This window comes from Brassica napus, chromosome A8 (assembly GCF_020379485.1).
Source record: "Brassica napus cultivar Da-Ae chromosome A8, Da-Ae, whole genome shotgun sequence".
NCBI lineage: Eukaryota > Viridiplantae > Streptophyta > Magnoliopsida > Brassicales > Brassicaceae > Brassica > Brassica napus.
Genome location: NC_063441.1, coordinates 2,147,644 through 2,217,652, shown reverse-complemented (window position 1 = coordinate 2,217,652; position 70,009 = coordinate 2,147,644). Strand labels below are relative to the sequence as shown.

At 33.5% G+C, this 70,009-nt stretch overlaps 10 protein-coding genes and 1 long non-coding RNA gene across 11 annotated transcripts; 7 read left to right on the top strand and 4 right to left on the bottom strand.

Moving 5' to 3' along the window:
* Positions 1–3,980: 3,980 nt before the first annotated feature.
* Positions 3,981–4,781, top strand: LOC111214644. Its single transcript, XR_002664011.2, has 3 exons — positions 3,981–4,076; positions 4,216–4,341; positions 4,531–4,781. It is a non-coding gene; the product is annotated as an uncharacterized LOC111214644 (long non-coding RNA).
* A 7,294-nt stretch (positions 4,782–12,075) lies between these two features.
* Positions 12,076–15,262, bottom strand: LOC106443894 (endoglucanase 21-like). Its single transcript, XM_022717659.2, has 7 exons — positions 15,108–15,262; positions 14,126–14,424; positions 13,738–14,045; positions 13,244–13,642; positions 13,017–13,152; positions 12,746–12,918; positions 12,076–12,647 (listed from the first exon to the last, which is right to left on the bottom strand). The coding sequence occupies exons 2-7, from the start codon at positions 14,415–14,417 to the stop codon at positions 12,252–12,254; spliced, it is 1,704 nt and encodes a 567-aa protein (XP_022573380.1). The 5' UTR covers positions 14,418–14,424; positions 15,108–15,262; the 3' UTR covers positions 12,076–12,251.
* Positions 15,263–17,413: 2,151 nt separating this feature from the next.
* Positions 17,414–18,094, top strand: LOC106442103. Its single transcript, XM_013883832.1, has one exon. The coding sequence runs from the start codon at positions 17,414–17,416 to the stop codon at positions 18,092–18,094; it is 681 nt and encodes a 226-aa protein (XP_013739286.1).
* Positions 18,095–20,973: 2,879 nt separating this feature from the next.
* Positions 20,974–23,993, top strand: LOC106439037 (phytochrome-associated serine/threonine-protein phosphatase 3). Its single transcript, XM_013880378.2, has 10 exons — positions 20,974–21,242; positions 21,336–21,482; positions 21,583–21,650; positions 21,778–21,835; positions 22,438–22,548; positions 22,662–22,712; positions 22,805–22,948; positions 23,028–23,123; positions 23,218–23,289; positions 23,645–23,993. The coding sequence occupies exons 1-10, from the start codon at positions 21,162–21,164 to the stop codon at positions 23,726–23,728; spliced, it is 912 nt and encodes a 303-aa protein (XP_013735832.1). The 5' UTR covers positions 20,974–21,161; the 3' UTR covers positions 23,729–23,993.
* Positions 23,749–28,896, bottom strand: LOC106439034 (putative E3 ubiquitin-protein ligase XBAT34). The gene is made up of 5 exons (XM_013880375.3): positions 28,841–28,896; positions 28,681–28,753; positions 28,198–28,366; positions 25,603–25,688; positions 23,749–25,506 (listed from the first exon to the last, which is right to left on the bottom strand). Exons 3-5 carry the CDS (start codon positions 28,349–28,351, stop codon positions 25,177–25,179), a joined length of 570 nt encoding a protein of 189 aa, XP_013735829.1. The 5' UTR covers positions 28,352–28,366; positions 28,681–28,753; positions 28,841–28,896; the 3' UTR covers positions 23,749–25,176.
* A 1,797-nt stretch (positions 28,897–30,693) lies between these two features.
* On the top strand, positions 30,694–31,992 carry LOC106442102 (putative nuclease HARBI1). Its single transcript, XM_048738948.1, has one exon. The coding sequence runs from the start codon at positions 30,694–30,696 to the stop codon at positions 31,990–31,992; it is 1,299 nt and encodes a 432-aa protein (XP_048594905.1).
* A 5,009-nt stretch (positions 31,993–37,001) lies between these two features.
* Positions 37,002–41,108, top strand: LOC106439033 (protease 2). The gene is made up of 11 exons (XM_013880373.3): positions 37,002–37,420; positions 37,946–38,229; positions 38,311–38,505; positions 38,631–38,977; positions 39,203–39,494; positions 39,614–39,772; positions 39,853–40,218; positions 40,299–40,364; positions 40,453–40,501; positions 40,623–40,746; positions 40,871–41,108. Exons 1-11 carry the CDS (start codon positions 37,249–37,251, stop codon positions 40,959–40,961), a joined length of 2,145 nt encoding a protein of 714 aa, XP_013735827.1. The 5' UTR covers positions 37,002–37,248; the 3' UTR covers positions 40,962–41,108.
* A 3,257-nt stretch (positions 41,109–44,365) lies between these two features.
* LOC106443893 (CCA tRNA nucleotidyltransferase, mitochondrial) lies at positions 44,366–52,142 on the top strand. The gene is made up of 9 exons (XM_013885442.3): positions 44,366–45,430; positions 45,748–49,951; positions 50,028–50,080; positions 50,190–50,239; positions 50,314–50,412; positions 50,642–50,751; positions 50,834–51,112; positions 51,171–51,233; positions 51,304–52,142. Exons 2-9 carry the CDS (start codon positions 49,556–49,558, stop codon positions 51,826–51,828), a joined length of 1,575 nt encoding a protein of 524 aa, XP_013740896.1. The 5' UTR covers positions 44,366–45,430; positions 45,748–49,555; the 3' UTR covers positions 51,829–52,142.
* Positions 52,143–52,359: 217 nt separating this feature from the next.
* On the bottom strand, positions 52,360–54,424 carry LOC106439032 (scarecrow-like protein 3). Its single transcript, XM_013880372.3, has 2 exons — positions 54,190–54,424; positions 52,360–53,918 (listed from the first exon to the last, which is right to left on the bottom strand). The coding sequence occupies exon 2, from the start codon at positions 53,853–53,855 to the stop codon at positions 52,518–52,520; it is 1,338 nt and encodes a 445-aa protein (XP_013735826.1). The 5' UTR covers positions 53,856–53,918; positions 54,190–54,424; the 3' UTR covers positions 52,360–52,517.
* Positions 54,425–57,285: 2,861 nt separating this feature from the next.
* Positions 57,286–59,804, top strand: LOC106439031. The gene is made up of 2 exons (XM_013880370.3): positions 57,286–57,583; positions 57,917–59,804. Exons 1-2 carry the CDS (start codon positions 57,397–57,399, stop codon positions 59,572–59,574), a joined length of 1,845 nt encoding a protein of 614 aa, XP_013735824.2. The 5' UTR covers positions 57,286–57,396; the 3' UTR covers positions 59,575–59,804.
* A 5,941-nt stretch (positions 59,805–65,745) lies between these two features.
* Positions 65,746–69,513, bottom strand: LOC106439030 (7-dehydrocholesterol reductase). Its single transcript, XM_013880369.3, has 13 exons — positions 69,256–69,513; positions 68,470–68,692; positions 68,328–68,383; positions 68,126–68,228; positions 67,971–68,036; positions 67,475–67,588; positions 67,246–67,372; positions 67,031–67,131; positions 66,573–66,698; positions 66,408–66,472; positions 66,238–66,319; positions 66,065–66,147; positions 65,746–65,978 (listed from the first exon to the last, which is right to left on the bottom strand). The coding sequence occupies exons 1-13, from the start codon at positions 69,339–69,341 to the stop codon at positions 65,912–65,914; spliced, it is 1,299 nt and encodes a 432-aa protein (XP_013735823.1). The 5' UTR covers positions 69,342–69,513; the 3' UTR covers positions 65,746–65,911.
* Between the last annotated feature and the right edge of the window lie 496 nt (positions 69,514–70,009).

Genomic DNA, 70,009 nt, shown 5'->3' with positions numbered 1-70,009 from the left:
CGCAGTCCGGAGAACTCGTTAGTGTCGTCGGATTTGATCACCGTCGAATTCGAAATCAATCTGGGAACTCTCAGATTTGGAACTGGGGAAGAAAGAGAGTAATTTATTCAAGGGTATAATGGTACTTTGTCTATTAAAATTTTAATGGTAAAGTTGAAAAGTGTAAAGTTGAAAAGTGGTATTAGCAAAGTGGTATTAGTGGCAATTCCCTATATATATCTATATTGTATTGTTGTCTGAATAATATTAATTTAATATATATATATATCTATATTGTATTGTTATCTGAAAAAATATTTTAGTAAAAAGTTAAAAACATAAATTACATAATTAAATTTAAATCAAATAATTTTTTTTAGTTATGCAATTAAAAATATAATATTAAGTTATTTTAAGATTTATTTTAGTATAATGAATATAGTGTACAAAGAACTTTTCAAAAATTATGAAAATGTTTAAGCCCGCAACACGGGCTAAATACCTAGTTTGTTTTATATTCACACTGAAATAATTTATAGGTTTCTTAACATTTCATTGAGTACTTAGTTCACATTTAATTTATATAACATATTTATTACACACCAAAATAATATAACAAAGACAACATGAAAGACAAATTTACTTAAATTATATAGGATAAAATCAACTATTTTCTTGTTTTATAAAAACTATTCTAAAATAGAAAAATCTAGAAAAAACATTTTGTAAATTAATAACTCTATAAATTAATAAAATATCATAGTACCAACATTATTAATTAATATAGTTTTATTGTACATTTTGTGGGAGAAATGTTTTTTTCTCAAATGTAAAAGTTACATATCCATAGTTTTTCGTGTTAATAAATATACGGCTTTAATTGGTGACCATTAGATGAATGGAAAATGAGAAATTACCACAAATACCACATTCATAGTACCACTTTTCATGTTTACACTAACCATTTTACTCTCACTTTTAATGAAGGGTAAAATACAATTATACCCTTGGGGTTAACTAATCTAGACTTATGGTTTAGAGTTTAGGGGTGGGGTAGGGTTTTTGGAATGTGAAATTTATGATTCTAATAAATATATAAATAAATACTTAAAAAATATATAAAAAATTTTAAAAAATATTTTCAAACATAATTTTTGTTTTTCAAAAATAAATTTGAAAAGTAAATAAAAAAACATTTCGAAAAAATTGAAAAATTTATTTTTATAAAAAAGTTCGAATTTGAAAAAGTATAATTCGAAAACATAAAAAAAATACATTTTTTTTTTATTTTTTTTTTTTATTTTTTTTTTTATTTATTTTTATTTTTATTTTATTTTCATTTTTTTATTTAAATAATGTTTTATTATATATATAAATAACAAAGGCATAAAAGTCTTTTGCCACTTAATGAAGAATGTATTTTTGAAAATATCTCATTAGTGATGGTAAAAATGAAAAGTGGTACCATGAAAGTGTTACATGTAATTTCCCAATGGAAAATTGAACAAAATAATAAACAAAAATCTATTTGAGGATTTGAATAAATAAAAACAATAAGAATTTTTGTTCGTTTGGTTCTGTATTAGAATTAGAAAAGAATTGTTTTTCTTTATAATTTTTCATTAGAAATTTATAAGAATAAAGTGGGATCCTGGAAATAATTTGATCCAAAATTAAACTTAATTAATATAAAATTTGAGTCTATAAATTAATAAAATATCATAGTACCAACATTATTAATTAATATAGTTTTATTGTACATTTTGTGGGAGAAATTTTTTTTTCTCAAATGTAAAAATTACATATCCAAAGTTTTTCGTGTTAATAAATATACGGCTTTAATTGGTGACCATTAGATGAATGGAAAATTGAACAAAATAATAAACATAAATCTATTTGAGGATTTGAATAAATAAAAAAAATAAGAATTTTTGTTCGTTTGGTTCTGTATTAGAATTAGAGAAGAATTGTTTTTCTTTATAATTTTTCATTAGAAATTTATAAGAATAAAGTGGGATCCTGGAAATAATTTGATCCAAAATTAAACTTAATTAATATAAAATTTGAGAAACAAATAATTTTTTCCTAAAACATGGTCACCAATTGGTGCCATGATAAATTAGACAATTGAATTTGTTTTGAATGAAAATTAATTATTATCATACACAATTACACATCGTTCATTCAATTTTTAATACTTTAATTTTGGTTCTAAGAAAACATATGCATTGTGTAGATGACATATATACCCACACATAACTGTACTCTGGTTAGATTTAAGAATTCAAGATTTACGTAACATAATATGTTGTTTGTACTAGAGTTGGATCCACACGTCCATGCGAGTATTTTTCTCATTTTGTAAAAGTATAACTTTAATAATAAATTTTGATCAAAAGATATTATATTTGTATCAAAAGTCAAAAGTCACATATATATGATTTTAATGGCTTTTATTTTTTATTTTTAAAATATATATAGCAAGAAAAATTAAAAAGATTAACGAAAATGAAAAATCAAACTGAAAAACTTCAATAGACTTTACACAAACCAAAAACAGAAGAATTCAAAATATGGACCCAAGGCCAAAAACTACGTCGAGCCTTAGCTGCCAGAGCCGCACCACTGGTCTTGTGAACTCATTGTTAACTCATTGATTTTCGCATAGTATGTTTATATATTCATATTTTAAAAAGTTTATTCAACAATTTTATAATGCTTTTTAAAATATCATTCAGATTTATGTGGAGCTTTGGTTGATGTTGTGGATCTTAATGTTATATAACAATACCAATATTATTCATACAAAATTTTTAGTAACATGAATTATCAATTTTGTACAATGTAATATAATGATAGAAAGTAATACACAAAATTAGTGTACTTTTATCTATGTTATTTTTATCAAATAATTAACGATTTTTTCATTCCCACAAAACGTGGATCATTACCTAGTTAGTGGTACTAAGGGAGTTTGGTCTAAATTCTTTTCATATAATAATATGGATCTTAATGTTGTAAGTGATCGACTGAAAACAGTAGACAAGAAGAATAAACAAATTTGCAAATAACTTTAATAACAAATAAAGTAGTTTTCCCTTATTCACCAAAGTCATGTAAATTCATTAATATTCAAATATTTTCTGATTCTAAATTGAATACACTCTTCTAAAATGGAAACTAAGGGAACAATAATCTTGTTGAAAAAATTACAGTCAAAGTCTTGTTATGAAACATCCAAAATAAGAAAACAATTTAATCTATGGTAAATAATAATTTCGTTGAACAAATTTAGGGTATGACTGGTGACCATTCTGGAAACAAGAGGAACGAATAGGAAATGAACGTAGAGGAATAGAATTGCAGGAATGGTGGTTCCATCCCATATTTAACAAGGAATTAATTTGTTCTTTATTTCTCTACAAAAAAAGGAATGATAGGGAAAGAGAAGGAAAAATTATTCCTTATGAATGGTGATTTTTTTAAAGAATGTTAGGGAATGCATTTGTTCCTCGTCGTTCCTTGGTCACCATTCATACCCTTACTTTCAAACTTTTCTATATGGAAAGCTCATAAATATAAAAGTTTATATATATATATATATATATATATATAAAACTTACATGGTCATACAATCAGTTCTAAATTCTTTTCATACAATAATATGGATTTTAATGTTTTAAGTGAGACTGAAAACCGTAGACAAGAAGAAGAAACAAATTTGCAAATAACTTTAATAACAAATAAAGTAGTTTTCCCTTATTCACCAAAGTCATGTAAATTCATTAATATTCAAATATTTTCTGATTCTAAATTGAATACACTCTTCTAAAATGGAAACTAAGGGAACAGTAATTTTGTTGAAACAATTACAGTCAAAGTCTTGTTATGAAACATCCAAAATAAGAAAACAATTTAATCTATGGTAAATAATAATTTCGTTGAACAAATTTACTTTCAAACTTTTCTATATGGACAACCATAAATATAAAAGTTTTTATATATATATAGAACGTACATGATCATACAATCAGTTCATAATAAGCAGCAAACAAAAATTAAAAAACAGGAAATTTTATAGTCAGTTTATACTCATCGTAAGTATTTTCGTAAATATTTATACTATAAAAATACTAATCTTTGTTTTGTTATGAATTCTTATTACACTATAATTTATATTATATCGATATTGAATTATTACTTTTCTATGCGTTTTTTTTTTTTTTTGGCAAGAAGACATCAGACAACCAGAGTTGGTGCAACCTGTAGAAACATAACTAATGGCAACCAAGAAATTTGCAACTCTTTTACTACCTTTGTTGATAGTCCTGCTAACACTCACCTTTATCTCTATGGTTTCAGGTATTATACTATTTTAAAATCCAAAAATTTATCATTAATCGGAATCAGTAAACGCAATATGTTTTGTCTGCATTTGCATTTTACATATTAATGTTATTGTTAAATATTAGTATTATGTCAATTGGTCCTTTGCATTAATTTTTTTTTTTTTTGCATTTAAAATATTACTAACTTTTACGAGCTAAACAGGCGTGAAAACATGTGAAGAACAGGGCCCATGTGAGAGCCTAAAGAAATGCGAAGTTCATTGTAAACTAAAGGGATACACAATGGGGGCAGTTTGTTTACTGCAAGAATCTACTGGTTATAATTCTTGTTGCTGCAAGACAAACCCTCCAGGTCGTCATGTATCCACTCCTCTTAAACCCTAACTAATCATTATTCAGTGTGAAATTATGTACCCTCAATTATATGAATAAAAAATTATTAAACTTGATAGATTTACAAATTATCTCATGCAAAGCGCTAAAGTGATCTTTTTTTTGTTGCCGCAAGACAGTACCTCAAAATCCACTCCTCTTCAACATTAATTAACTTTTAGTTCAATATGCGCCCTCAATTATATGATTAAAATTGTATGAATAAAATATTAAATTATATGAATAATAATATGTACATATATATATATATATTCAAATATGATATATTTACATTCTCTAATGCAAGGCGCTACAATATACTAAGGCCATGTGCAATGGTAAATGAGTTTTTCATAAATTAAAATAAAAGAAAAAAAAGCAAAATAAGGAAGAGATAGAAGATAAACGTCTCCATGAATTTTTTTTGTCCGATATTGAAAGAAAATGGTCAGTTACTAGTTACTGATTGGTTTCAATTTTTTTAATATCTATCCTTTTCTTTAACACCGGAAGTATATTAGCAAGGGTTCTAAACATTAAACTGATAAAAAAAGTAAGAAAGAGAAAATGCAAACAGAAAAAAAGAGAGGAGAATCAGTATTTCATTTGGAATTTTGAGTTTTCTAAATGTTTTGTAATTTCGGGAAATGGTTTGGTGGTTTTTGGCCATTTAATGTCTATCTGTTTTGACATCGATTCATTATGATCTCATTAATTTTTCAGTATTCTGAAGTTCCTGAAATCATCCTTAGATGTATCAGCAGAGATGAAGCAGCTTTAGCTGTCGCTCAAAGTAGTCTTCACGTCAGTGCCAACCTAGCAATTCTTGTGACTATTCGTGAAGTTAGCAATTTTTGCAACATATAAATCATTTATAAAAAATTATAAATAATGTGTAAATTTTATAAGCTATTTATAAAGGTTTACAAATTATTTGTAAAAGTATCTAAACCATTTATAAAGATTTATAAAATAATTAATAACTTATAAGTTCTTGTAAATAGTTTTATAAAGTCTATAAATCATTAATAACTAGTTAATACATTCATAAGTATTAATGATTGAGTAAATTAGCTCAATATACAAAAAGAAGTGAGATACCATAGAGTTGAGGGAAAAAGGTGATGATGGGGGGAAAAAAAATGGGGGGAAATAGGGTATGGAGTGCAAATAGGGAATATGTTGTGTGTAGGGAGTACAAATTCTCTTAATGATTTATAGACTTTATAAAACTATTTACAAGAACTTATAAGATATTTACAAGAGTTAATACATTCATAACCAGTTATTAATGATTTGAGAACCTCACTATCTGTTTTCATTCTCTTCACCATCCTCTCAAATCTTATTGTTGCTTCCTAAGCACCACCATATATGGTCAAAGAGAAATCATTTTAAGTTGGAGTTGCTGTTGTTACCTCTCTGTATTCCTTCTCAGCTTCTCCTACTTTGTCAGAACGTGTGAGCATGAGTTTGTCACTGCAAGTAAAAGAGAAGGGTTTATAGAATGTTCCAAAGTAGTCATATTTGACTCAGAACAGAAATCATACAGGTTTATTTCCTTTAACTTTGTTGTTTCTGTCAATTCACAATGTTGCCTGAATGCAGTGCCTCGTTATGCTATTGTTGCCTTGAATACACAAAACGAAAGCAAGAGGGTATAGTTTAATGTCCAGACATGTCTAGTGTGCATAAACATAATCTAATCCCAAAGGCAAAAGCTAGAGAAAATCACCTTGATGGATTGCACATAACGAACATAATCCTTCAACGGTTCCTCAAAGTTCATCAAAACTTGTTGAGCCTACAAATAGTGTAAGGTATATCAACATGCATCATTTTACTAATTGAAAAAGATGGAAAGAGATGATCTATGCTTAACATTATCTTACAAAAAATAGTACCACTTTCTGGAGCTTAATCGATAACAGTTCAAATTTATTTCCAAGATCAGAGAAGGCTTTTCCTGTAGGTTCACCCTCACAAGCCCTTAGAAGTTTTACAGCCTTGCCAAAATCCAACAGTGACTGACCCAACTCTGCCATCAGGTTAACGAAACATCACATGCAAAGATCCATACATGTGTTTGAGAAAGTATAAGAGAATTTTCATACTTCAAACTAAGAGTACAGACATTGTTATTTACCTCTATGCATCTTGACGAGGCGATATGCATGCTTCTGAGCCTCAGCTAAGTGGTTCTCAAGCTCAAAAACATAATGTTTAAGCTTCTCGTATTCAGGAGTAGTTTTTTCGACAGGTTTTTCCTTTCCGAGAACAGCATCACTAACTTTTGATTGCACATCCTGTCAATTGAGCAAATGTGGCATTAAGATAATACCAAGTTAATCAAGAGCATGGGGAAAAGAGTGAATGAAATCAGTAATAAATTCCACATATAAGATGTATTGATCTTGTGTTATGGATTTCCACCCACGGTATAGCTAAGTAACTAATTATAGTGTTAACAGTTTTGCTTTAGCTTCTTCTCCTAAAGCCTGTAAAAACGAATTCAATCAAGTTCCAATCATCTTCTCCAATTTATTTGAATTTTGAATCTCAAAGAAACTCACTTTAGCAAACCCTTATGCGGTTCCAGTCTGTACCGAAAAAGATCATAACTTTCTTCCTCCCATCGTCAACCTCATCATCAGTCGGCGGCTTGATCACCAAAGGCTTAAACTGCTCGACGCGTTTCGAGCTCCTGTAGCCGGCGGATCTTCACCAGACGAGCATGACGATGCAGCCGATGAGAATAGCTATGGAGGTGGATATAATCATCGCGAATTGACAATTCTCGATGAGCATGGAGCTCAATATGGCGGTGATGGACTCATAAGTGGAGGCGTTCGCCACGTCGGAGACGACAACTAGTTCTCCATCTCCTTTGATTAGTTAGGGTATAATAGTCTTTTATCTATTAATATTTTAATGGTAAAATTGATTAAGGTAAAATGAAATGTGGTATTAGAAAAGTGGTATTAGTGACAATTTCCCTATTTTAAATTATCTTACAAAGGCTATCTAATGTTAATTAAAGCTCATCAAAATATTTATCGTGATTAAATTTTAAATCTTAATATTATGCTATCATGGATATATAACAAACACATATTAATTGTAATTTTTTTTCTAACTACAAAGTAAAATTATATATTATACAGATAATTCAATGTATGATAAAATATTATAATGTATTTTATATTGCAAATACGGATCATTTATTTTGGAGAGTGTCTCCGGCAATGGAAGATCACCATTTTGCATGGATTCTATGGTATATATGGAAAGAAAGAAACGACAAGGTTTTTAGCAATTTGGATATTGACCCCACGATACTCTCAAGTTGGCGGAAACAGAGTCGGTATTTTGGGCTGAGGCGCAAATTAATCATGCACAGAGATCTGATCAGGCCCGATCAGTAGTGAACGCGACGGTACCTACTATCTTTGGTAGATGGTGTTTTACGGATAGATCGTGGAAAGAACATGATAGATATTCGGGACAAGGATGGTGTAGTACTTTGGAAGGATTTGATAGTTTGATGGGAGCAAGGAATATTAGAGTGAGTCAATCACCCCTTCATTCGGAGATAGATGCCTCATTTGGGCAATGGAATGCATGAGGAATTTAAGACAATTTACTGTTACTTTTGCGACAGATTGTTCTCAGTTGGTGGAGATGGTTTCTGAACCTGAAGAATGGCCCGCATTTGCAAGTTATCTGGAAGATATCAAGGTCCTGAAAAGAAGTTTCCACAGATCAGAGCTCATCCATATACCTAGGACGCATAATTCAAAGGCGGACAGTCTAGCACGTAGTGCAAGAAAGTAACCCTCGTTTGTAGTCCATATGGATGCGGAGCTACCTGTTTGGTTTACAGAGTCTATATGAGTTGTTGCTGACAAAAAAGAGATAAAATATTATAATGCATTAACAGTTTACCTCCATCAAGCAATTTATATAATATTTTAAAATACAAATTAATATTTTTTAAAATTATGAATATGCTTATAACATAATTATTACATTAATAAATACAAATAACTAAATAGCTAATAAGAGGGTATAGTTATAAATAAACATAAATACTAAAATCAACAAATCATAGTTCAGATATGAAAATTATATAAATCAATTAAATAATTAGCTTAAAAGTTATTATAAAACTAAACTAAATTACTAGTGTTACTCTTAAGGATTCAAATGTATGTATCCTGGCCAAAACACGAAAAGTCTTTGTACAAAAAGGAAGTCAAAAACAGTTCGTTAGTAATATATCTATTTGTGAAGCGGATAGTAACGGACAAAACATTGGCCATGATTGGTAACCTTATGGAACTCAGAATGACATTTCCAACGTAATTATACAAGTGTTTTGCCAATCACCAAAAGTTGCAGAATGAATACAAAAACGAAAGTTTGCATTTTCGCTGACAAAATACAAAAAAAAAATCATTAAGTGAAAAAGTGTGTGTTTAGTAGGTTATTTACAAATCAACACTTTCACATTATTAATTATACGATAATATCATTTTAAAATTGTAAATGAATATCAATAAACTTTTTAAAATAGTTCTGCTGTAAATAAAAGTATATTATAATTTGTTTCGTAAGACAATAAGATGTCAATTTATTATTTTAAACATATTAAAAATAATTTAATTCTTTATAATAAGAAGCAAAGTATTTTTAATAAATTTTAGTTACTTTCATATTTTGTAACAATTATTTTAATTTTGGGATTTTTTCCTTGTAATAAAGTGATCATACAAAATATATAATTAATATACTATGTATTCTGCTATTCTTTAATTTTTTAATTTTTCCACAACTTAATTAATTTTTTCCACATCTTAACTTTTTTTTCTTGATTCTGTGATTAATCAATGTTTACCAATCAGAGCCATTATATATGTGAAATGATGAAGTTGCCACCAAATCCATATAAAACTAGGGCAATCAAAGTCTTGGTTACAAATAGAAGAGCTATACAACAACAACTGATCATCCTTTTACCAAAAAAAAAAAAAAACAACTGATCATCCAAAAGAAGAGAGCTAACGAGATAGATTTTAGATCATAACAATATTATGACAAAATAGCTACTAATTTTGTGACATCACAATTAAATCATAGTGTCGTCTCTAAGATGTCACTAAGATATCACACATTTGTGACTAATAAATTTTTGTCTCAAAATTTCATTATGTGATAATAATTCTGTTTAGGCATGGCCGTTCGAATATACACTTCAGTATAGTTTGACAAGAAGAATAAAGATTTAGAATAACAAAATATAGTAGTTTTTCCTAATTACCCAAAGCCATAAAGTCATGTAAATTGATTAATATTCAAATCTTTTCAGATCCTTAGTTGAATACACTTCTTCTACAATAGAAACTCAGGGAAAAACAATTTTGTTGAACAAAATTATAGTCAAAGTCTTGTTATGAAACAACCAAAATAGGTCAAAATTCATTCTATGGTAAAATAATTTCGTTGAACAATGTATTTTTTTTGTCATCAAAAGACAGACTCTCTATCAGAAACCAAGTTTCGATCCTAAGACATGTGGGTTGTGGGTCCACCACGCTTCCGCTGCGCCACTCTGATTTTGTTCGATGAACAATGTATTATATGGTAAATAATAATTTCGTTGAACAATTTTTACGTTCAATTTTATATCGAAAACTCAGATAATATGCGTTCCAATCGTTTTGAACACAAATTAATGTTTTATTAGGTAGTATCCCATGTTGTGTGCAGAGTGAAATTGTTTATTAGATTATTTATTGTATGATGTACTAAAGAATTTGTTGTATAGCTTTTTCTAGGGATTGTCATTCATATATATGTTCGGATTCAGTCAATCTATTTGGATTTCGGATTTTTAGAGTTAAAAATTTAAATCATATTTGGATATTTACAAATTTTGGTTTGGATTTGGTTCGAATCATTGCGGGTTCGGTTCGGATTTGAGTTCAGATACTCATTCTAATTATTTATTTTTAACAAAAATCTAAATATACTTAAATGTTCAATATCTGAAAATAAAATAATATAAAACATAAAAAATTGAATAATGTAAGATTAAATATTTAAATTTACATAAAAATTAATTCACATTAAATATTTGGATGGAGAACATATAAATATTTTCAGTATTTTGAATATTTTCTATTATTTTTAGGTATTTACTTGTGACTATGTTGATAATTTTTAGATATTTTCATATTTTTGAATATTTAGTAGATATAAAATTTAAAATAATTAACATATTTAAGTATATAATTGTGATTTAGATATTTTTGGTATCTAAAATATTTTAGTCTGGATTAGATTCGGGGATGTTTATCTGTACATTAAACTTTTGAATTCATCTGATTACGTAATCGGTTTTAGTTTGTGTTTAGTATTACTTTCAAATCTAGTTCGGTTCGGTTCTTCGGATCTAGATATTTTACCTAGAATTATTTTCTTCTACTAATATAAAGCAAAATAAAATAAATGTAAAACAAATATTCTCGGCTTATTTAACATACATAGTTATTAGACCATTCTTTAAGAATACCAATAAAAATGGTTGAGCTTCGTGTCAATATTGTTGGGCATGTTGCATAATTGACGTAATCTATAACCAATAACATGTATTTTCTTATAAAAAATATTGGTAAATATAATAAAAACACAATACAGTCTAGTGAAAAGAGTTAGAGTTGCGTGGAAATAATGTGATTTTTTCACTCGGCACTTGAATTCTGATTTTCAATCGATTTCACGACTTTTATTTTCTTCTAAAGTTTTTCTGATTTTCGTTTTTTTCTAACAATTTGATTATGTTTCTAATTCTTGGTCTGATATGAAAACTCCATAAAGAAAAACTAAATTTGGCTAAACTAAAGATCTGACTTTGTATGTGGTGTTTTTTTTACCTCATTTTCCTTAATTCATAACAAATCATAATTATTTATTATCTTCTTGTTCAGAAGCCTCAATCATGGCTAAGTTAGGAAAAATATGTAACTTTCAATTTTTAAAAACATTCTCATTCCAATATTGTTTTTGTTGCTAAGAAAAGAGGATTCAATGTAAATTCTCAACTCAACTGTCAATAAACAAAATAATATAGCGCTTATCATTAGATGTTAGCCTTAGATGTTGTGTTGAGTATGACGGAGTTACATTTATCTCACGAAATCTAAATAAACACTTATCATTAGATGTTATGTTATGCCTTGTCAGTTTTATCATTAGATAATGCTGATTAGTTTTATCGAATCAAACAGTGATTCACGCTCGGTTTTGCTTCTCGTAAATCACCCATAGCTAACTTGGCACCCACAATTAACAATAGCTGTATTTAAAATACGTCTTAACAATTCGAAATCATCAATCATTCAATCATTCGTAGCTAAGTGTTCTTCAACAGACCAGACCCATAACCCATTGTTTTGTTTTCACAAGTAGTAGTACATGCTAACAACATGATAAAACATAGATTTAAAGAGAGGATAGATTTAAAGAGAGATGAGAGCAAAGGTAAACTAATCAAGGTGTCCAAGGTGCTGGTGGCGGAGGTGCGACCGGGAACAAAGGAGGTATCGCAGAGAAGATACCGTTTTTGTCTAAATTGTCTTTTTGTCCTGATAAGGCAACTAGAGCAGCAATGAGACCCGCATTGCCCGTCAGTGTCGGCTCTGTATAGTTTGAGTTCGTACGAACATCATGAAACCCATCATGTCCGTCCGGTCCAGCGACCATTGCTCCTTCAATCACATTTGGGTTTTCCTTTGAGCTTTCTCTCCATTTCCATCCTCCTTTGCAACTCTCTTTCCGGTTCTTTGGAATTGAAGCTCCTCTGTGGTGTACACGTTTTGGGTACCTCTCTCCAAAGCCCACAACATAGCTCATGTTTTGTGGGTTTTTACCGAGTATGTAATCAATCTGCATGAAACAAAAAAAAGAGATAAACAAAATACTTGTTCATATAAAGATCATTTACTCTGTTTTTGCTCTGTTTTGTTTGTTGAAGGGATGCTTACTTGTGATCTCGAGAAGTCGCGTAGTACATAAGTTAAGTAGAAATTAGGCCCACATGACCATCCAGGAGTATCAGATGCATCTAAATAATCACTATATAATGCTGCTAGGAAAGCCGCATTTGCAGCATACTGGAGAGGCTGTGGATCTCCATGGTTTAGCTGAATCAAACCTCCTATAGATATGGCAGAAAAGATATCTCAAAAAAGGTTATACATACTCTTGAGAAAATATAGAATATAAAGGCAAAATCGCAGACAACTATTTATTCACCTTTGGTTCTATTAAACTTGTTGAAAGAAGGCAAGTAAGAGCACATAACATTTCCGATTTGATTATAAAATTTTCTCAACACTTCTTCAGATGGATATCCAGGGCTCAAAAACAGCCTCAACCGGGTCAATAGCAACTAACAGTTGATAATAAGAATAAATATTCAGAAAGGGTAAACATCAGTTCTGAAAAAACAGACCTAGTTAAGGTCTTATAGAGTAACGTACCTGAGCCCCGGCGAGCTTTGTGTTCCAACTAAACACACCAGAGTCACGAGAGAAAACACCTGAAGGATCGGCCAAGGCAAGAGTGGTTACCCGATCAAGAAAACTTACATCTCCAGTAGCATAATAGAGCCAAACCCCACCCCATAAAAGCTCATCCCAGGACGAGCTTGTGTCTGTATTCATAGATGACTCTGCATACTTATATAGAATCCTGGCACCGTGAATAAGCTTTTGGGAATACACTACGTTTTTACTGAAAACGATGGATGCTGAGGCAAGTGCAGCCGCCATTTCTGCAGCAAGATCAGGGCATTCACTGAAACAGATATCTGCATGTCTTTGGTAATCAATGTCCTCAGGGCGGATCCAGCAGTAACGTTCAGTTCCTTCATGTCCGACCTGTTTAAAGGGAAAAAAAACTTGTAACAAATCATAAAATGCACGTAATTATGCAAAGTTGTATTGGAAGGAGTAAGAATCTTTTTTTTTTAAACCTGGAACACCATATCATGGATTGTATCAGCACTACTGTCGAAAGTGTTGAGGAAGTAGTCAGTTCCCCATTTGATAATTCCTTCAACATGGATGAGTTCGCCAAGCTGTTGGTACTTGGAATGATATTCGATGACACTCCAGCTCAACATGGTCATTGCAAAAGACATTTTGAAGTTCGATTTGATAGCATTACCACCATCGTAATAACCTCCAGACAGGTGTGGGTAGCTGCTCCCTGGATACTTCCCATCTTGAATACACGAATCCCCTCTCCACGTAACGTTGTTTTCTTCAGGCAAGCGCCCAGCTAAACAACAAAGCAGAGCATGTAAGATTATAGTACAAGACTATTAATTAATAATAAACTAAGTGTTTGTTTTCACTTACAACGCTGGCTGTTGAAAAACTTGAGCCCAGTGTGAAGCGCAATGCTGTAGGTTTCAGGCGGTTGTTGTTGGTAGTGGTCGAGATGTGTGAGAGCTCTGATCGTCATCATCGTAAACGCAATAACCACAAGTACGCCGATGAAGGCAAGAGTCCATATATATGTCTTCTTCTTCTGGACATATGTCTTCATCGTGAGCGTAGTAGATTGCAATAGCCAGCTCCTCTGCATCTCTTCCGAAGGATTTGCAAGAGCCGTCCAGTCCATCTCTTGCATTTCCAGCTCCCTTCTCATCTTTTATCTGATGCAAACAAAAGGTAAGAGAGAGTTCTGAAAATTGCAACACTAAAAATTTAAGGGATCGTCTACGATTGTCAGAATCGAGAGTTTTCGTGTGAAACAAGAAATTATATGTTGCGGTAACATGTTTTGAACCATAACCATACACATGTATGAAACTAACATAAAACTTAAAAATAAAGATTTTGCAACTCGTTATAAGATTTTGGCAAACAGAGGAAAAGTTATTTTTGTGTACAACTTTATTGAAATAGTATCATCGAATTGAATTATATATTGATACCAATGTGATGAATACAAGAGTGATCTCTTAATTGCATTTTGAAGAGCTGTGGACTCGAGCGTCTGAAGAGATAACACGTCATAAGAAGTTGTTCTTGTTGTGCTTTAGGCAAGTTGCCGCCGGGTGAACAAGAATTGAAAAAAAAATATGACAATCAAATGTTACTTTTGAGAGGCTAACAAAGTGTAATGTTAAAAGGTTCAACTTCTTAATTATTGATGATCGCAATTCGCAGAGAAGTAAGTGATAAAGTCATTTCAGGGTTTTGAAATTACACGTTACTGGAAAAAAGGCTTACGGTCGAGCTGATAAAAGTGTAAACTAACTGTGGATTTTGTTTTTGAAGAATGGTGGAAAATGTTGATAATGGTGGAAAATGTTGATGAGTGCAGAAATCAAACCTGTTTGTGAGTGCAGAAATTAAAGTTGTGGCTGTTCAAACCGACGATGGCTATCAGGAAATGTTCTTCGTTCTAGTCAGAGAAGTTTTTCTCCAGTAATATGGAGTTCTGATGTCAAGAAAATACTAAAACATCATAATATTAAGCTTTTGGAAATAAACTTTCTTCTAAAAGTATATATATCATCAATTTTACTTTAAAGTTTGTTTAACTTTAAATTTGAGGTGTGTGGGCGCTCTTCTCAGTAACAAAACTTTATATTAACTTTAAAGCAAATTATTTAAATTGTAATCTTTAATACTGATCAAAATCGATTAAAATCATTAAGAATTTCAAATAATACTCATAAATTTAAAGACTAAACCGTATTGATTAATAAAATCTAACATTAATAATCAATAATTAAAAAAAAAATATGAGTAAGAGTTTTAGTGTTCACAATTGACAAAACAAGAATATGGAATTTGAATACTAATATGGTGCATTGCGGGAGATTCTTGCTTCAGATGCTTCCTTGTTTTGCATTTCTTTTTTTCTCTAACCTTTTAAATAATTAGATAATGTTTTTCTATTTACGGAGTCTCTCCATTATTATAGTTATATTCTCCACTGTATATGTGGTTTGCAAGGTAAGTAAATAATGGATCATAGTGGATCCCAACTCTTTCAAAATAATGAACAAGCCTTTAAGAATTCTTCATCAGTTATAAATCATTTCCCTAATCCACCAAAGTCACAAAGTCATGTAAATCATAGTAATTTGCAAAAAATTTAATAAAAATCATAGAAATTTTCCCTAATTCACCAAAGTTATAAAGTTTAATTCATTAACTAGATTATGACTCGCGCTTAAAAGCGCGATAATATTCGTTAACAGAATTTTTATTTTTTATAAGTAATGTTTAATATTTTAGTGTATTTTAAAACTATAAAATTATATTATTTTATATCTTATATTAAATAGAAAAATTATCTAAAATATTATTTAATTTTGTTTTTAATTATTTTATCCATTTCATAGTTTTAATAAAATATCTATATTTGTTTTGATTAAATTTATGATATATACTTATTTGATAAGTTTTAAATTATAAAACTTATTTGATGTAAATTTATTGACTCTAATATTTTATTTGTATAAAACTATTTGATGTCATCCTACACCAAGCATAATCTCACATATATAGTTATATGTTTTTAAGAATATGTTCTCGTATATTAATTTAATTAATTTCATATTAAATGATTTTGTATTATTTAAACCCACAAAAATAGTTATACTTATTTTTCAAAAAAAATTATAAATGATATGAAGCGTTAAAATAAAAAAAATCAAAGAAGATAAAAAAACTTATTAAAAAATGTAGAACCTAATGTTTTATATTGTTTAGACACATGATTAGTTATTGCGTTGTTTGGAAACATATTTAGTAGTATAATGTTATTTTTTATAATTAGAGGAGTGAATTTAACTATATAATAAAATGTTATATTAATTTGTTTTTAAAGTTGGGTACATGAGAATGATCTATATTATTAAAACGAAATACCTTTTGGTGCTGTTTGGAAACATGGATAACAATATAAAAAAATTGTGTTAAGAACATGGATAGTAGTATAAATGACAACTGTTTGGAAACGTAGATAACAATATTTTTAATACTTCCTTTTATTTACACATTTAGCCATTGCATTTACAATAAATTAAATACTTCATTTTTGTATTTTTTTATTTATAGATTTTGCCACTACATTTAAAATCAATAGATTTTGTCACTACATTTAAAATCAATTTAAATTAATTAATTACAATTATATAGTTTATCTAACCAAATCGATATTCGTATATTGCCATTATTAATATTGTATGAATATTAACTAAATTGCATGTATTAAAGGGAGATAACCTTTTCCTATATACACCTCCAATATCCTCTAAAATATATGCTAATCAATTTAAATATTTGTTATAATTTTTTGTGCAGGATATGTGTGTTTCTTACGAAAGCCATCTTTAGTTATTATCAAACATCTATATTATCAAACATCTATATTATTATGTACAAATAAAAAAATTATTATCAAACATCTATATTATAAAATAATATATTCTACTCTATATGTAAATGACAAAACAAAAAAAATGTACATAGAATTTTTTATATAAAATAAACAGTTTATAAACTTATGTTGAACACAAATTAAATCAAACACCCGCGCGGAAGCGCCGATCAAGTTCTAGTTATGTTTTAATATTAAAGATATTCAATTCTTCTAGATCCTTAAGTGAATACACGTCATCTAGAATGGAAACTAAGGGAATCGGAGGCTATGAGAAAGTCCAGTTTGATGGTGCTTCTATATTCTCGAAGGCTTCGGAGGAATCCTCGAGTTGGCTCACCCTCCAGTTGATGCCTCAAGAGGCGGTATGCTCTATCATCCCTTCGGTAAAGCATTGGCAAAAACCCCCAATTAACTTTGTCAAATGTAATATGGCGACCTCTTGGATGAAGGGTAATGAGAACTTTGGTGCTACTTGGTTGGTGCGTGACTCACAAGGTATACCTGTTTTCCATAGTAGACGGGCATTTGCACCTAGGGGAGCCTCAATGGAAGCTGAGTTGATGTCTATTAGATGGGTTCTTGAAGCTATGCATGACTTGCGTATTCGGAAAATCATAGTGGAAACTTCTTCTGATACACTATGGGAAGCAATCACCTGTCCTCACAATTTTCCTCATCTGACAGTCGAGCTCTCGAGGATTATTCGAGCCCTGTACCAGTTTGATCAGTGTCATATTGAGTTGGTTTCTGCGGGGACTAATGATATAGCAGTTGAGATCGCTACAAGTGTTACAAAAGACCGACGCTATCAATCTTATATTGCGAATGGTGGTCCGGGTTGGCTGTCCTCATCTATCAGAGATTCAGAGCCCAGATGGGAGGTGGTGGTCAGAACACGTAATTTCCCTCTATCATCACCGTGATATACTGAAGTGATAGAGGGTGACTATCTTTATCTGTTCTTCTCCTGAAGTTCAATGTTTTCGCATCTACTGATGCTCTCTCTCTTTTTCTATCTTTTCCTTTTGGTTTTCTTTATCCTTTACTTGTTTGGTAGCTACTTTACAAGACTTTGTCTTACCATTCTTGAATGAAAGTATTCATTGACAAAAAAAAAAAGAATGGAAACTAAGGCAATAATAAATTTTCTGGATTCACATTCAAAGTCTTAGAAAACCAACTACAGTAGAAACTTTATAAATTAATACTCGTTAAATTAATAAACACGGTAAATTAATAAATTCTTTTGGTCTCAAGTTGGACCAATATAAAATATGACATTATTCGATAAAATTATATGAATAATATTTAGAAAAATCCTAACTAAATATATGGCCTCATCAAAATCATAAATTAATAATTGGATATATAAAAATTTTATATACACATAAATAGAATATTTTATCGTTTATTAATCTTCAAAATGAATTGTACCTCTAATTTTTATTTTGTATTTCAATATTTTGGTGTTAATTTATCAAATTACATATAAAAACTCATTTATATATATATTTCCATATGTATTCAACATACATAAAAGGTATCAAATAATCTCACAAAATAGATGAAATTCAAATTTAGAAAGTTTTAACTAATTTAGAATTGTATGATATAAAACATTCTTTCCTTATTGTGAATAAAAAGTATGTTTGAAAATATAAATCTAAATATGGATTTAAATTAATAACTACATAAATTAATAGATTATCATGGTCCCAACATTATTAATTTATAAAGTTTTTACTGTATACGAAAAAATTATTTTGTATACAACAGACACACAAAAGCGAACAAACATACAAAAAAAAATATAAATGGTAAATAATAATTTCGTTGAATAAATTTACGTGCTTTTTTCAAATATGACTCAAAACAAAATGTTAAACATAAAACTAAGCCATGATTTTTTTTTGGAACTTTCATTTGTTCTATTCACCTAAAAAGTTCGGATTATTCACAAAAATTCCATTTTTTTCTTTTTTTCTCGAAAATGAGTATTTTACTCTATCATCTTCATCTTCATCAAGTATTTACAATATTGTCACTGCCATCAATACACCAACCCACCACGAACAACCAATTTGATGCTCCTAATGCACCAAAGTTTAATTTTTACTCTTCATATCTTATTACTTATGCACACAAACTACATCTCTTTCATTGTCTCTCTATATTCATTAAAAAAAACCAAGATTTTGATTCTAAACTTTGTAATGTTCAAACTCATGATTCTTTGTCATTAACAAGTGGGTCTGTTTCGTGGTGAAGTTATGTGTGATAGGTGAAGCTAATCAACTTATCTTACTGGTTGAAAGTATGAAATTGATTTTTTTTCAGATTTGTTTATCAAAAGACTTGTGTGTAAGTCTTATGGCCGTAGAGAACTTATATAGAAGTTTTCTGGTCAATGTAGAGGTTAGTTTTGCAACTGACTTTATGTGTGCTTTTAGAGACGACTTATGTGGAAGTCTTCCAACTTTTCTTTGTTAGCAAAAAAATCTCGATAATACCTAGAGAAGACTTCCTCGTAAGTAGTCTAGGATAAACAAGTTAGTTTTAAAATTAACCGGATTGTGTCAGAAGTTTGACTTTCTCTAGAAGACTTACACGGAAGTCTTCCACCGGTAAACTTCCATGTAAGTCTTCCGAACTCTCGGTGGAAGTCTTCTCACTGTCAGTAAAAGTCGTCTCGGGTTACTTTTGTAATTGAAAAATAAAACTTAAATATTTAATTTTAATTAGACGACTTCCATATAAGTCTTCGGAAAACGACTTACACGGAAGTCTTCCAGAATTTTAAGCAATTTAAATTCTCATTTTAAGATTATTTAACATAAATTTCAGTTTCCATTCAATAAATCAAAGGTATAAAGTTATTAGAATTTATAAAATATTTTAATTATTGTAATATGTGTTCATAAGCGTCCAAAAATGTATCAACTACTTATGCATGTAACTTCTTATTGATTATCCTTTTATTTTATAATATTTTTATAAACATCAACATACAATTTGATAAATATTATGAAAACACATGCACATTTAAACGATAAATAAATTGATTTGACTGAATTATAATAAAAATAATTATACTTCATTTTGAATTTGAAAGAATATATGTAACTCAATATACTCACAACATGAGTGACTCGACTAATCCAACTTATATTTAAAATCATAGATTTAACTACGATAAGAATATACAATTTTATAAGAAGAGTAATTTATTTTATAAATATAAATAACAGGACAATTCAAAACATATTAAAATGAAAATAAAATATTAACCAACTGTTATAATTTAGTTCTTTTGTAAAATTTATATATATATATATATATATATATATATATATATATGCATGAGACTTTAGAATATTATCATTTTATTAATTTATGTAATTTGGAATCATACATTTTAGTTTACTTTGTATTTCACTCTAAGCACAATATATCTTAAGTTATACATAATTTTCATAAAATATATTTATATATCTAAGTCAACAACCACCTAAATGCAAATAAGAAATTAATCAAAATTTTAATATATTTAGAATAAAAAAATATTACAGTTAAATTTTGAGATGCAATCCAATTTACCCAAATGATAACTAAATCAACTGTAAAAATAACAAAACCGATTATATATAACATATATAATATTATGTATATAATTAAAATATTATAATATTATTAATATAAATGATGCATATAAATTATAAATTAATTTAAATTAAAAGTTAAGTAGCAATTAATTATTATTATAATATATTTACTTTGAAATCACCTAAGTGATGTTTGATGTGTTACAAAAAAAGAGAGACGGATCCGAGTTTGAAGACCAAATTGGGTTTTGGGTCAGACATTGGTTTGTTCCTCGTGTCTCTTTACGTAACCCTAAACGAAACGAAACCAAGGCGGAGAGAGCAATGCTCTGCTAGAGATCCAAATCCGAAGAGAGAGAGAGAGAGAGAGAGAGAGGCCAAAATCATCATGGATTTAGATCAGTGGATATCCAAGGTCAAAGACGGCCAACATCTCTCCGAAGACGAGCTTCACCTCCTCTGCGAATACGTACCTTCCTACCCTCCCCCTTGGAATCTTCTGCGATTATAGACTTCTCAACGGTTGATTTGGTAACGTTTATATGGTGGTGGTGTTTAACAGGTGAAAGAGATTCTGATTGAGGAATCAAACGTACAACCTGTCAACAGTCCTGTCACCGTCTGTGGTGATATCCATGGCCAGTTTCACGATCTTATGAAGCTTTTCCAGACCGGTGGTCATGTTCCCGACACTAACTACATTTTTATGGTAATGAACTTACTGCTCTTCTTCTTGTTTTATTTTTTTTGGGGGCACATCAATCAGTATGATGTTGAATACTTAGGAGGTTTCTATTTGCTTTTCTCAGGGAGATTTCGTTGACAGAGGTTACAACAGTCTTGAGGTTTTCACTATTCTTTTGCTTCTCAAATCAAGGTATGCTTTTTTTGAAACTCTTTTAATAAGCTCATGTTTTCTGTCTCACTGTATATGTCATAGTTCTCGTGAGAATGCTCTTTAAGCTGTTAAACACACTGCTCCGTTGAGCTCTTTAATGTTGCAGATATCCAGCCCATATCACACTTTTGCGTGGGAATCATGAAAGCAGACAGCTTACTCAGGTATGTTTTATTCTGTTTCCCTGATGTTTATTGTTGCAATGCTCTTCACGCAGTTCCTAGGAGATAAGTTAGTTTTGAATTTAATTGGATCCGAAAGTTATATATGTACATGTGGTAATGTCATGCCAGACGTAGACATGGATGTTAACTAATATGCGTTTTAGGAAAATTTTGCAATGCTTTAGTAACATGATCCTTTGCACCCATGAGTTTTCTTGTTGGAAGTTCTTGATGTATGTCTATTCCTACTCAATATCTCATAATTTTTGTCAATGAAGAAGATTGTATGATATTTTGTTGTATTCTGAACACTTTTTGTGGTAAATCTTCAATATGATTAAGCTGAGGAGTATACCTATTCCAGTATCTGGTGACAGTTATGATTATATATTCTTACATTAGTGACAAGTCTTGGGATGTTTGTAATCAAATAATCCAAGACAACCACTGTAAGTGTAAATATGAAATGATGCTGTTTTGCATACTTTCTTCCTGCTCGCTGTTCTCGTTTAATTGTTCTTGTTTAGTTTTTTGCTACGCTTTGTTTGTGTTCCTGCAGGTTCATTTTTGATAAAGTTGTTGTCTTAAACTATATTTGCTAGGTCTATGGTTTCTATGACGAATGCCAAAGGAAGTACGGTAATGCTAATGCTTGGAGATACTGCACGGATGTGTTTGACTATCTTACTCTTTCCGCTATTATAGATGGCACTGTAAGTATTTTCCTCATGATCTTTGGCATTGTATTATGATGTATTTTCTCTTAGACTTATATGAATGTACAAGTTGTATATTATATTTAAAAAGTATTGCTTCCTCGGTGTAGGTTCTATGTGTTCATGGTGGCCTTTCACCAGATGTACGGACAATTGACCAGGTCAAAAAGTGCTGCTTTTTCTATTAATCGTTTTCTTGTTTTCACCCTGAATGATTAGAATCTCATACTTCAGATCTTATTTTGTCCTCTAGATAAGATTGATTGATCGAAATTGCGAAATCCCGCATGAAGGACCATTCTGTGATCTTATGTGGAGCGATCCTGAAGATATTGAAACATGGGCTGTTAGTCCACGTGGCGCTGGTTGGCTTTTCGGATCCAGGGTTACCACTGAGGTATGTTTGTTTCTTGTTGTTGAAAATTTGAATTAATCTGTATAAGAAACACTTCTTTAACTTTGGCTTTTGTGTGCAGTTTAACCATATAAACAATCTTGAGCTAGTATGCCGCGCACATCAGCTTGTCCAAGAAGGTCTCAAGTACATGTTCCAAGACAAAGGACTTGTAACTGTAAGTGTAGTGCTTCTTATGATTCATTCTGACTACTTTGAAGTATAATAAGCTGCTTGGTGATGTTTCTTCCCTTTAATTTTTGTGTGTAAAGGTGTGGTCTGCACCTAACTACTGCTACCGCTGTGGGAATGTGGCTTCTATGTTGAGTTTCAACGACAACATGGCAAGTCATTTGTTTCCTCTTTTTCTACTGATATCCCATTATCTCGTGTCTCATGTTCTTACACCTATCTTCTAAACAAGAGGGGTCTCAGTTTACGCGTAACCCTTTTGTATCTATTAAGTTGCTCCTTTTGGTGCTTGTCTCTCTAACCCAAACATGAACGAACTTCTTGTTTATGGAAGTTAGACAGGTAGTTCTTGTGAGATTGTTAGAACTATATTTTTGACTTTTATATATATGTGAAATGACCTAGTTGGTTTGTAGAATCTCTGTGCCTTGTTCTTCTGTAGAACTATTCTGGAAAGTGTTTAGGATCTGATCCAGTCCTCACTGACGGTTATGCTTTTATTACCAGGAAAGGGACGTGAAGTTCTTCACGGAGACAGAAGAGAACAATCAAATGAGAGGGCCAAGAACAGGTGTTCCTTACTTCCTGTGATGATCCTACAATGTTAGTCGCATATTGTTCTGACGAAGTTAGCGCCATTACCGTTGGCTTATGTTCTTGCAAGGTATATCTTCTGATGTTGTGTTTACACTTCCATTGTTTTTACGTCTTCTTTTGGAAACAAACACATTTTCTTGTGGAAGTGATCGTCACTTTAGCAATTCTAGTGGTTTTGATGCAGTTTTTTTAACTTTGGTCTCTGACTCTGGACGTTGTTATACATGTGTTCTGTATGTAAGACCAATCTTCTCATCCATCCCCTCTTTGTTTTGTTCGGTTAAGTTTCGGTTATTGCTGGATTGATTAAATCATGAAGCCGTCAAAGTTCAGTAATAAATAATTCACCAAACGAAATGTATAACTAGTACTAGTAATGCTGGATTTGGGTCGGGTAGTTCAGTAGCCCTCAGGTTTATTTGCATTGGATACTTTATTATTTTGTCTAACAAACTGAAGATCCTCCAGATCCATATCTGAATGTATTTGACAAATATCTAAATTATTCGAATATATTCAAATGATCAAAAAATTAATTTAGTTAGTAATTGTTATTATAAATTTTTGAATTATCAGTATAATTGATTTTATGTATGTATAAATATTTAATATTTATAGATGTCTATAATATTTTTTGTTTAGACTGTTTTGACTGGTGACCATTCTGAAAAGAAGAGCAACGAATAAGAAATGAACGTAAAAAAATAAAATTGCAGGAATAAAAATGAATGGTTGTTCAATTTCATATTTAACAAGAAATAATTTTATTTTTTATTTCTGTAAAAAAAAAGAAGAATGGTAGGAAATGAGAAGGAAATATTATTCCTTGTGAATAATAATTTTTTTTAGAAATGTTAGGGAATGCATTATTCCTCGTCGTTCCTTGGACACCATTCGCAGATTTTGTTATTTGGATATACAGACCCACGATTGTTGTGTAGGTTGTAGAGGCTTTATAATTTTGTAAATTTTCATCAAAACCAAATTTTGTCAATCAATTTTTTAAAACCTTGGAAATCTTCAATTTAAAAACTATTTTTGAAATTTTTTTTTTGTTGTTCACCTTTTTTTAAACTACTTTTAGAAAACTTTATAAGTTTTTCCTTCACCACTTCTTATAAAGTTGTCATGATTCACATTCTTTTTTTGTCCATTTCAACCCAAATAAAATAGACAACACTTGAATTATAGCAAAATGATTATCTTCTATATAATTTGAAAGGGAGAGAGTATATAGGAAACAAAAACCATCTAATGAAACCCAGACGTTCAAACATAATAAAAGCCCAAGATTAACAAAACCAAACATAAAATTGGAAGAAAAAAAGATAAAGAAAATAGATAACTGAGTCGTAAACGAAGCCGGTGCGGACATGAATGGTGAGAATCTTCGAGCCATAGAGGAGATAAGATGATTAGTTTTGTCTTTCTTTTTTCTCTGTTCAAACATGATATAACTTAATGACCTGATCAATGCTGGCACGACATATAGGACATTTCTTGTTTTTGATCTCTTTCAAGCAAGAAACGCATCCAGCAACATGTCCGCATGGCACACATGCTGCTTCCGATGACGCATCCTCACAAATCACACACACTCCAGATCCTTCACCACTTCCTTTACTCTCATAGTCTGCACTCGAGAATGATGGATAGTGAACAGAACCGTCTTCTGTTTCCACCGTTACGGCTCTCGGTAGAGGAACTGATGGCGTAAGCTCATTGGAAATGATATTTTCAGTTGTTTTCAGAAAAATTGGAGGATTCATTGGCTGTATAAATTTTCAATTATTATCAAACGAGTCAGAGAGAAATACAAGTAGGAAATATCTTGACTTCCTAAGTTGTATCATTATGGCAAAACATACCTGTGGAGTTCCTTTACATGCCTCACAAAACGAGTTCAGCTGTTTTATGTCGCCCTTGGTTGCTGCTGCCAGCTTAAGTCGCATTTCTAAAAAAAAAATTGAGGTAAAAACGGAAAAATATAAATAATCAATACTATTAAAAGGGAATGAGTCTAAAAAAATCTACCTATGAAAGTTGTTTGGACTCTTTCATTTAACTCATTATTTTTTGGTCTTACCTTAAATTTAGACTAACAATATGTTACCATATATTTCTCTAACAATAATTTATTTAATTCTTTTATTTATTTAAATCTCACTCCTAAATCATAATCATTACTATTACTATATTTACCATTTTGATTTTTAATCGTAAAAGCATTGAAACTAATGATTTATATTATCACTTTTATCATATAATATATGATTTAAAGCAAGATAAATTACAAGACATATATGTGTACATTCTAACTTCCTCTTTCGTTTATAATAAAGTAATCATATCATATATAAACTTTCTCACTAAAATCTCATATCATATACTAAACTTTCAATCGTCTATAGTTTGATAATATTTTCATATTTAAAAATAATTTTTCAGAATATTCATGTTACCTTCACAAAAATGAAGAAATTCATTGGTTCTATTATAGCTAACCCGACTTCACTATATCAGTATTGATTATTCAAGATTTTGAAAATTATTGGTTAAGATATTATATTTTTATATACTTTTCACTTAAAACAAATAAATACTATTAAAAGGGAAATAGTTTTAAAAAATCTAATATAAGAAGTTGTTGGAGTTATGTATAACTATTTATTATTTTTCTGATAATACATTAATCATTCTAAACATATAATATTTTAAATATTTTTAACAGATCTTAATATTATTTCTTATGATACCTTTACTCAGAAAAATATTTTATCAACCATGTTTTTGTATAATAACGTTAAAAATCTATATCAAAAGGTTGTTGGACCTGATATGGACGTAATAGGTCCACATCTGTTCGGGTATTTAGGATCCTAAAAGAATTTGAAATATCTAAAAAATCTGAAAAATATCTGAAACACGAAAAGTATTTGAAACTCCAAACAAATACCAAAAAAATTCAAATACCTAAAAATTTAAATTCTTATTCAAAATCTGACACATGAACTGAAAAATACTCAAAAGTTTATCCAAATACGCAATTTTTTTTAATTTAAAAAATTTACCTGAAATCAAAACTCTAATCGTAAACCAAAAACTTAAAAACAATATCCTTAATACCGAAAACATATTCAAAATGTCCAAATATACCTAATAAACACATATTTATGATCGGGTCTAGGGTAGGATCCAGACTCAAACAAAGACCTGCGGATCCAAAAAACTCAATAGATTATCTTCTCTGGACCTGAACTAAACCTATAATTTTGGGTCGGTTCAGTTGTTTTTTTTTATCCGGATATAATTCTCATGTCGAAAAAAACTTACGTAAAAGTGTACATATAAAATCTCAAATAAACTAATTTTTAGATTATATAGCTGTTAAAAATTATATTTTTCGATATAATAAGATTTTGTATTATAATATAATCCAACAACCCCGCGCTTTTCAAGCGCGGGTCAAAATCTAGTGTTTTCAATTAAAGGTCGAAGCATCAAGTAAAAAAAGAATAGCGTTCTATGGTTACTAAATGTATACTATTAAAGCAGGATCCTATTGTCATAATTACCTTAGCCTGCCATTTTCTTTACTAACATTGCATGTTTCATTAAGGACAATCAAGTAATATTAATAACACATCTATATTGGGCTATTATTTTTGGATCCAGCCCACATCAAATCTCTCTGGGGCCATTTGGGCCTATTAAAAAATCAGATTCAATTCTCACTTTTTTTTTTCCTTTGGGCCATTGAGTCCAAGTTCAAATAATTTTTTTTCAACTATTCTTAATTATTTTTTTTTTTCTTTTCTTAATATAATTTAAGCATTCATAAAAATAATTGAATTTTTTTATTGAAAAGTATAAATCTTTATTAAAAGTATATAATTTTTTTAATTAAAATATTAACCACATAGTAAAATTAATTTATCAGAGTTATACCAACTTAATTCATTAAAAAAATAAAGTTTAATTTTTTAAACATAAATAATCATTTAAAATGAAATAAGATAAATAAAGATAAAAATTTTAAGTCTTTTATAAAATAAAGCACAAATATATGAAAATGTGACATTGACTAAATATTTGTCAATTGAAAAAAAACAAAAATAAATCTGCGCTTGAAAGCGCGGGTCAAAATCTAGTATTTTTAAAGCAAAAATAGGGAATAAAAAACTATATACACTTACGCCCAGGGGCGGAGGTAGAGAGGGGAGTGTGGGGTCAGGTGACCCCACTAAAATTGGAGGAAAAATTTTTTTTGGTGTATTTTTTTGGAAACTACTGTAATATTTAGTTAATATATAGTATTTGACCCCACTAATTTTTGTATAAATTTTTATATGTCCTTTTAATTTTGTAAAAAAAAAATATCTTTATATAATAATAATATATAAATATTAAATTTATATATTATGACCCCAGTCAAAAATATTTCTGGCTCCGCCACTGCTTACGCCTATCGACTTGAGCCCAACTCCTAGCGTGAGAAATGTATCCCCTTTTTCTCTGCTTCTTGAGCCTTGAGGAGTTACAAACAATCATCACTGAAGCATCAGACTGATCTGATTTCGGCTCCTTCAAGTTTGCTTTCCACAAAGGCATCACCATCCTGGGTTGTGCATCCTAGTTATATACACATCATAACAGTTTCATAAGTATAATGGGTGGTGGATCTTCTCAATAGCTACTTTCTTACATTTTACTGTTGGTTTTTTTAATCTTGGCCTAAGTGGTCTCTTAGGTTCGAGATTTAACCTATCATGAAGTATGTTTCATGCAAACTTTATCTTATTATAAGACTTCTTAGTCTATCATGTATTTATTTATGTTTTTAATTTGAAAGCCTTAAGTAAAAAACAAATAGTTTCACAAGTATAGTAATATCAAAACTTGGAAACACATCCTAGTTTCATAAGAGAAAGGATTATATTTAGTACCTGAAGACTAGCATACACAACTAACTCCAACTTCAAAGGGTTTCGAGAATCAGTTGGTACGATAACAACCCATCTGCAAAAACACAAGTCCTAAAGCAGATTCATATTCATGTGCAACAGTAAGAAAGACAAGAAACAAATAAAAAAGAAGGATACTCACACTTTTCTTGAAAGAAGCTGATCAGGAGAACATAATTCAAGAAAGCTGGGGCCATAAGAGCACTTGCAACGGGGGATGACACAGGGTCCTTAAGCCCGGTCCGTTGCAAAAATCTGATTTTTTAATTAATAAAAACCCAGCCCATTTGACGGATTGATCCGTAAATAGCATCTCGACGGACCCGGTCCGTGGGCGACGTGGCGGACAGAGATTGGACGGAGGAGCGTTTGTGTTTGGTATTGGCGAAAAAAAAACCTCATTTCGACGAAAGCAAAGAAAAAAAAAACCTCTCAACTCTCCAGGGCGATTTGTCGGATCCCACCGTCGCGATTCAACTCCGTCTGATCGTCAAGGTAAGTAGAAGCGTTTTCTTTTCTAAATCTCTCCTGTGGTTGTTTCCATTTATATTCAATAGATTTGGGATCGTTTCGTATCAAAATTAGGGTTCGAAAAAAATCTGGGATTTGGGGATTTTTTATATTAGGGTTTGAAAACCCTTTTGGGTCTCGATCGCTTTTGGGATTTGAAAACCCTTTTGGGTCTCGTTCGATTTAGGGATTTTAAAACCCTTTTCGGGTCTCGATCGATTTAGGGATTTAAACATTGTGCATTTTTTCCATTCGATTTAGGGTTGCGACTCTATTTAGTGTTGATATGTTCGTCTTTCTTATTGTTTTTGAAAATTAATGCTAATTTTTGTGTTTTGCTTGTCTGTTTCTTTGCAGGTTAACGAAAATGGGAAGGTATAGCTATAGCCAGCCGTCCTCATCATCAGCGTCCGTCGACATCACCTCACTTCTCGAAGCTGAAGCTCAGGGTTACGCCGATGAAGCTCAGAGTAGCTTCGATAATGGAGAGCCGTTTCAGAACCAACCTCAACCTGAGGGGGATGATGGCATCCCGACGATCTGCTACTGTGGGAGTGAGCCGGTTGTTGCTACAGCCTACACGGAAAAAGATCCAGGCCGTAGGTATTTCACCTGCAACAATGTCGTTGATGGAGCCACTCACATCTGGAAGTGGTGGGATGACGCGGTCATGGAGGAGATGAGGGACTTTCAGACGGAGATAAGACGGCTTAAGGAAGCAGTTGCAGAGAGAGAGCAGAAGCTGCTGCTGCTAGAGAAGACTCTGTACGACGCAGGAAAGGATACCACAGGAGTTAAGCTAATGGTGTGCCTGCTAGTGGTCATAGGTTTGGTAATCTTGGTTCTACATGGTAAGTTCTCGACTTATTTGGAATGCATTTTCAGTTTATGCGTTTGTATTAAAACATTTGACTGCCTAATGTTACTTGTTTGCAGGAGTAGCTTCAAAGGCTTCAATGGGGAGTGTTCTATCACCTGTCCAATGGCGAAAAAAGTAAAGGTACTCTGCTTTTCTTTTCTATCCCCTTGACAATGTATATTCCGTAAAAAAAAATAGCGTTAGAAATACGTGGTTCTTGCCAAACTTCGGATTTTATTTTCTTTTAACGTGTTTTTAGTGGAGAAAAGATATGAATAGCGGAAGGAATATACTCATTTCAGAGCTAATGCTAACTAGAAAAGATTTAAAAGTAGAAAAATTCTAAATATTTATAAGTAGAAAAGATTTAAAAGTAGAAATAATCTAAATATTTTAACTAGAAAAGATTTAAAAGTAGAAATAATCTAAATATTTTAACTAGAAAAGATTTAAAAGTAGAAATAATCTAAATATTTTTAAGTAGAAAAGATTTAAAAGTAGAAATAATCTAAATATTTTTAACTTATAGTAGAAATAATTTAAATAATCTAAATAATCTAAAGTAGAAAAATTCTAAATATAAGAAATCTTCTAAGCAACTTATTATTTATCCACCAGGATAAGCAATGTCGTCATCTTCATCTGATGAAAATGATGAAACCGAGGAGAGATTGGATGATATTATAGAAGATTTCATTGACGAAATTTACGACGATATAGTGGAGGCCGAACCCATACCGCAAAGAACCCGTAGCTATACTGAACGACACCGCGAAGGAGGACACCACCAGCTAACCAATGACTATTTCAACGACGACCATTCGACATATTCGATACAAACTTTCAGACGCCGATTCCGCATGAATAAGGGATTATTCATGCGTATTGTCGATGGCCTTGAACAATTCTTTCCATTCTTTCAGCAAAGAAAAGATGCAACGGGGAGGTGGGGTCTTACTGCACTACAAAAATGTACGGCAGCAATTCGTCTACTTGCTTATGGAAATTCGGCTGACACGGTTGACGAATATCTCCGACTTGGTGAGAGCACTGCACTTTCTTGTTTACATCATTTCACTGATGGGATAATACAGTTATTCGGAGATGAGTATCTCCGACCACCCACAGCAGAGGATCTTCAACGACTACTCGATATGGGAGAGAAACGAGGGTTTCCTGGGATGGTCGGGAGCATTGACTGTATGCACTGGGAGTGGAAAAATTGTCCAACCGCTTGGAAAGGACAGTACGCCCGTGGCCACGGAAAACCGACTATTGTCCTAGAGGCCGTAGCTTCACAAGATCTTTGGATTTGGCACGCATTTTTTGGTCTTCCAGGTACCTTAAATGATCTAAATGTCCTCGATCGATCTCCTGTGTTTGATGACCTTTTAGAAGGTCGAGCTCCCAGGGTGAGGTACATGGTCAACAACCACATGTATAAGTTGGCATATTACCTCACAGATGGTATATATCCAAAATGGTCAACATTTATCCAAACTATCGCACTCCCTCAAACTCCTAAACAACAGTTATTTGCTCAAGTTCAAGAATCAGTCCGAAAAGATGTCGAACGGGCTTTTGGAGTATTGCAAGCTCGGTTTGCGATTGTGAAAAACCCGGTTCGTACAATGGCCAAAGAGAAGATAGGGAAGATAATGAGAACATGTATCATACTACACAATATGATTGTTGAAGATGAACGAGATGGTTATTCAATGCGGTACGATATTTCAGAATTTGAAGAAGGAGAATCTTCCAGAACTTCGGAGGTCCTAAACGCAAACCCTACATTAAACGAAATCCCGACAATTCTCAATAATATATTTCCCAACCGAAATGATCTTCGTGATAGGCAAACTCATGAACGATTGAAGAATGATTTGATCGAAAACATTTGGAATAAATTTGGCGATGAAGATTAATAATTAGTATCTTTATATTTAAACCTTGTATCTCTTAATCCTTGTATCTTTGAATTGAATCCTTGTACCTTTTATTTTAATTATGCAATAAATTTTCAATTTCAATTTTTTTTTTTAAAAAAATAATATTTTAATGTTAAGGATTCCGTCTTCGGGATCACCATTGGACGAGCTTTTTGGACTCGAGTCCTTCACTGTTCAAAAAAAAAAAAAAGCAACAAAATTAATAATAAACAATTCCCAAGGATCCCAATGTGGGGATGACCATTGCAAGTGCTCTAAAGTTCACGCATCCAGCCAGAGAACAAGCAGATGCGACTCTGCATAATCAAACAGTTTAAAAAGCGTATTAAATCATAAAACGTCTCATGCTGTTTACTCCTTTATTATAGAAATAGGTGTTATTAGCATACCTCGATGGCGCGTACAGTATCGCTGTAACCTTTAGCCCTAGCAACCTTAAGAGTTTCTGCTACATCATATAGCTCTGTTTCTGCACAAGCCAAGATTAATGGCGTTCTTCCTTCTTTATCAGCCCACTACATCCAAAACGCACAGTTGCAACTGATAAAAACGAAATCTTACAATTATAAAGATGTGAAGATGGGACTAGAAAGAAGAAAAACCTCGAGTCCTGCCCCTTCATGGCAATGGGATTTGATACTTTCGACATCGTTGTGATTCACTTTTTGAAATAGCATCTCGTCTTTAAGCTGTTGTTGCCCCATTTTACTAAAAAATTTGGTTTTATCACGATGATTAAACAATTAAAAAAAGGGGATATATATATAGAAGAATTCTTTAAGAAAAAAGAAGAATATATATAATAATATAATATACAAGGAAACTACTAAGAAAATAAAAAGTACTTTCCTCACTAAAAATAAATGATTTTCTCTTTTTTTTCTTTTCTTTCTAAATGATGAAGTGTCCGAGAAAATAAAGAATTTGACTTTTAATTTAGTTGTCCGCATAAAAAATAGTATCTAAAAATAAAAATTAATTACTAATTATATATATATATAATATTAAATAATTATGGAAAGGTCGTTGAGGAAGATGTTGACGGGACTAAAATACATTGATCAAAACAAGTTAATGCCTTAATGGTGATATTTGTTATTCAAGTTTCATCGGGCCAGATGATTATTGTTCCCAACGATGACCAGGTAGTTATCAGTCTCGTCAATTATATTTCAAGTTTGGTTCAAATTCAACAAATGCAGGCAAAAGAAAAAGGTGATTAGTCCATTTCTCGTCGTTTCTGTTTTAATTTTTTTGTTTGTTCAGAAGTTAAATATTTATGTTTAAGTATATATAGTCAAATTTAGTTTTTTTAGTTCTGAACTTCTGATACTAGAATTTGGTACTTTTATTTAAATTCATGGTTTTTTTTTTTTTTTTTTTTTTTTTTTTTTTAAATTCATGGTTTATGATTTCTTTGCACTTTGTATGTATATAAGTATCAAAAGAAAGAAACATAAGTAGTCAAAAACATATATATATTTTTTAAGTAAAAAAAAGAAAGCTAAGAAGGTTCGTGGAAATATCATGACTACTTAGCAAAGACGTGTCTGACAATTTCAAAAGTTGACTTGGGACACAGAGCAAGGCCAAAATATCATGACTTCTTCTTAGCAACGAAGTGTAGTTCAAACCACTTGGAGTTGAATGGTCAGAGGAGACCAAAAGTCTTTATAATTCACATATTTGGTGAGAATTTGTTTCTACCAAATAAAAGTGGATTAAATGCTGAAATGTCTTTTAAATTCAATAATTATATTTTATTTGAATCTAAATAATTAATGGAATATGATCGGTTAATTTTGACATAAGCAGGGCTGGACAAAAAATCCGGATCCAAAGAACATAACCCAACCCGATCCAAAAAACTAGTACCAAACTCAAACCAAAATTGATTAAATATCCGAATGGATCTAAAATTGTGGTATTTAAAAAACTGAAACCGAATCCGATCCGAACCGAAATATTTTGGGTACCCGAATGTATCCGAAATAGATTTATAAACCTATATATTAATTATTTTTTAGATTTAATGTATATTAAAAAAATCAAAAATATATTTGATACTTTTAACTTATCCAAAATACTTGAAAATATATACAAATAATCAAAAGTAAATGTCTAAAATAGTTAAAGTATACTCAAAATACCAAAAATACTTAAAATATTTATTTGTTCTCTATCCAAATATTCAAACCAAACCAATTTATATGTTAAGTTTAGGTATTTTGATATATGTTATTCAAATTTATATATAATATATTATTTTGTTTATAGATTTTCAGTAATTTAAAATATATAATAAATTTTAAAAATTTTAAAATAATTTAAATGAGTTATCCGAACCCGAACCGAACCCGCAAAGATCCGAACCGAATCCGACCTGAAATTTAGAAATACCCAAATGAAACTGAAATATTTGACCAGGAAAACCTGAAACCCAAATAGACCCGGACCGAATCCAAACCTGAATAGGTACCCGAACGCCTACCCCTAGACAAAAGTACGAAAATAAACAAAATTTTAGGCCAACCATTCACAACATAGTACTCGTTAATCAGTTTTTCATCTAATTACCTTCATTTGTGACGTGCACCACGACTGAAGCTTTATCCCAAAAATTCCTTCGACTGAATTCTCAAAATGTTTCTACTTTTATAAGCATTCAGATTTTTTTTACACTATTATTTTGAAGCAGTTTGGAGTTTTGTTAAGATCTGGTTATTTTATTGATGTTTTGATTTGAGTTTATAAAAAAAGAGTTCAACAAAATACCTTTTATAAACACTTTGATTTGTGTTTTTCTTTGTTGGTCATATATTTCTCGAAATACAATGGAACGATAGCAGGGTTCATATATTTCGAGAAATGTATGAGAATAAAATGGAAAAAATAAATTGGCGTACTGATCCTTTAAAAAAAGTGAGTAAAACGCGAATTAGAAATGAATTTCGAACAGCAACTGGTCAAAATTCAAAATGGCTTCCATTAAAAAAAAGTTTTATTCTATAAAAAACTGTACGACATTTATTGCCGATTGGGTTGTATGACTGGAGTTTCATTTCACGAGACCACAAAAGCTATTCAAATGGATGATGAATGGTTGAATGATCGTATTCAGGTAATCTTTGAACATCATATCCATCTGCTTTTTTTTATTAGAAAAGTATAACAATTTTTTTTTTCAATTGAGGAAATACATGATGCTTCGAAGCTCCGGGCACACCCCCTCACTGATCTCGCCAAATTGGATCAACTTTTTGTAGGCAAACATATTTCAACCGATGATGGATACTATCCAGGTTCTAGAGTGGATCAGAATAGGGAGTCTGAGACAGTTACCGAGAATGAATACGACACTGTGAATCTAGAAGATGATTTTGATGTGCCTTAGAGAAACCAAAACGAAACACCATCTTCCTACAACCAGCATTCCAAACAGGTGTACGGAAACACTTCGCATAGTTCATCTTCAGCACGTAAACAAGGAACAACAAATGTTTCATATGACTTCGTGACAAATGAAGCTTACATGAAACAAATAAAACTTTATGAACGAGTCCAAGATAACAAGCTTGAACGTGCAATTGTCTCATTAACACTCCCTGGTCTTCAATATGAGTCATTGTTATATTGGGGACCAGTGACTGTGCTTCAATGTAATGTGACACATGCATGTGTTTATCTTACACTACCCGACGATGATGATAGAACTAAATATTTCGAAAGAATAACATGAATCAGTCAAGAAGTTGAATAAGAAAATTCAAAACTGAATAATTTTATTTTGTCTGATTTTAATTCATGTTTGATTTTCAATAATCATTTCTTGTTTTATGTTTCTTATTTATCAAATAATATTTATTTATTTTAATAAATTACTTTTTTTTGTTAGAAAGAAGCATTTTATCGAATGCTTGAAGATGATGAAACAAAAGATGGAAGCACTAAGTTTGGAGAATCCTTCATCGATCCTTATTCTGTGAGTATAGAAAGGCAACGAATGAACCTAGATTCAGAAAGCGGTCGAAGATATGTGTACAAATTACTTCATGGCCACAATGTACAATGCTATAACATAATTCGAATGTATCCACGGGTATACATTCAGTTATATGAAAAGCTTAAGGAGAATTATCAGTTGAAGGAGACTGATAACGTAGGCATCGAGAAAAGTGTTGCAATATTCCTTAATATATGTGCTCAAAATGTAACTCAGAGGTATATGTTGGGAAGATATTCGGTCACTCGCAGGAAATTCCATGAAGTGTTGAGTGTTCTCGAAAAAATGGCGGTTCATTTGCTTAGACCTGGTCTATATGAGCTCAGGCAACCTCATCCTAGGTTACAATCCAATAAAATTATTGGCTTACTTTAAAAGATTTATTGATGCAATAGATTGAACACATGTTTATGTCACTAAGATTCAGAAAAATATTTGAATTGAAAAAGTGATACTAGTATGAATGTTTTAGTTGTATGCAATATGGACATGTTGTTTACATATGCATAAATAGGTATTCCGGGATCAACTCATGATGCAAAAATTTTAGTACTAGCAATGAAGGGGCCTCATCAATTTCCGACTGCACCTATTGGAACATATTATTTGGGAGATTATGGTTATCCTATTCGATCTGGATTTCTTACTTTGTATAGAGGGTAAATATATCATTCTAACCAATACGGTGGAGTTACTCTGCCCATTAGTTACAAAGAAATGTTTAACAAACGACATTCTTCGCTATGCTATGTTATTGAAAAGAATTTTGATGTGTGGAAAAGAAAATGACAAGTTTTAAGAAAGAAACATAGGTACAATATCTATGTTTAAAAAGAGTGGTTGCAGCTTCAATGAGGCTGCATAAGTTTATTAGGCTATCAAATTTATGAGATGTTGATTTAGATTCGGATTATACAACTGATAACATCCTAACAACGAAAATATTTTACCAACAAGATATTAAGAAATCTATATATCCGAAAATCCTAACTAACAGCATTGTTTTGGGATTGTTTGGTTTTGTTCAAATTAATGAAATGATACGCATCCTAGAATCTAGTGTAACCGTATTTGGGCATATCTATCTAACAACTCGTCGCGTGTCTTGCGCTCGCTATATAAAATCACCACGTTTCCTTTTAACTTCCACTTTCTAGCAACCTCGTCGTCGTCTTCTCCCCTTCCCTCGTCACACTGAAAATCGGAGCTTCATCATCATGGCGTGAGACATGGCGGGAACGAGATCCCCTCCTGTTGCGAAGAAAGTGGAGCACGCGATGCATATGTTCAGTGACGTTAGGGTTGACAATTACTACTGGCTCCGCGACGATTCTCGTTGCGATCCCGACATGCTCTCTTACCTCCGTGCAGAAAACGAATACGCTGATTCCGTCATGTCTGGTGAGTGAGGGTTCTTAGTGATTAGGGTTTAATCGCTCTTCGTGTATTGACTGTGGAAGCTGTTTCAGTGACTAAGCAATTTAAAAAATGAGATTATTGATTAAACTATCAAATAATTTCATATAACTGGATCAAAATATTTGAATAGTTGATTTATTAATTAATATTAATGTCCAAAATTTGTGTGGGATGCCAAGTTGGATCTATCTGCTGCACGACACTTTGGTCTTGATCACCAACAAAAAAAAGCAATCTATTTGCATATCTGGAGAAAGTGTCTATCTATAAACTATCTCCTTAATGATCAGTCTGGTACTTTTCATAGATTAGGAATTTACTTCATAAAAATTTGTTAATTTTAAATTTAATATAGCTAAATAATACTTTTATATATACATATTGTATTTTGGATTTTTGGTATCTTTTCTCTTAAAAGATATTATTTTCTTGAATTCTAGCCATGTTTCATTTTTTCGGGTTTGGTTGATGTTTATGCCTAGTGTTGACTGTGGAAGCTGTTTTCAGGGACTAAGCAATTTGAGAATCAGCTGTTTGCTGAGATCAGAGGAAGGATCAAAGAAGATGACATATCTGCACCTCTACGCAAGGGTCCTTACTACTATTACAAGAAGAATCTTCTAGGCAAAGAATATGTTCAGCACTGTAGGCGTTTGATCGCTGACAACAAAGCCGAGCCTTCTGTGCACGATACCATGCCAACTGGGCCCGATGCTCCTCCTGAGCATATCATATTGGATGAGAATATCAAGGCCCAAGAGCATGGCTACTACAGAATTGGTACCTTCAAGGTTTGAACTTTTGCTATCCCTTTCAAGAGTTCTGTTTCAAACCTGCTCTTTGTTAACTTTTTTTTTTGATTCTGTCTTCAGGTTAGTCCTGATCATAAATTGGTGGCGTATGCAGAGGACATAAAAGGTGATGAGATATATGCCGTTCATGTCATTGACTCTGAGTCCCTGAAACCAGTAGGGCAGCCGCTTAAAGGAGTAACTTGTTATCTTCAATGGGCTGGTAATGATGCTTTGGTCTACGTAACTATGGATGAAATCTTGCGGCCTGACAAGGTTTACATCTGTTTTTAAATTATATTTTGATTAATTAAGTATTGATATTAGTTCAAATTATGACATTTGTATGGTTACTATGTTCGGCAGTCAAACTTTGTGGCTTTCGTGTTTCTTTGTTACAGGCTTGGTTGCATAAGTTGGGGACAGAACAAAGCAGTGATGTATGTCTTTACCACGAGAAGGATGATATGTTTTCTCTTGATCTCTACGCCTCTGAGAGCCATAAGTATATATTTGTTGCATCCGAAAGCAAGACCACAAGATTTGTCTTCTCGCTTGATGTGTCCAAGCCTCAGGATGGACTCAGAGTGCTGACACCTCGTGTAGATGGCATCGATTCATCTGTTAGTCATCGAGGGAACCACTTTTTCATACAGAGACGAAGCAGTGAATTTTACAACTCTGAAGTGGTCGCCTGCTTAGTTGATGACCCATCTAAGACAACACTTCTGATTCCACACAGAGAAAGGTAAAACATTCTTGTCAGAATCTATTTACCCTTTGTCAGTGTCCTTATCCATAGGAAGTTTTTTTAGTCTCATTTATATTTTTTTATGATGCATTATTCACTTTATTCCATTGCTATATTGAGTTTTATAATGCTAATTGAGTTTTACGATGCATTATTCACTTGAAGTTAAGCTCACCTTGGATCATATAGTTAATTATTATAATGTATTTTTTATATGGACAGTGTAAAGATTCAGGAAATTCAGCTCTTTAGAGATCATCTAGCAGTATTCGAGCGTGAACAGGGACTTCAGAAGATAACGGTTCATAGGCTTCCTGCTGAGGGACAGCCTCTGAACAGTCTCCAAGCTGGTCGTAGTGTTAGCTTTGTTGATCCGGTCTATAAAGTGGACTCAACAGAGTCTGAATTTTCGTCCAGTGTTTTAAGGTTCTGCTACAGCTCGTTGAAGACGCCTCCTTCGGTGTATGACTATGACATGGATAGTGGAACTTCTGTTATCAAGAAGATAGACACAGTAAGTAAACCACTTTTTTTTCTTTTGCTTTTACAGTTTTTTTTGTTTTTTTTCAGTATACAAGCTTGCCTTATCTTTAAACGTGGTCATGGCTTGATATTTATTATAACCTCCTGCAGGTATTGGGAGGTTTTGATGCGTCAAACTATGTGACAGAGAGGAAGTGGGTCAGTGCAGCTGACGGAACTCAAATTCCAATGTCTATTGTTTATAACAAAAACCTTGCAAAGCTCGATGGGTCTGATCCGTGTATGCTGTATGGATATGGCTCATATGAGGTACTTTGAGCTGAAGCTTTTATGGTCCTTTCACTAATATTTTTATGGTGCTAATCTATTGATTACTCTCATCGTTACAGATCTCTGTGGATCCGTATTTCAAGACATCAAGGCTATCCCTCTTAGATCGTGGTTTTATCTACGTAATCGCACATGTTCGTGGGGGTGGTGAAATGGGGAGACAGTGGTACGAGAACGGGAAGCTGTTGAAGAAGAAAAACACGTTCACTGATTTTATCGCTTGTGCTGAGTCTTTAGTAGAGCTTAAGTATTGCTCGAAGGAGAAACTGTGTGTGGAAGGAAGAAGTGCTGGTGGTTTGCTGATGGGTGCTGTTCTTAACATGAGGCCTGACTTGTTTAAGGTGGTTGTCGCTGGAGTTCCTTTTGTAGACGCTTTGACAACAATGCTGGACCCAACTATTCCGCTTACGACATCAGAATGGGAGGTGGGGTTTGATGCTTGTTTAATGCCTTCGAACATAGTTTCTTTCTTACATGTGTTATGGTTGGTTTCTTATATTTGTAGGAATGGGGTGACCCTAGGAAGGAAGAATATTACTTCTATATGAAGTCGTATTCCCCTGTTGACAATGTGAGTATATTGTCTCTTTTAGGTATTATCTACAATACATGACATACAGAAGGTCTCTGCTGCTGATGCATTTATTCCAATATAACAGGTTACGGCGCAGAATTATCCAAATATTCTTGTTACTGCTGGGTTAAATGGTAAGCATTCAACTGTATTTATACAGTTTGGACTCAAATTTGTTTCTGAATACGGTTAAAACAGGCATGATTATTATAGTTTCTGACTTGTTGATGTTTTTTAAACTGGTTGTGGCAATAGATCCAAGGGTAATGTACTCTGAACCGGCCAAGTTCGTGGCGAAACTGAGAGAAATGAAGACTGACAACAACTTGCTTTTGTTCAAATGTGAGCTTGGCGCTGGACATTTCTCCAAATCTGGCAGGTACTAGAACGAACGTAGTGCATTTGTCTCTCAACAGTACAAACACACATCCTTTTGTACTGGACTCTAATTATGTTCAAACTAACGAAGGTTGGTTTTTGGTATGTTTGATACTGAGGTGCAGATTTGAGAAGCTTCAGGAAGATGCGTTTAAGTTTGCGTTCATGATGAAAGTTTTGGACATGATTCCTGAGTATTCGCAAGAAAGACTCTAATAGTTTATGCTTCTTTTATTTGGTCTTTTGTTAATGCTCTGATTCCTTCAAGACAGTTTATGCGTTTGCTCTCTAATAATGAGAGAGACCATGTTTAAAAAAAGTTCCTACCGTTATCTATCTTTTGAAATTAAAGGTTATTTTATTCTTAAATGGTTTGATTGATTCACAGTATTGAATCACTGCTGATGCACAAAATTTAAATTGGTTGTAATTTTAACTCCAATAAAACGACAAAATGACATCATTCCACTAAAGTTAATGTTTTATTATAACAAGTATATTTTATTATATACTAAATGAAAGCTCAATAAACAAAAACACAGTCTCATAGTTTATAAACACGAAGGCTAATAAACATTGACAAAACACACCAAATGTCAAATTTGATAAACATATGAATTTATAACATAATGAGTATAAAAAATTAATTTATTGAATTATCAAAATTTAAAAATATATGATTATGAAGAACAGACATCCGCGCGGACGCGCGGATCAAAAGCAGTTTAGTAATATAATTAATTTAATCCGCGATCCTACTATTTTATCATAACACAATTAAAATATGAAAAACTATCTTTTATTATATATCATTTACTAATACAATTAAACTAATCTTAATAATTAGATCAAATTTATATATAAAACAAATATATAGTATTATTTTGTATTTGTCTTTTTATTTTAACAAAACTAAATGTTATTTTATCTTAATTTTCAGTTAGTAATGTTATTGAACAAACATTATCATTTAAATCATACTGTAACAAAATAAATATCTTGTTCATTTGTTTTGAAACATATCTTAGGCATTTGATATTTTTCCTTTTAGTAAGATACAATTTTAGTTTGTGTTTATATATTTGATATATAAGTGTAAGGGAAATTGCCAAAACGAAACAAAAATTAGGATGGTTGTCCCTTTAGCATAATACCATCACTAAGCTGTCTCTATAGTATAATATTTTTATAATTTCAAAACTAACCTTTTATTAATTAAATTAAACACAAATTAAAACCATTTCTAAAAAGTTTAATGAAAAAAGATAAAAATAAAATATTTTAGAAAGGCAAAAGAAATGTAAAAACAACTAAAAAAAGAAACGAAAGACACGAAACCAAATATCCCGTAAACCTAATCTTCTTCCATATCAAAATCCTCCACAATCATTCTTTTAAAATCCTCTAAGGTAGAACTTGATTCAATAACAGTAGCCTACCCCTTTTGTCACCAGCCAAAAAATCCATCTCGTGGTTGCACCAAATCCTCAAACACCACATATTGTATAGATCTGCATCATAGAACAAGAGTTTGTAAAAATCACAAGACAAACTATGGAGAAATCATAGATTGATGAAGAAGAAAATGCAAAATCGTTTTTATATATATTTTGGCAAAGCAACTCGATCAAAACACGTTTTAGGAAGTTGGAATATTTTTAGAATATTTTCTTAATTGAAACTTCCATAATTTTCGAAAACATGTTTTCTTATCCGTAGAAGGCACAATCTACAATGAGTAGAACCATGACAAAATCTTGAATGCAATTTCTACTTCTACAATGAGTAGAACCATGACAAAATGTTGAATGCAATTTCTACCTCAGGTAGACGTACGTGTTGTATTTAGATTTCACATTCCAAAAATTTTAGAATACTTCGTAAAAGTATAAATTGTATTCGAGAGAAAATAGTAGAATTAACATTTGCATATTTATAATTTTAATTAAAAGTAGATTGTTCGTTTTTAAAAAAAAAGTAGATGGACTAGTTTATTCTGGAATTCGTATTCTACTAACCTATTTTTTATAGAAGACGAATTCTATTTTTTAGTAGAACGTAATTTAAAAATTTTATTTATAAACTTTTTAAACAAAAAAATATGTGTTTGTGTACATGGATGTTTTATTAATTGTTTATATTTTTATATTTTTAATAATTGTTTTGATTCTTAAAACTATTTATTTCATTAAGTTTCAGAAATCGAAAGGGTAAAATGGAGACATAATGGACAAAATTGGTTTTATACCAAAAGGACAATCATCCTAAGTTTTTGTTCCATTTTGACGATTTTCCCTAAGTATATTTAGAGAGTGAAAGATGGATCTTTCGTAACTGTATGGGTTTCCAGCCATCGAAGAAAAAAAAGGAGATTTTTTTTGTTTGTACACGCCACCGGGACTAGGATTTGTTTTCTAATAGTTGTTCTTTTCTTTGTTTTCTAGTATTATGTTTGTTCTTTTTCTAAGTTTTTTAGAGATATATTCGTTTTCTTTCGATCTTCATTGTTAACCTTTTCGAGGGAATTTATTCCGGAATAGCTTTAACCAAAGAAAAAGATCTAACTTCATATGAAGAATTTTTATCGTGTAGGCAATGAAGATGATTGCAGACTGTTGTGATATGGGAATGCACTTAAATTGTTAAAAAGCACTGAACAAGATCATTCTAATATCATTGTATTGGCAATATCAAACCAAATTTTGGTATGGACGTCTATCATTAATTTCTCTTGTAGTCGTATTTGTCATATCATATTTTACAGCGGATTAGATTATTTTTCAAGAGTTTGTTTTCTTTTTGATGCAATGTATAATATCAATTTGTATGTTTCTTTGATTGACGATATTGAATAATAAATTTTAGACGAACAAAATTACAAGAAAATGAAAGATGAGAAAAAATTCATAAATTTTAAGAAATAAAATTGAAGTGTCATTTTTTGGTGTTTCAATTGATGATGTGGCTTAATGAGAGATAAAATTCTATTTTATATATAGAGAGATTTTCAAATTTCTATGCATCAATACTATTAAATGAGAAGGAGTCCTAAAAAATCTACTTAAAACAAGTCAGAGTTGGACCATTTCATTTAACTAGAATTCCTATTATTTCTCATACTACTAACTTCATTATTCTTCATTAAAGGCAAATCTATATATATAAAAATATGTTCGCCTTCCTCCTGTGATGCCACGTCATCAAGTCGTGTGTTATGGAGTGACACGTGTTCCATTTTATATTTGGGGCCAAATAAAACAAAAATTTGTCAGCGGTAATTGAACCTAGCACCTCCAGCACTGAAAATTTCTCTTAGAACCAATAGGCTAAAGTCACTTTTTATAAATATGTGGCCGCGAAAATACTTATTATCGTGTTGGCTGGAAGTCCATGCTTCTTCTGCTTGTGGTCAGGGCCGGCACTGAACGGACGTCAAGATAAAGATTGTGAAGTTAAAAACTTTGCTCCAAACAGTTTTGCAATGTTTCCAGCATTTATAACTTGATGCATATAATATATATCAAAATATATTTGTTGTACACGCTTTTATTAGTTTTGCTTTTAAAAGAAGGTATTTGCAGTTATAAATGTTTTGTGCCAGTGAAGTAATGATTGAAAAGCCTCTATACATATGTCATTTTAAAATAACACCCAACTTTTATATATAGTCAATACATATAGAGATGGCAATTCAGGGGCTTGCCCGCGGGTCTGGCCCGGAAATGCCCATTGCGGAGCGGGATTGGGTAAAGATATTATGGCCCGTTTAGTTGCGGGTCTTGCGGGACAGGACCGCGATGGTACTGGGCCGAAGCGGGACGGGCCAAAGCGGGATGCGGGGAAACATTGAGGCCCGCTACAGTTTTCTCGTTTGTCTCTTTGGTGATTTACCGATAATAGAGCTAAACGGTGAACAGGTGATGACGATAGCGATTCTTGCTCTCTGTGTTTCTTCTTCTTCGATCGAGTGATCGACGACGACAAAGCATCTTCTTCTTCTCCTCTGTACAGTAGATCGACTTGCATGTCCAGAGTTATTTAGCTCGTGCCTCTCTGTTTACACGATTTTAGATTTCTGTTCGTCCTTTCAAAGGTAAGTAGTAATCTTCTTCCTTGTTCTGTCTCTATCCCTGTGAATGTGTTCTGTGAATCTTCTTAGTTAGATTATGTCTCTCTGCGAAAGTATTTTTTCCTAACAGTGTAATTATATATATATATATTGTGTTGTTATGTTATGTTTTGTTTATGTATTAGATGGCTTGGTTGTATAAGCGTTGTTCTCTTTTTGTTCTGCTTACTCTCGGTTGCTAGTTATTAATTAAAAAATTCAACACAACTTTACTCTTGGTTGTTTCTGTATTGTTCTGTTTTTGTTTCGGTATTGATATATATATATATATATATATTGTGTCGTTCTTCTTTTGTTTCTGTATTAGATGGCTTTGTTGTTTTTTAAGTATTGTTCTGTTTTTGATTCTTGTTGATAACACGGTTCAAGCACTCTTGTTATCTTGTTTGATAACAGACTGGTCTTCTTTTTTATTAAATATCGCTTACACTTGTTTTGTTTTTCACGCATGATCATGAATTCATGAGTCGATACTTGTTTGATGGAGTGATGTTGGACAAGGAGAGGAGAGACTGATATTATTCCCTTCTGCCTTCGGGTTGCTTCAGGACTTGAGGTAAGACTTTGTTCCAACGTTTAATAGGTAGTATTGTGGTTTGAATTCCCTTTAGTAACCAATGCTTGTAACAAACGTGTAATGCTTGTAGCTTGATGATTTTCACCAACTTGATAATATATCTCTAATGCTTAACTCTTCTTCTTACAGGTGTCACTGTCTATTTTGATTAATATATGCTGAATTATAAGTGCTTATAACAAACGTAACCTATGTTTATAACTTGATGGTTCTGAAAAACTTGATAATGTAACAATTGACTGTTCGGGATAGATTTACGTTTTCCCGGTCTTAACTCTCGTCCCTCTTTCTTGCAGGTGACACAGGTCCCAAGCCTTGATGAAGATTGCTGGCCCGCGGGCCGACCCGCATACCCGCTGCTATAGGGCGGGTCGGGATTGGTCATAGGTTTCAGAGACCGCAGCCCGCCGCGGTACGACCCGCAGAGACTCGAATGAAACTGAGCCCGCGACGGGGCGGGTCATTTGGTTGCGGGAGAGCCCAAATGCCATCACTAGATACATATGTCCATGTTATATACTAGACTAAATATTTTCTCTTTTAAAAATATAGAAAACAGTTTTTTTAGTCTACAAGCAAATGTTGTAGAGCAAGTATGCATTATACAAAATAATATATATTTAAAATCCATACGCAAAAACATAAAGTTGATATAGGCCTCTTTCTGACTCATGCACACTCCACTATGAATAAGAATTAAAAAAAAAACAGTATTGTCATCAAACTTTATCACAAATCCACATTTGTACATCTATAATTTTGAGTTTGACAATTAGTTAATTTGATACAATACCAAAGCAAGAATAATCGAAAAATAACTATAACACCGCATACTAATAAGTAACACATAACAAATAACCAAATTCTTGAATCTTAAAACAAATTTCAACTCGAGTATTTAGTGAATATCAAATTAACTAATATCCCGCCCGTAAGGCGGGCCGACCCTAGTTAGTCATAAACAATGGTACTAACCTAATTCTCTACATATACGTTTACTATATATATATTATTCCATCATAATTATTTTGTGTTATTATTAAATAATGTCCACTCTATATTTATATATATGGTTACTTGTGATTTATTTAATAGTTAATACCTTCGGAGACTATAAACAGAATACAATATCCATTGTAAATTTTTTTTATCTTTTACAGAGATCAACCATTATTTTATACCAACCTTATTAACTAAACTGATTTCATTAACCACGTTATATATACTAGAGCCGATGTCCGCGCTTCGCGCGGATTACATATGTAATTAAAATAATATTTTATTAAAATTTGGAGTTTTAGTTTTTGAAAATGTGAGTTAAATTTTTTTTTTGGATGTGAAGACGTAGAAACAAAATAGTTTGATAGTAGAAATAAGTAATTGTCCAAAGGGAATAGAATTCGGTAGATAACAAAAAAGAATTAAAATAAGATAAGATGTAGACAATGTCTGTGAAGTATATTATGAATGATTTTGTAGAGCGGCCACTTTCTATTGCGGGCGGACCTATAGATAAAAACAATTTTGTTAGTACATCTTAATTATTGAGTTTGAAGAGTTTCGGGTGGGCAGACTTACTGGTAGTTTGCATCTTATGGTATAGAAAGTTGTTTAAGATTTCGGGAAGTCTGCTCTGGGTGATCATCGGATCGTGATTCTGGAGGAGAGAGAAAGGAATTTAGTATTTTTGTATAAAGTTGTATATTGGGTTGCAAATAATATTAGATTACCTGGTAGGTGCGATAGACCGTTGTATATTTCTTTGTGGACAATGTTTTTAACCCTTCCTATCTTTTGATCCTTTCCTTATATAATTTTGAGGCCTGACTTGGTAGTAACTCGGGAAAGACCAACATAGAGCTGTTCATGGGTGAAAACGGGCTGTGGCAAATACAGTACGACACCTTTCAAACTCTGACCCTGACTTTTGTTAATTGTCATTGCGTAACATAGCCTGATTGGAAATTGCCGCAGATGGAGCTGTTCGGGAATAAGTAGAATAAGTAAATGAAATTATTTTGTTGGAGCAAGTAGTCGAGACATGTCTCTATTATATTTGGGCTTTTAATAATTGAAAAATATAGAACATTGCTGGATTAAGTGATTTAATTTTGTGTATACCTTTCACTTTATTCCGTACTCCTAGTGGACGTCCGCGTTTACGTTTCGTTGTGTTCGAACTTGATGACTTTGATATTGGTAAGAAAAATATTACTAATAAATTAAGTTATGATTATAACAAATAAAATTTAATAAGATGTCAAATAATTCGAGACTATGACTTTCCTTGTTTTAATATATGTGAATTTCCATAATAAGATGTCAAATGATTTAATATCAGTTTTTTTTTTGTTTTAAAATATTAAGTAAGTTTAAACATTCAATTAACATCTGAGGGTTTGGATTTTAAGATCTGAGGTACGGGTATGGATTTTACGATCTGAGGTAAAGGTATAAATAGGGATCTAGATATCATTGAGACGGAGAGGGTATGTGGAAGGTCTGTGGGGATCATGAATGGAGGATTTATGAGAGCACATTGAAGTACCATCACTCTCATCGGAGGCGTTATGGAGGATGAGTTGGAGAAGAGGAAGAGAATTGCGAAACAGAGCGAGACGCCGCTTAGGAATAGGGATGATGATTTCAGACGAAGGGCGATATAACCCGAACCGTAAGAGCGGTCTCTGGATTTGTCTGGGAGTTGGGCTTAATGAGCTGTGACACAAAATACATATGAAGAGAGGCAGGGAGATGAGGCTATGGACTGGGCCGTGATGATTTTGTTTTTTTTTTAATTTCAAGCCCACTTCGTTATGACCTGGCATATTGGTTGGTCCTGATTATTTTGCCCATGTGGATAGTCTTAGGAAGCTAGAATTTAGCTTCTTTTATATAGTGGGATGAACACTTCAACATTATCATTCACAAACTAAACAATGTTTGTCACAACTTAATATTCCAAATTGGTTGTATTATTTAATACCAAACCAATTCCTATACGAATCCATAGATATGATTATGGTCTACATAAAACCGGTTCAATATTTTCATCTGCTATATTTTTAGAAAATGGCTATTTATCTTTGGTTCTGTTAAATATTTAGTCTAACCAATTATAAATCGGTTAGTGATAACTTCTAAAAACTTTGAAAACACATTGTTATTTATTAACACTACATCGATACTTTAAAATAGGTTAGCAGTAGAACTGTGTTTTAGAACAAAATCTACTTATTTTAAAAGATAATATTATTTTGAAAATAGTTTTGATACTATGTGTTATATTAAACATAGTTATATATATATTTGAAATAAATAATTATATACATAAATTAAACTTTTGGTTATCTAAATTATTTAGCAACCAAATAAAAATATTCGGGTAATTCAAGTTTTGGGGTTATCCGGTTTATAAATAGTATTATTTTAGGATATTTGGTTATTTAAAATTGAATGTAATTAATATTTTTAAATATATAATTTTTATTTGAAAATTCAGGTACTCATTTGGTTCTCGGTTCGGTTTCAATTTTTCAGTCATAGATATATGATTTGCTCTATTATTTATGCAATTCAGTTTAATTTTGGTTTTTCAGTTTGGTACGGTTTGGTCCGTGGTTTTGAATAAATGTGCTCAAACTTAAACATTATCTTATATAAAAATTCGTTTAAAATATATTTAATTACAAAAACAAATCTGCGCTTTTCAAAATCTAGTTCAATCAATTAAAGTTTAGAATTTTTTTATTACTAGTTGAATGCTAGATAATTTATATATTTAATGATTCGTTTTGAAAAGTAAATAATTTGCTTAATTTTTGTACTTTTACTAAAATAACTTATATATTTGGAAAGAGAGATACTTATTTTATTGAATAATAAATATAAATTGCCGAAAATTGGAATTAAGGAAAAGGAAAAAGAAAAAAAGAAAAAAGAGTAAAGAAGACAGAAATATATAAAGGAAGTTTGGATAGATACGTCCCAGTGGTTTCATTCATATTCATAGGACCCTTCCGTAAACCCTAGCCTCTCCGCCAAGCTGTAGTGTTTTGTTTTGTAATAGATCGAACGTCGTCTGTATAGTGATAATCATCTCCGATGACAAACGTCGAGCTAAGAGAACGGATCCACGTTACTGAGAACGAACGGGAAGTTTTCGATCTGCTTCTCCGTGCCGTCGGCAGTTTCAGTCCGGAAACGAAGCTTCGCGTAGCCGGTGGTTGGGTCCGCGATAAGCTTCTGGGAAAAGAATCTAATGATATTGACCTCGCAATCGAGAAGATGTTGGCAAGAAAATTTTTTTACAAGCTCAACTATTACTTACGTTCTCAAGGGGAGGACAAAGTACAAGGCCACGTCATTAAAAGTAAACCGACAAATGATAATAGACGACCAGTGGAGACAGTGAAGATGCATATTTATAACCATTCGATAGATCTTGTACACTTGAGATCTGAAACACACGAAGGAAATAGTCGCAATCCTGTTAAAGTGGTACTTAGAAAAAAAAAATTATATATATGATCTCTTTGCTTGGAATGCCATAAACAAAACTTCTCTTTTTGTATAGGGTTTTGCCACCCCAGAAAAGGACGCTTATAGGAGAGACTTGACTATAAATAGGTAAATCTCATCTTGACTCAAGAGAGACAAATAAGTGGCGTACCTAATGGATATGCGTATCTGACGTGACGTCTTTTTTTTTTTTTGATGTCGTATGGTTTTTTCTCAGCTTATTCTACAACCTTCACACTGGCTTAGTAGAAGATTATACAGGAAGAGGTTTGTGTATCGTAGTGTTTTTCAATTCTGTGTTGTATCTAAGAAGTTGGTTGTTTACATACTTAAAATCACAGGTATCGTTGACCTTAAGTCTAGAAGAATTGCCACTCCATTGCCTGCCCGAGTTAGTTTATTGGATGATCCCCTGCGAGTTCTTCGTGCTATACGCTTTGGTAAATTGTCTTTCATTTCATTTCTTTTAGTTAGGGTCGGTCATGAGAATTTGGAAGGAGATGTAAGCGATTTAGTAAAGATTTCAATTTTTTTTTGTAACTTTTCTTTATTAATTTGGAGGTTTTTGGGAAGTAGAGTGGAATGTTTCTTTTGGTTTTGCCCAAGACCGGCCATGCCTTTATTTTTGATCTCTGTGGTTATCGGCTACATGATTGCTATAACAAACAGGTGCAAGGTTTGGCTTTACGCTGGATGAAGAACTTAAAGAAGCTGCCTCCAGTGAGGAACTTCAGGTAGCCCTTGCAGTTAAAATCAGCAAAGAGCGTATCGGGAACGAAGTAAGACTTGAGCCTTTTCTTGCCTATCTTTCTTAGGACTTTTTTGCTTTAAAAGAAAAAAAGAAATGATTCACTGGTGCAGATCGATTTGATGATATCTGGGAACGATCCAGTACAAGCAGTAACCTATCTCTCGGATTTGAAACTATTTGAACTCGTCTTTGCACTGCCCTCGTCGTCTGAGCCCGCCCCGTCTGAGAACTGTAGCAGCCTCTGCCTAGCCTACTTGGAAGCTATGTGGAACCTCATTCGAACCCCTGGGCTCGGAAACTTCAGCGGTGAACAAAGAAGGCATGCTCTATATGCGGCTCTGTTTCTCCCGTTTAGGAAAATGGTTTACAAGGACACCAAGGGGAAATTGGTAACTTAGAATTATTTGAGCTCTTTTCTGGCTATGGCTGACTAAAACCCTTTTACAGGTTCCCGTAGTCAACTACATTTTCAAAGTCTCCATGAAGCGAAAGAGCAAGGACGCTGAAACAGTGAGCTCTCTATATTAATATGCTTTAGTGAGATCTAACTTTGATGGGTAACAAAATCTCTCTCGTGTAGGTTGTCAACATACACCGCGCCACGGGGAGATTCCTATCGTTGATTCTTCATCTTCAGTTGAAGAAGAATGACGTTTCACAAGTGGACAAACGTGAGTGGGGCACTGATGTATTCGAGCACTTGGAACTCATCTCTCGAAATGATCCGGAGTTGCCGGCTACATCGAAAACAAGAGTACTCGCAGGGTTTCTTCTTAGAGATATCAAAGACTTGTGGCGTCTTGCTCTCTTAGTATCACTATTGCTGTGTACGGATGACGACATGAATTTGGGTTTCCAAGTTGACAAGAAAAGAGAGGTTTATCTAACAATTCAGGGCACTATTATTCGTGAGATGGGTCTTGATACTATCTGGGATCTAAAACCTCTGGTGGGTGGAAGTGATATCGTTAAAGCTCTACAACTTAGAGACAATAGAGGACCTATCATTAGGGAATGGCAACATATATTGCTGACATGGCAGCTAGCTTATCCCAAAGGAATGCCGCTCAGACAGGAATGGGTAAAACGAAGGAAGGTAGCGTGACTTTTGGGATTAGGTTAAAACGATTTCGCACTTCTTTTTTTTCTCTTACAATCATTACTAAATATTATTTGTGAAATAACAACATATCTGTGTTTTTGTTCGTCACTACTTCATCTTCTCTTCTCGCCTCTCCGCTCCTTTTGGTCTTGAAAACGTTTTTCACTAATCACTATATTTGAATCTCAAAAAATATACTGATCGTACTCGCCCAAGGTCAGTCATCTTTCAACTTTTTTTAGCATATACATGCCCACAAATATTGATGCAGCATATGAGTATATATATATATTTTGATTATTATAATTATTTGTATAATTATCTTAGTTATTTAGATTGAGTTTTCGTTTTTGGTGTAAATAGTATTGTATACGTTATATTAAACCGTAATTAACTTCAATTTCTGAGTGAATTCCACGGTACATCGGTTATTTTTTTTTACATACACAAACGGTGGAATCGTATGCTTCGCATCGATTTGAATTCGGTTTTGAGATCAAACCAAAATGAACCCAACAAACAAATACAGTGCTGGAAACTCAAAAGGCATTTTATATGCAGAAGGCAGCAAGAAGCATTTGCCAAAACAAGGAAAACGAGGCAGAAGTCACAGTCAAGAGACAAGTAAGATTGTGTCCCTGCTCATAAAAAAAAGAAGAAAATACATAAGTCACAAGTGTTTATTATACCATTCACTTCCTGCATCTCCAAGCTGAAACTGAGTATAGAGGTCTATCTTGCCAGCAAATCACTGCACACCCACTCTCTTCTTTGATCCTATACCCATCAAAACCATACCCTTGAAGCAACCTCCTAGCCTGCAACATGGCATAATAGCTAAGAGGAACATTCCCAAAACCAGCCAAATCAATCCTCTGGCTCCATTTCTCCAGCTTCTCATGTCTTTCTCTTCTCTCAGACCCTTCACACGCTATGATGTTCTTGATCTCCTCTCCGAAAAGCATCTTCTCCACTTTCATCCTGTCTTGAGACGTTCTTGGAACTTTCGTCTCCAAGCAATCAAACAAGGCTGCATAGGTGTAGAGTGATTCCAACAGTCTCTCCATCACCGTGGAGCCGTTGTGGTCTGAGTCTTGCTCAGTGACCACCATGATCTTGGGAGACAAACCCCATATTGCATTGAGGAAACTATCGATCTTTCCTGAATTAGAAAGAGGCAAAGATGAGGCCGAGTCGCCGCTCAGGCTGTGTCCATTGTTGCTGGTCACATCAGAGGCCAAGAGGTTATGCAACTGAAGAACCGAGCTTACAGCTAAGGCCTCTCCTGTCTTAACACGCAACTGCTCCACGTTTAAGCACTGTAAGCTACTCACAACGGGGTTAAACTGAAACGGGATATCGAGTTTCTCTGCCTCCTCGATTAGTCTGTGAGCCATTTGATCAAGCACTTCCTTCTGGTGGTGAACGCCGGTGATTCTCAGATGCGGTGGACCTTCAGGCCTAGAGTTAAAAGCTTGAATCAAAGCAAGCCATTGAGCCGGCTCCGAAGCGTCGAGATCAATCACATGAACCATCTTCTCACCTTCCATAGCCTCGAGTATAGCTCGGTTAGTGAGCAAGTAAGACACTTTTAGTATAGGGAACATATCAAAGAACAACCTCCTGACATGAACCTCCTCGGAGACATTGCTGGTTCTTGTCTGAGTTGCGTTAAGGGCCTTGTAGAGACCAGGCCAAGACTTGAGGATTCTGTTGGCGAGCGCTTCGGTGAAGTAAGCTGCTACACGCTGCATGGTGTCTCCGTCAGGGGAAGAGAGAAGAGAGAGCTGCTCGAGAGCCGCGTTTGCGTTCTGGAGGCTGCCTGAGGCCACGTGGTTGGCGCAGGTTAGCAGGAGGTGGATCAGGTAGAGACCACGCTCCTCTGGTTTGAGGTCTTTGAGGGAGTGAAACGGTGATGAGGAGGGAGAAGGGAGGAGAGTTGGTCTTGTGAGTGACATGGTTGAGAAGACTTGGAGCAGTGATGAAGCTACAGAGGATGTTCCATTGTCTTCTTGGAACATAGCCACCATATCAAAGCGAGAGTCTAGAACTCAAACCCAAGATTCAGAATTTCTTTTAAAGATCCAGAGAATCTGCAGCAGTTTTTAACAAAAGTGGTGAAAATTGTTAAAGAACAGAGGAATTAGGGTTTTGAATACTTTAGATGAAAGTACAATACTTCTAAAACATGTAGATTGATAAGTACTAACTGATTCAAAGACAACACCACCTAACTGAAAATTATCTGGATTTGATAAAGAAAAGAAAGCAATTTTTTTATAAACAAGAACAGGAAAGAAACTAGCAATGATCATAGAACAATAACCAGCAAAAAAAATAACCTATAAAGGAAAAAAATCTTACTGGAATTTGCAGCAGAGGAAAGAAAATGTTGAAGCCTTCTTTTATTTCTTTTTGGGTTCTATCTATGTAAGATGTGTGTAAGAAGAGGAGAGAAGTCTCTAGTGGTTATCTTGCGAGTATAGCGTGTGGACTATTGTAGTTTGGGGAAAGGATTGAAACTAAAAAACACTAAAACAGAGGGCATTGTTCCTTTTGGCTCTACGTACCAGACAATGCGTGATAGTCGGTTTTGTCTTCTTCCTCTTTGTCTTTTCATTCCCTTTAAGGAATTAATTAAAAGTGGTCGAATGTTTAGTTTCATCGTTAAACCATATAGTAGTTATGTTCACATATGACTAATGACTATTCATATTTTTATTGCATTTATTTTACTAATGTTGCACCGACTATGTTGCTAAGAGCCTAACCCCGTTTGTATCCCCGCTAGAATCGGTATTACAAAAGAAGTCTTACTTGTAAAAAAAAAGAGTCTTGCTTGTATAATTAAGCCATTAAAAAGTCTCACTTGTAATTATTTTGAAATTAATTTCTTTGTGTTTAGATTATGATTCTTGATTTAGAGAAAACTAGAAAATAAGAAGTTCAGTGAAAACCCACTTGTCATTATACGTTTCGGAGTTATCTTATTATAAATGCATATACCGACACACCATGTATGTCTGTATTCGAGATTGGAACCTCCACTTTTATAGAGTTTTGTCTGGACATGAGGTGGATTTGGAATATTATTATTTTCTAATATAAAAGTTTATTTAATTTTATTAAAAGAAAAGGCTGTTTTGGTAAAGTAATGATTCTGAGAAGAAGGAAACGTCCAAACACGCCCTAACAAAGACAAAAGATAACCCAAAAACCATCTCTTTTGTTTTTGTTGTTTTGCTGAAAAAAATGTATTTATATTTATGAAATTGAGATGAGGCTGAAGCTTGGGTGTGGGATTTGTCTGTCTTCTTTTAATGTTCATTGTCTTTTCATAACTTTTTCATTTGTCCTTTCTCTACTTTTAAATGCCCACCTTTTGTCCTTTTCTCATATTTCTCTCTCTATTTGTTTTTACTGTGTGAGAACATAATAGCATTTTTAATTAAGAACATTGACCGACCAAGGATTCTCTATAAATAATGGAATATTTTTTTTGATCAACTTAATGAAATACTTTTACTATGTAAACTAGGCTTGGGACTTATATTCGAGATCCATTATCCGATCTGGGATTTGCTTCGATCCGATCCGAAAAAACAGATATACGGAGATTTAAATGCGGATCCAGATCTTGATTTTACGGATCTGGGGGATCCGGATACGGATCCAAATAATGAAATTTTAGGTCTGGATATCCGGATCCGGATCCGAAGTTACTATTTATTTAAAATATTTAAAATCTAATTTTTTTTTTGACAGCAAACATTTACAAACTCATGTAGACTCTGTAAACCAAGGTGGTAAATATGCATCCATGTGCACGACGAAAGACGATTGTTGCCGAGCACTACGTGCCAAGCTATCCGCCCTTTTGTTCTCCGTCCTAGGAACATGAACGATTTCTGAGCTGACAAAACTTTGTTGCAGAAGCTTGATATCTTCCAGGTAGCTTTCAAATGCTAGTCATTCCTCTGGTTCCGAAACCATCTTCACCAGTTGAGAACAATCCGTTGCAAACGTAACCTGAAACTGCCTTAAATTTCGCATACATTCCATTGCCCAAATTAATGCCTCCATCTCCGAATGAAGAGGTGAGAGGGATGCCCTTACATTCCGTGCCCCCAATAAGCTATCAAACCCTGGTAGCGTACTATCCCCGTAATAATCTAATTATATTTATATATGTATACTATATATAATTTTTATATAAAATATAGAATTTTTAAATTTTATTCAATTTCAATAAATTTTTATTTAAAAAAAAATTATTAGACTAAATAAATTAAATAAATCATTCTAATTAGCTAGTTTTTAATTTAATTTTAAAATTTTAATTTTTTTTAAAAAGATCCGGATATCCGCGGGTATTCGGATTTTAGTCCGGATATCCTAATTCCAGATATTCGGAGAGCCCGAATCCGGATCCGAAAAATAATTTTTTGGATCCGGATATCTCAATAATATATCCCGGATATCTGATCCGTCGCAAGGCTAATGTAAACATGATATAAAGAACAGTAAAACAGTATAAAATGAAAATACATGCATAACGAAGCCGTAGAGTTTTTTATAGTATTAGTAAGACATTTAATACTCCTTCTTTTCATATTAGATTCTTTTCATATTAGTGATGTTTTATACTATACTCATAGAACTAGGTTAAGACCAGCGCCTTGCACGGAATGAACATTATATATATAAATTATTTTATAAATTATATATTTATAACATATTATGAAATAATAAATAAATATTGAATAATTAACATCTAAATATTTATAAAAAAGTTAAAGGATATGTAACATTAAATATTGAATAAATTATATTGAAACTTTTTTATTAAATATATAAATAATATATTTCACTAAAAAATATTTTTGGTTATAATTGTTTAAGTAAAAAGTTAAAGGATCATTTTGTAAAAACAAATAGAGGAGGTGACATGGCAAAAATATAGTTTCTCATTGGACGATTATTTTTGCCTACGTGGACACTCTATCTAAGGCTTATATCCTCCTTTTATTACTTGTTTGATGGTTGAGCTTTTGATTTTAGTTTTTTTTTTAAAGTCCACATTTACAATAACCTTAGATTTTGTGTTCACAATACTTGTAAAACATATACTTATATTACCCTTTAAACTAATTTAAAGTAACTTTAAAAATGTTTAATTTAATCGCAATAATATGTAACATTAATTTTCAATATTTATAAAAAAGTTTCACTATTTATTTTATTATTAATTTTGTAATTTATATATGTTACCGATTAATTTTTTAAAATGATACTGATTAATTTTTAGAAAATAATTTTTAACACTGACCTCATTAAATATAATTTATTTATTATATATTAACATCTAAAAATTTTATTTTTATTTATTAATATCTGACTATACTTAAAACTAATAACTTATATATATATATATACTGTTAGACGTATATTAAACTAGTAATTTATGTATAGCAATAATGGTTAATGGAAGAGAAAACGAATACTACAATTAATTAGAGAGAAAAACGTAACGTATTGAAAAGGCGATGAAAAGGGCGATCTAGAATTTCGATGATTCTAACTCGTTGGGATCCTGGGATTTTTGTGGTTTATGAGGATTGGATTTGGGAATCATCTATCACTCTTCGATGGATTGGCTTGCGAAAGTGGAATTTGGGGAAATCTCGACGGCTTCGAATCTGGTTGATCCGGATCTCAATTGCGTTCATCATCAAGGCAAGATCGAATCTTCTCAGAGGTATTATTTTGATTTCCTTATGTGGAGTTAATCAGGGATTTGGGTTCAGAGAGATTGATAGAAAAGGGAAATTCTATGGAAACGATGAGGAGATATTTTGGGGATTCTGGGTCTCCCGATCGAGATTGCGTGGGAGATTTGGGGAAATTGATTCTCGGTACATCAATTCTGGGAGATTTGGTGACAGTCAAGGATTCTTTGTGGTTAACTTGACAATGAGGGAATGGGATCAATATAAAAGGAACACGGGATGCACTTATCTCAGTATCTTTGTTATTGAAATCTTTCCTCTTGTTCTAAGTAAAGTCAAACATTTTCTTTTTCTTCGTTTGGATATGACGCAGGGTCAGCTTCTGAGTAACGTTGGGGAGGTGAAGAACGGTGAAGGCATGCGCAAGAGGCTCAAAATTTCGGTCCCTCACTTCGATAATTCAGCTTTGGTCAAGACTTTCTCAAAGACCTTACTGGGAAGATGCATGAATCCTGAGAAACAGGAGATGAGGACTTTGATTTCGAACATCCTGAAGATATGGAAGTTCGAAGATAAAGTTGTTGGTACGGATTTGGGATTCGGGAAGTTCCAGTTTGATTTTGAGAAGGAGGAGGATTTGGAAGGGGTGCTCAAGCTTCAGCCCTTTCACTTTGATTACTGGATGCTTTCCTTGGCACGCTGGCAATCAAAGAAATCTCTGCTCTACCCGTCAGAGATTCCTTTCTGGGTTCGTGTGATTGGTGTACCGGGGGAGTTCAAAACGGTTTCTACTTTCGAGAGCATAGGTGGTGCTATTGGAAGGACGGTGGCTGTGGATTTGGATCACTCTCGTGTTCAAGTGGTGGTTGATGCCTTCAAGGAGCTCTGTTTTGAAACTACAGTGGACTTCACAGGCGGGGAATTCTATGAGGGGGAGGAAGTTCCGGTCTCGCTACGCTATGAGAAGTTGTTTGGCTATTGTGAAGTATGTGGCAGCCTATGCCATAAAGATGACGTGTGTCCACTTGACGCGAAGAATGGTAAGAAGAGTCCGGAGAAGAAAAGAGAAGGCAGGGAGGGAAATGATGCGTGGTTTGAAGGAGGAAAGCATGATGATAGAGCAAGGAGTTACAAAGGAGTAGTGATCAATGGGAATGTGAATCCACAGAACAAGGAGAGGGAAGGGCGCGAGCACTACGGGAAGGGCAAGGGTAAAATGGTGGAGGAATCAGACTCTAAATGGATGAAGGTATCAGAGAGGGGAAACAAGAGGGCATATACAAATCGAGGAAGTTACAAAGGAGAGGGTGATGTGTCTCGTCATAGGTCTGTGAGGAGAGAAGATATTCGACCTAGAGATCTGAAGGAACAAGGTAGAGAGCAACAGGGGCAAAGAGGTGGGCGTGTGGAAGTTAGAGAGGAAGGAGAGATTATGAGAGTAGAGGAGCAAGTTGCAATGGTGCCTTCGCAAAAGTTTCAAGAGGAATTGGCCAATACGCAGGCTGATGGAGCCGGTGTAATCTCTGATCCTACAGATGCAGAGCAAGGTTTAGTAACGGTCCAGGGTCTGGTTGAGGGTCAAGGGGAGCTAGATGATGAGGACGTGATGGACATGGATGAGATCAAGGCACATTTACTGGAGAATGGAATAGATATGGATGCAGAAGATTTTCTGGAGAACCTCTCGGAAGAAGAAGTAGAGGAGGTGCTTAAGGGTAACGAGGAGGGAGGAAAGGGTAACGAGGAGGGAAGCAAGGACCGGGAGGAGAAGGAAATGGTACCTGTGGAGGAAGATAAAGGTCTGGTTGGAGGAGATGGTGAGAAAAAGCATGGGCTACGCAAGCGTTTGTTTAAGTCCTCGTCAAGCACGGTGGGAAGCACCAAGATGAGGGTCTTCAATGCGTTGGCGTCTCCACGAAAGCGGGTTGGGACCAAGACTGGAACAAGACAAGGAGACAATGGTAAGCAACTGGAGAGCAAGGGTCCTTCAAACCCGAAAAATGGTACTCAGAAACCTTGATTTATGGATCAAGCCTTTCAGTATGGGTGTTTAAGCAAGCAGGGTTTGCTTTATGTTCGGTTTTATGGTTTAGTTTGTTTCTTGGTTTTAATAAGCTTTTATAGCATTGCCATTTTCTATCTTTTAAACATGAGTCTGTGTTTGGGTTCAGTTTTATTGGTGTGGTTCTTGATCAAAATTGCTCTTGGAAGTAAGCAATGGCTTAATAAAATTGGTTCGTATTATGGGTATTGTGGTTTATGGTACATAGGTGACATTTATCAATATGGACAAGTTCGATATGATGGTTTTTTGAAAGATTGGAATATGGATTGTGATGGTGAAATGAGTGTGTTTTGTGGCATTTTGATATATTTGAGTGATCGGTCTAGGTGGCAACAGTGGTACAGGGGTGTGGTTACTCAGAGATGGAGGATTGTGGTATTGAGTATCAATGGTATTCAAGCAAGACGACGAGGTTTCATGCCCGTTTTTGCTATTAAAGTTATTTCAGTTCAGTGGTGGTTTAGGCAAAGCAGACTTTTTATCTGGGCCAATTGGGTATCAAGTTTTGATTGGGTCTTTTTGGTTGTTAGGCTTAATATAGATCAGATGTTCACAGGTATTTTTTTCATAAAAAGCCAGTTAGGTGGAGAAGACCTCGTTATTACATTGTCTAATTGGATTAAATGGTCGTTATGTATTTGGTGTTTTGGAAAGGGCTTTGTCAGTCCCAACTTTTATATCTTGTGTACTTTAAGGATTCTATGTAACGTTATAAATATATGCTGTGATGGTGTGTTCGCTTTTTTACGCGAGAATTTATTTGGAGTATGGGTGTTTTTGGTTTGGGGTTTGTGGGAGCCAAATGTTAAGACTGGGTTTTCATTGGTGATTGGTTCAAGGCCACATAAGTTACTATTGGCACACGTACTCTTTATGATCAATATGGAGATTATAACTGGTTTTATGGTCTGGTTACTACAAATGAAATATATTTGGATTGGAGAAAGTGGGTATCATCACACGCATAACTTTGGCTCTCCCGAGCAAATAAACATTATTTTTTAAATGAGGGTTTTAAGTTGGAATTGTCGAGGGATGGGTAGTAAGTGGACTATAAGTTACTTAAGCGAGATAAGGTATAAGCATAAGCCGGATTTTTTATTTTTAGCAGAAACTAAGCAAGAACCGGAATTTGTCCAAAAATTCCAAGCTCTTTTTGGATATGATAATTTGGTTACTGTTGATCCATTGGGCAGAAGTGGGGGATTAGCTTTGTTTTATAATAATGAGCATCAGGTGAGGGTGTTATATTCTAGCAATAGAATGATTGATGTGGAAGCGGTGGCTCTCGGCAAAATGGTTTATCTTACTTTTGTATATGGGGATCCAGTTCAAAAATTGCGAGAACAAGTATGGGAACGATTGACTAGGTATGGATCGGCGCGATCTGAACCCTGGTTTATTATTGGCGATCTCAATGAGATCACAGGAAATCATGAAAAAGATGAGGGATCGATCAGGAGTCCAGATTCTTTTATTCCTTTTAATAACATGATACGAAATAGTGGTTTACTTGAATTCCCGGCTAGGGGGAACAAAATGTCCTGGCAGGGAAGAAGGGGAAAAGGAAAAGGTGCAGTGATGGTTCGATGTCGTCTAGATCGAGCTTTAGCGAATGAGGAGTGGCACACGTTATTCCCATGTTCTTTTACAGAATATTTAGGAATGGTGGCTTCTGATCATCGACCAGTGGTGGCTTATCTTGAGGATAAAGTTGTTAAGAGAAAAGGACAATTTCGGTTTGATAAGAGATGGATTGGACAGGCGGGTCTCATGGAGTCAATTGCAATGGGTTGGACAGATCATAGTGAAAGAAGGGAGGAAGAAAGAACACAGAATATAGTGGAAAAAATTAGCAATTGTCGTCATGAAATTGCTAAGTGGCGGAAAGATAATCCTCCTTACGGAAAGGAAAAAATAAATGATTTACAAAAGGCTCTTGAAGAGGTTCAAACAGATAATACTAGGTCTCAAGAGGACATTCTGGAGGTATCTAGGAAATTACAAGATGCATATAAGGATGAGGAAGATTACTGGCACCAAAAAAGTAGGAATATGTGGTATTCATCTGGAGATCTTAATACAAAATTTTATCATGCCTTAACTAGGCAAAGAAGGGTGCGTAATAGAATTGTTGGATTACATGATGTGGACGGGAATTGGATTACAGAGGATAATGGCGTGGAAAAAGTGGCAATAGATTATTTTGAGGATTTATTTAGTACCACATCCCCATCGGACTTTGATAGTTTCCTTGCAGAGGTTACACCGGGAATCACTCCCCAGATGAACCAACATTTGTTGAGGCTCGCGACGGAAGAAGAGGTTAAAAAGGCTTTGTTTATGATGCATCCAGAGAAGGCGCCAGGGCCGGACGGCATGACAGCTCTTTTTTTCCAACACTCATGGCATATTATTAAGAATGATTTACTAGAGATGGTGAATAATTTTTTGGTTTCTGGAGAAATGGATACACGATTGAATATCACTAATATATGTATGATCCCAAAAACAGAGAGACCTACAAGGATGACGGAATTAAGACCCATCAGTTTGTGTAATGTAGGGTATAAAATTATTTCGAAGGTATTATGCCAGCGATTGAAAATTTATCTCCCGTTGCTCATATCTGAAACCCAGTCGGCATTTGTGGTAGGAAGGTTGATTTCTGATAATATTCTTATTGCCCAGGAAATGTTTCATGGATTACGGACTAATAAAGCATGTCAGGGAAAGTATATGGCAATTAAAACGGATATGAGTAAAGCGTATGATAGGGTGGAATGTGATTTTATTAAAGCATTATTACAGAGATTGGGATTTGACCTTCATTGGATTAAATTAATGATGGAATGTATATCATCGGTTCAATATCGGGTTCTCATAAATGGTCAACCACGTGGCCTCATTGTTCCCCATAGAGGCTTACGTCAAGGAGATCCTTTATCGCCTTATTTATTTATTCTATGCACAGAGGCCTTAATTGCAAATATAAAAAAGGCAGAGAGAGGGCATCAATTAACGGGGATGAAGGTAGCGAGAGCTTGCCCGTCGATATCACATTTGCTATTTGCGGATGATAGTCTATTCTTTTGTAAAGCTCAAAGGGATGAGTGTCAAACTATCCTTAGGATTTTGAAGGAGTATGAGGCAGTTTCAGGACAATTAATAAATTTTGAGAAGTCTTCAATTCAATTTGGACATAGGATTGAAGATTCTGTCAAACAAGATTTAAGGGATATTTTGGGCATCCAGAACCTTGGAGGCATGGGATCATACTTGGGTTTACCGGAAAAATATGGGGGGCTCAAAGATTCAAGTTTTTAGTTTCGTCCAAGATCGTTTAAATAATAGAGTCAATGGGTGGACTTTTAGGTTCTTCACAAAAGGAGGAAAAGAAGTGATAATTAAATCAGTGATCACTGCATTACCAAATCATACGATGTCCTGCTATCGTTTGCCAAAAGCAACTGTAAAGAAACTGACGAGTGCGGTCTCACAATTCTGGTGGAGTCCAGGGGGAAGCACAAGAGGCATGCATTGGAAATCATGGGATAAGGTGTGTGCAGACAAAGAAGAAGGAGGTTTGGGGTTTAAAGACATCACAGATTTTAATACGGCAATGCTTGGTAAACAGTTATGGCGCCTGATAGAAAAGCCAAATACTTTATTCTCTCGAGTTTTCAAAGGTCGGTATTATAGGAATGCTTCGCCTTTGGAACCGATTCGTTCATATTCTCCGTCATATGGCTGGCGGAGTATTGTTTCTGCTAGATCTCTGGTTAGCAAAGGACTAATCAAAAGGGTGGGATCAGGGTCTTCTATATCTGTATGGAACGATCCTTGGCTCCCAACCACTCGCCCGAGACCAGCTAATAAAAATCAACACAATTTATATCCGGACCTTACAGTAGAATCCCTCATTGATTCTACATCGCGTACTTGGAATTTAGAGGTAATTCGTGCGTTGGTGGATCCTCAGGATGCAAAACTTATAGAAAGTATACCACTGGGCAGGACTCAACGGGTAGATAGCGATGGATGGCACTTTACAAAAAATGGAAAATTTTTGGTTAAATCAGGATATCAGGTAGAACGTATCTACCCAGATAGAGATAGACCACCGTTACTGATTGGTCCTACAGTGGATGTTTTAAAGGCTCACTGCTGGAAAATACGGTGCCCACCGAAAATAAAACATTTTCTATGGCAATTAATGACAGGATGCATTGCAGTGCGGAAGAATTTACAAGCAAGGGGGATTAAAGGAGATATATGTTGTGTAAGATGTGGAGCTGTGGAGGAATCGATAAATCATGTTTTTTTTGAATGTCCTCCAGCTCTTCAGGTTTGGGCTCTTTCGAAGATACCTTCAAATCCAACTATTTTTCCAACAAATTCCCTCTTTACAAACATGGATTATCTATTCTGGAGAATTCTCCCGTCGATGGAAGATCATCAGTTTGCATGGATACTTTGGTACATTTGGAAAGCTAGGAATAATAAAGTTTTTAGTAATTTGGATATGGACCCTATGGATACGCTTAAACTGGCTGAAACAGAATCGATATTGTGGGCGGAAGCACAAATAGCAATCGATCAGAGGATGATAACATCAATAATAGATCCGATATTACCGTCGATACCAGGTAGATGGTGTTTTACAGATGGCTCATGGAAAGAGGGTGTTAGTTTCTCAGGACAAGGTTGGCTTAGTACTTTGGAAGGGTTTGATGGTTTGTTGGGGGCGAGAAATGTCAGGGCTAGTCTTTCGCCTCTTCATGCGGAAATAGAAGCTTTACTCTGGGCAATGGAATGCATGAGGAATTTACGTCAATTTCAGGTTACGTTTGCAACGGATTGTTCTCAATTGGTGAAGATGGTTTCGGAACCAGAAGAATGGCCAGCTTTTGCAAATTATTTAGAAGACATCACGATCCTGAAGGAGAGCTTCATAAGAGCAGACATTATCTATGTACCACGGACGCAAAATTCAAAGGCGGATAGTCTGGCACGCAGTGCTAGGAAGCAATCGTCTTTTGTCGTTCACATGGATTCAGCTCACCCGGTTTGGTTCACAGAGTCAACATGAGTCTGTAATGCTGATGACAAAAAAAAAAAAAAAAAAAACCCTAAATCTTTGGATAAATCCTAAACCCTTGGATAAATCTTAAACCGTAAATCAAAAACACTAAATACTAAATCTTAAACAGTAAACACTAAACTCTAAATACTAAACCTTAAATAATAACCACTAAACTCAAAACCTTGGATAAACATAAACCATAAATCCTAGGTTTTAGGATTTATCCAAGGTTTAAGGGTTATGATTAAGAGTTTAGTATTTTTAAGATTTAGTGTTTAGTGTTTTTGATTTAGAGTTTAAGATTTATCAAAGAGTTTATAGTTTACCCAAGGCTTTAGAATTTATCCAAGGGTTTAGGGTTTAAAATTTAGAGTTTAGTGTTTTGCTGATGACTTTAAATTTTTTTTTTTTGCAATTAGTATTATTTTTTATTTATTTTAAATACATAATATATTTGACAATATTTTGTTTTCTTTTTTGAAAGATACCGAATATGAAATAACAAATTTCTATTGGTTGGTAAAACCCGATGAACCTAAGAATAACTCTAAATATAAATATTAAAAATGTAATTGGTTACATAGTTTTTGATAAAAGTAAAATTACCTAGATATGTAAAAACATCATCTATTATGAGACGACAAAAATCATCTAGAACATCATCTATATTGAAGTGGAGGGAGTATAATTTAAACCGAAAGTCATGAGCATGGTAATTTTAAAGAGTTCGGACTTGTAAGTTCTCTTAATATTCATATATAAATCGCCATTTGGTGAATCTGTGTTACAACTAGAATTGTGTGGATTCAAATCAAACATCAATTACATGAGTTGTCAAATTAGTTGGGAGAGGTCTACCACATAACTGCAAATACAAATATCATAAAATCCTCGGGACTTAGTTAACAGAGTATTGGTCTAGATTGTCAATAGAAATACATACTGTCACACAGTTGAACTGGTATAGTTAATATTTTATGACTTATTTTATGCATTAAAAGGGTCTAATATTAGTAAAATTACTAACTTTAGACTAAATATATCAAAACCCATAGCTAGAAATTCAAGCGTAGCTTACAAATCAGCAAAAAAAAATGTCTACACGCATCAATTTGCTTTTTCTTCATTTTTTGGGTCTTAGGATAGTTCAAACGTTCCATTTAATGAAACGAAGTAGAGAAGAAGAGAACACAAACTTTAATACAATCAATAGATTCCCGGAATGATCCTGTATTTGACTTTCTCGCAGTACAGCTTCCAGTACTTTCCATACCTTAACCAAAAAGAAGCAACAAACCCAAAGTAAGAACAAAGAGAATGTGTTAAAAGTGGTTATATTAATTCAGATTGGTGGGTTACTTGGATCGGCATCGGTCATCGTCTCTCTTGGCTCGATCAAAGAGAAGAATGGTGAGGAATATGACGTAGAAGTAAGGCAAGAACTGGTCCAAACAAATATTTATTTAAGTCTTAAAATGTAGCTCTTGCAACAAAAGCTTATAACAAACCAAAGAAATGGAGAAAGCATTTACGTTATTAAAGAGAGCCGGTACGGTCCAGAAGAAAGCACTTGAGATCTCAGGAACATAATGGAAATGACGAGCCAATCCCCACCTGCACCATCAAAAAAAAACATGTTGTTGTGATGGCGCAACATGTAAAACTAATTGTAGTGATAGCATAAAGTAGAGAATAAACTCACCATCCAGAGGTTAAGAGAAGACTGGTTTTAGTTTCACCAGCTGTTGTTGTATATGTCGCCACAATCTGCAACAAACCACGAGACAATTAACTGTTCATACTCATAGTAATGTTTAGAATTTGAAAAGGAATTAGCTAACTTCACCAAGTGTATTGTGATCATTACCTTTGATGGGGCTTTGCCCCAAACCGAGCATTTCCCGTTTGTCCTCCTGAACTCTTGCCTTTGTCTATCGCAGTCATAGTTTATGTAAATGCAAAGACATCCCGCCACCAAAATGTATATAGCCAACTGCAGACAAAGGAAGGATATTATAAAGTTTTAAGAGATAGAAATAGAACTGTCCCATGTTCTCATGAAGGTAGTTGTGCTACTACTGTGCTTACATAGACTGATATCTGACGACTAGAATCATGAGCCATAATAAGAAACGATTCAAGCATATGTTAAACGTTCTATACTATAACTATTAAGTAATGAACAATACTTTAGGAAACCAGATTCTGGTACTGTGACATTAAGCTTAACCTTCCTTGTTGTATCTTTGAGGTTCTTCACACACAAGGGTATTTATCATGTATCGCATCCTCTATATTGGATAATAAAAGTTTTATTTCTTGCACCTGAGTTCCAAGTTGGACTGGGTGGTTCACAAGGTACATGCCTGGAGAGGTATAAATAGAAGGCACCCACACCAGACAACCCCAGCAAATATAGAATCCAGCTGAAAATTTTAAAAAAGTATAAAGCATGGGAAGAGTTAGCTTTAAAGGCCAAATAGTAAAGCAACTTTTGCTGCTGATGATGATGTAATTTGATATATGTACAAGAAGCATACCTCGGTCATGTGCGATGTCCATGGTGTTCCAGTAACCCGCTTCCCACCAGAAAAATTTCGTGACATACACCAGCATCAGGATGGTGTTCACCAACATTGAATCAGATACTTTCCCGTTTATTTCATACTGGTAAAAAATAATTGGAAGAGCTGAGACTCAATGATCAAACAAAGATTCAAAGAAACCTCCAGGTTATATCGTATGTGTGAAAACCTATCTAGAAAATACCTGTTTAATGCAGTACGTGACGGCAAGAACAGCCCAAGACATCATACCGAATCTGCAATTAGTAAAGACTTTGATGTCAAAGTTCTTACCAATTCGAGGGTACAACTCCATGCCCTGCAAGTCAGGACAAAAAGATACAGTGAGAATAGGAATGCTGTAAGTTGCATGTGTTAATGATAAGCTGGACGCAAAGAGTGAGATACGACTATGATTAATAACACTATTGGATACTTTATTCTTTTCCTTCACCTTTTGATATTTAAGACCATATTCATACCAAACCAGTTTATGTTAAGTCAATTAGATGAAGAAATGATACTAAGAAGACACTGACTTGACTAACTGTGGAATTTCACGAAATCATGACCTCCTACTGTCTAGAAAAAAGCAAGATATTCATGAGTATATGACTAACATTGGCAAGACGTTAGATCTTTAAGTAATCCCAACCACTAGTCTCAGAAGAATAAGAATTTAGTAAGCAGACATAACTCACCCAATAGAAGTCGATAATCAGGTTACCACATGAACCAGAATCACTTGATGAAGGTGCAACATGACCCTTGTACAAGAGAAAAAGACAAGCTTTAGAATTTTACACTAAAAAGAAAAGCAACACAATACACCATCATGGCATAGAGACACACTTACCTTAATGTATAACAAAACACAGAACACAAGGCTTCCAAATATTAGCGCCGAAAATATTTCCCCCAAATGATCATAGACAATTGCTGGGTTGAATATCCCAAACCTGAATAGCAAAAAAAAAAAAAGAACTCAATCATACACTTGAACCAAACTAAAGTTAGCATGTAAACATTTCATTCGAAAAGAAATGAACTTTGCTTACCACCAAAGACCAAGATAGGTGGCTAGTGTCACAAAATAGGCAGCCATACCATTGGCCTGCAGCAAGAGACAGTTGTTTTGTTTTGTTAGCATCAACTTCCAACACCCAAAGTCTATCTGAATACTTAAGTTCGTCATAATACCTTGTAAACCGGTCGGTTCCCCGTAGGAGAAATGGGACCTTCAACTCTTTTACCAGGGAGTAGCAGCTGAAGAGCAGCCTCAAATGCTCCGTAGCAAAAGATGATCTTCCAAGCGATGGCGGTGGGTCTTGGCCATATGTTGATGAGCCCTTGAACTCCATTCTCCCACAAGAAGCTACCGGTCTGAACAACAGAACCTTCCTGATGAACCATCGTGTACCATCTGCATTACCAAGAAATTAAAAATAAAAATTTAAATAACAGAGATGTAAATGTTACGTTTCAAGAAGTCAAACTCAACTCTACAAATCAGAAATAATAAATAAAAAATGGCCATAAATTTATTAGGAAACAAAAGAACATTGCATGGACCAACAAATTGTGGACTATATGAGTTTCGGTTTTATTTTAAAGCGTTGTTTCAGTAAGTCGTCCTAGTGTGGGTTTTAGTGGCTGCCTCTTGTGGGTTTTTAGTCTTGTTTCAGTAAGTCGCCCCGGTGTAGATTTTAGTAGCCGCCTTCTCCGTTCTGGGGCTATTTCGTTTTGCTGACAGCTTATATATGAATGTTTTTTTTTTTTATGTTGTTTCCTTATATATAAATGTTTTTATTTCACTTATGAATGAATTTCAATTTGAGGAAAAACGAATCTACACTCGTTGCTTAATCACAATCTCAGTCAATAACAACCAATCACATGTAATGTAAAACGATTTGAAGATCTAAGCTATGAACTAAGGAGGATCACAGATTGTGGGAGCCGATCTGATAAGTAATGAGGGCTTACAGGAGGATGACGAAAGGAGGGCAGAAAGCGAGTAGCGATAGCATCGATGCGTAAGTCACGATCGGAGAATGCACAGTCGCCGCCATCTTCTTCTTCTTCTCTCTCGCTCGCGATCTCTCTCTCGGCCGAGAAAAAAAAACTTTGAATCTGAGTGTTGACTCAACGCAACGACTTGTGCGAAGTTAACGAGGGATTGGAGAGAGAGACGATCAACCAACAACAGTGAGTGATGGAAAAATGTTGTAAAATAATCCACGTGTCATTTCCTCTTCAAATGTTTTTTTTAAAGATTCCACTCTGTCCCTCCTGCTTTTTTTTATTAGGCCGGAGCCATATAAAAGCTCCGAATGGTGACTGCAATTTGCACGGTACGGGACAAGCGGTTCAACTGCGATGCGGTTTTAACAGTTATAAAAATGTATAGATATATAGTATATGTATACATTTTTGTTACTGTTAACTGCGGGGCGGGACGGTACGATGGTCACCATTCGAAACCAAAATGGTATCTAGACCGAAACTTCCAAACCAGATTAGATTTAGATTTTTTAAGGTTCTGAATTGAACCGAGTCAAAACCGAATCGAATCCGATCCGAATTTGGGACCTTTTTCCGATTCCAATCAAAATCTCCTCCGCCTTCTTCTCTCTCAAAGCTCAATGACGTGTCACCTGCAGAAATAAGAAGGAAAGGAAGCTGTTGCACGTGAGAGAAAAGAAAAATATAAATAGAGATGCTTGTAACTGAGAGAGAG

Coding starts and splice junctions, on each gene's coding strand:
- LOC106443894 (XM_022717659.2), bottom strand. CDS start 14,417: ATGAGAAGGGAGCTGGAAATGCAAGAGATGGACTGGACGGCTCTTGCA. Junction 13,643..13,737: donor TCCATGATATGGTGTTCCAG/GTTTAAAAAAAA, acceptor CCCTTTAAACAG/GTCGGACATGAAGGAACTGA. Junction 12,648..12,745: donor GCGACTTCTCGAGATCACAA/GTAAGCATCCCT, acceptor TGTTTCATGCAG/ATTGATTACATACTCGGTAA.
- LOC106442103 (XM_013883832.1), top strand. CDS start 17,414: ATGGAAACTAAGGGAATCGGAGGCTATGAGAAAGTCCAGTTTGATGGT.
- LOC106439037 (XM_013880378.2), top strand. CDS start 21,162: ATGGATTTAGATCAGTGGATATCCAAGGTCAAAGACGGCCAACATCTC. Junction 21,651..21,777: donor CTTTTGCTTCTCAAATCAAG/GTATGCTTTTTT, acceptor TTAATGTTGCAG/ATATCCAGCCCATATCACAC. Junction 23,290..23,644: donor TGAGTTTCAACGACAACATG/GCAAGTCATTTG, acceptor TTTTATTACCAG/GAAAGGGACGTGAAGTTCTT.
- LOC106439034 (XM_013880375.3), bottom strand. CDS start 28,351: ATGGTGATGCCTTTGTGGAAAGCAAACTTGAAGGAGCCGAAATCAGAT. Junction 25,689..28,197: donor TTGGGCTCAAGTCGATAGGC/GTAAGCAGTGGC, acceptor TTTTTTTTTTAG/AAATGCGACTTAAGCTGGCA. Junction 25,507..25,602: donor CATGTAAAGGAACTCCACAG/GTATGTTTTGCC, acceptor AAATTTATACAG/CCAATGAATCCTCCAATTTT.
- LOC106442102 (XM_048738948.1), top strand. CDS start 30,694: ATGTCGTCATCTTCATCTGATGAAAATGATGAAACCGAGGAGAGATTG.
- LOC106439033 (XM_013880373.3), top strand. CDS start 37,249: ATGGCGGGAACGAGATCCCCTCCTGTTGCGAAGAAAGTGGAGCACGCG. Junction 38,506..38,630: donor AAATCTTGCGGCCTGACAAG/GTTTACATCTGT, acceptor TCTTTGTTACAG/GCTTGGTTGCATAAGTTGGG. Junction 39,773..39,852: donor ATGGATATGGCTCATATGAG/GTACTTTGAGCT, acceptor TCATCGTTACAG/ATCTCTGTGGATCCGTATTT.
- LOC106443893 (XM_013885442.3), top strand. CDS start 49,556: ATGACAAACGTCGAGCTAAGAGAACGGATCCACGTTACTGAGAACGAA. Junction 49,952..50,027: donor GTCGCAATCCTGTTAAAGTG/GTACTTAGAAAA, acceptor CTTTTTGTATAG/GGTTTTGCCACCCCAGAAAA. Junction 51,234..51,303: donor AGAGCAAGGACGCTGAAACA/GTGAGCTCTCTA, acceptor TCTCTCGTGTAG/GTTGTCAACATACACCGCGC.
- LOC106439032 (XM_013880372.3), bottom strand. CDS start 53,855: ATGGTGGCTATGTTCCAAGAAGACAATGGAACATCCTCTGTAGCTTCA.
- LOC106439031 (XM_013880370.3), top strand. CDS start 57,397: ATGATTCTAACTCGTTGGGATCCTGGGATTTTTGTGGTTTATGAGGAT. Junction 57,584..57,916: donor AAGATCGAATCTTCTCAGAG/GTATTATTTTGA, acceptor TTCTTCGTTTGG/ATATGACGCAGGGTCAGCTT.
- LOC106439030 (XM_013880369.3), bottom strand. CDS start 69,341: ATGGCGGCGACTGTGCATTCTCCGATCGTGACTTACGCATCGATGCTA. Junction 66,148..66,237: donor TACCGGCTCTCTTTAATAAC/GTAAATGCTTTC, acceptor TGTTTGGACCAG/TTCTTGCCTTACTTCTACGT. Junction 65,979..66,064: donor GATGACCGATGCCGATCCAA/GTAACCCACCAA, acceptor TTTTTGGTTAAG/GTATGGAAAGTACTGGAAGC.